This window comes from Poecilia latipinna, unplaced genomic scaffold (genome assembly GCF_001443285.1).
Source record: "Poecilia latipinna isolate Pla-1442-1.1 unplaced genomic scaffold, P_latipinna-1.0 Scaffold551, whole genome shotgun sequence".
Lineage (NCBI taxonomy): Eukaryota > Metazoa > Chordata > Actinopteri > Cyprinodontiformes > Poeciliidae > Poecilia > Poecilia latipinna.
The window spans coordinates 259,127-330,982 of NW_015113167.1; the positions used below are offsets into that span (position 1 = coordinate 259,127).

General features: G+C 38.8%; 2 protein-coding genes and 1 long non-coding RNA gene across 13 annotated transcripts; 2 read left to right on the top strand and 1 right to left on the bottom strand.

Annotated features, from left to right (window-relative positions):
• Positions 1-6,697: 6,697 nt before the first annotated feature.
• rgs19 (regulator of G protein signaling 19) lies at positions 6,698-32,843 on the top strand. 7 transcript variants are annotated; one of them, XM_015041438.1, is made up of 7 exons: positions 6,709-7,083; positions 14,353-14,463; positions 15,823-15,943; positions 24,993-25,168; positions 27,033-27,125; positions 28,286-28,520; positions 30,436-32,843. In XM_015041438.1, the coding sequence occupies exons 4-7, from the start codon at positions 25,038-25,040 to the stop codon at positions 30,622-30,624; spliced, it is 648 nt and encodes a 215-aa protein (XP_014896924.1). In that variant the 5' UTR covers positions 6,709-7,083; positions 14,353-14,463; positions 15,823-15,943; positions 24,993-25,037; the 3' UTR covers positions 30,625-32,843. The 7 variants fall into 7 exon arrangements, with proteins under 7 accessions (XP_014896918.1, XP_014896921.1, XP_014896922.1 ...); XM_015041435.1 differs by lacking the exon at positions 15,823-15,943 and having other exon boundaries at positions 6,706-7,083; XM_015041436.1 differs by lacking the exon at positions 15,823-15,943 and having other exon boundaries at positions 6,706-7,083; positions 14,356-14,463.
• Positions 28,985-43,515, bottom strand: tcea2 (transcription elongation factor A (SII), 2). Of its 5 annotated transcripts, XR_001426084.1 has the most exons (11): positions 43,428-43,515; positions 42,494-42,556; positions 42,027-42,132; positions 41,702-41,795; positions 41,361-41,497; positions 41,112-41,168; positions 40,023-40,177; positions 39,797-39,943; positions 39,649-39,720; positions 33,510-33,643; positions 28,985-29,010 (listed from the first exon to the last, which is right to left on the bottom strand). XR_001426084.1 is itself a non-coding variant. In XM_015041429.1 (10 exons), exons 1-10 carry the CDS (start codon positions 43,494-43,496, stop codon positions 33,566-33,568), a joined length of 975 nt encoding a protein of 324 aa, XP_014896915.1. In that variant the 5' UTR covers positions 43,497-43,515; the 3' UTR covers positions 32,968-33,565. The 5 variants fall into 5 exon arrangements, 4 of the variants coding, with proteins under 4 accessions (XP_014896915.1, XP_014896914.1, XP_014896917.1 ...); XM_015041429.1 differs by lacking the exon at positions 28,985-29,010 and having other exon boundaries at positions 32,968-33,643; positions 41,361-41,494; XM_015041428.1 differs by lacking the exon at positions 28,985-29,010 and having other exon boundaries at positions 32,968-33,643.
• LOC106952967 (uncharacterized) lies at positions 43,075-43,798 on the top strand. The gene is made up of 2 exons (XR_001426085.1): positions 43,075-43,364; positions 43,458-43,798. It is a non-coding gene; the product is annotated as an uncharacterized LOC106952967 (long non-coding RNA).
• Positions 43,799-71,856: the final 28,058 nt, after the last annotated feature.

Sequence of the window (71,856 nt, forward strand, 5' to 3'; positions counted from 1 at the left end):
ACCACTTCTTCTGCTCGTAAGACACTGACTGCTCACAGGTACCTCACACAACCACTGCAGATGCAAAATACACTATTCTGCTCCATACAGAACTGGAAGCATTTCCCGCACAGAAAATGCTGAGTTTTCAAAAATATTTTAGAGAATCAAAGTCAGTGAAATTGACTTTGATTCAAAGTTAATTTAATCTTGTAGCATTGAATCAAATCAAAGTGACAACTAAAGGCAATTTACATAAAAACAAAGCAGGAAAAACAAAAAATGATGTAGTTTCAGTCACAGTCATAGTTACATTCAATACAATAACAGATGGACTCCACTTTAATCCAATTCAACTACGACTGAAACCAGTTTGTTAAATGGTGCTTCTCTGAGGAAACCAGCAAACTGCAACAAATCTTACAATCCTCCATCAGGGGATTTGACACAACAAGGAGTCTCATTAAAAAGATTCTGTGATGCACCTGAAGTCATTCCAGATAACAGGAAAAATCTGTGTTTTTCCAAAGAAGGATAATATTTATTTAGTGCAGTTTAAGTAGTGCAGAACTGTGAAATGGAAGGAAATAATTCAGTGTTTTCTGATTTTTTTTATAATAAAAAGATGTAATCAACCTCTTCCTGTCGATAATTTGCAGAGACATCCTTCACTGCAGCTACAGCTGCAGGGTTTTTCTCCATCAAAATCTCCCAGGCTCATTAAAACCAGACGTTGAGCATCTCTGAACTTCAATGTTTGTGGCTTTAACACAGATTCTCATCTGCATTAGGTTTGCACTGGATGCACTGTGATCCAAACTGTTTATTGTAGATCTGATTGACTTTCTCCCCCAGTCTCCCGCCTCCATTTAGCTCCATCCATTTTCTCATCAACTCTGACCAGCTTCCATGTCCCTGTAGCGGGAAATATAATAGTATTATTATGTTACATATTTTTATTTGTCATTATTTGCAGAAATAAGTTTTCACTTTGACTTTACATGTGGGATTTTGATCTAAAAGGTCTTGTTTTATTGATCATGATTTATTTGACAAAGCAATCAAACGAGTAAAGTTATTTATATGTGTAACTTACATTATGATGCGTTGGTTTTTCCCCATGAAATGACAATAAAAGTCTCTTATTTGGAAGTTTGTGGTTGTAATGTCAGAAAATGTGTAAAAGTTTTCAGAGTCTACATAGTTTTGTTTTAAGAGGGAGATTGAAGACGACACAGAAAAAGTACAGAGAATAGGAAAGTTTAAAAAAAGATGCTCATAAGGACCCAATCTGTATTTTAATGAGGACATTTTTCATTCTAAAGTTCCAGTTAAACACTAAGATATTTGCTGTTTTCCATGTCAGCTGCAGGTGATGCTTTATGCTTTCACTAGCAGAGACTCCTGAACTGGGTTTTTCTCAGTGATGAATCACTCCAGGCTCCCCCTTAAACAATGACTCACAATTTTGACAAATTACAGATCAAAGGTAACATAAACACTTATTTGAAGCTATGATAGTACACACCTCTAGTTGTCCAGATTTATCTTCTTTAGTCACTTTTCTGTTTTCTCACCAGCTGCTGTATTTTTCTTCCAGCCAGATCGTTGTGGATCTGGCTGATAAGCTGCCTTTATCCAACTTATGGAATAAAGGCAGACTGAACATGTGCAGCTGCATGTAGTGGCTTTACTGTGTTAAGACTCTGTTCTCTGTTAACCTACGCACCCAGCAATGTGTTGGGATGTGCATTTATTACCATGAGGCGTAGCTGGCAGCATCGACCTGCTGCTGGGCCTGAATGCGTGGCTGATGAGCGTGCTGAGGCCGACGCTTACACCCAGCGCTGCAGAAACCAAAGTTCAGCCATTACACAGGGCTACACATAAAGAGGCATTCACCTGCTCTCATTGGATGCTGAAGGTTTCAGGAAGGTTTGAAACTGAGATATTTAACATCCAAATGATCTGTAACATCCATCGGTGTGTCCACAACAGCTTCATGTTCTAGTAGCTGCATTTCCAATTGTGCAGTTTGACACTTTGAAAATAAATTTGCAACACTGAAACACATCAATTTCAATGAAAGGCTTTGGCCTTAGAGACGAGGTGGTTGGTTTTATTGCCCGTATCAAAATAGGTTTATTTAGCAAATCTGTAATGGAAACACTTTCTTCACATCACAGTAGTCAAATGACCAACAACCGGATGTTACTACTGGCACAAACCACAAAGAAGAAGACAACACGAAGTAGATGGAGGATGGTGGCGCTGCATGCTGATCAAACTCATTCATGTGTGATTTTAATTCAGTCTCTTAATGGAAACACAGCAATAGCAAAAACTGTGTATTTTTGACATTTGTAATAATGATACAGTTAGTGTCTCTGAAAAGTCCTTTGCCCTCTACAAAGTTTTCACATTATACCCACAGATTGTATTTTAATCAGATGTTTTTGAAAGTGAAAGAAAAACTGAATTTTCTGAGTAAAAATCAGTTTTGGTTTTCTTTTCTGCTGGTGTTTCATGTATTTCCTTGTTTATGTTCATTAAGTCTAGCCATTTTTCAGTTCATTGGCCATGGATTATTGCTAGAATGGTGTTGCCATACATTTCATTCCTTTGTGCTCAGTTTCTCAGGTTATTCTTGTTTTCTCTTCTCTGGTCTGTTTGTCTTTTCTCCTTGATTTGTGGTTCCTTTAGGTCTTAGTTCAACTTCCTCTGTGTTGATTAATTTCTCACTCTGCTTTCTACCTGCCACAGCTGTACCACTTTTCCTCTGATTACTTCATTTCCACTCCCGTCTCTGTATGGCCCAGCAGTTCAGACCTAAATCAAACTGGGAATCAGTTTTCAGACTAGAAAAACTCTGAACCAATCTGACTAAACATTAAGGTGTTTCTACTGAATGGGAATGTATGCCTCAAGTCCTACTGTTAAAATAAAAGATTTCTGAAAACCATTTATCCTTTTCCTTCCATTTCACAGCTTGTCTGTCACACAAAATTCAAATAAAATACCTACATTTATTGATATTTGTAGGAAAGTCAAAAGGAATATGAGGTCAAGCAAATATGAGCAGCAGAGACAGTAATGTGCAAGTTTGTGCTTTTTGGTGTTGATTGCAATCAGTGCATGTGGTGGTATAATTCTTAGTCATGCGTGGGTGTGTGTTTGTGCTTCCTCTTTTGCAAATATGGGCGAAGGTTTCACTTCCTCCTCGACCTGACAACATCCTCACGCCTGTGGTGAAAGACAGGAGAAGAGAAGAGACACCTTAACCAAATGTCAATTTCAACTTCTGAATTTATATATTATTTAGTTTCTGACGTATCGACACATCTTGTGCTCATTAACAAGCGAGGATGACCTCAAAAACATGAGAAACTGAAGCCAGCAGTGTGAAAGTTAGGAACCAGCAGTCACATGACAGGACTTTTCATTTCAACAAATCTTCTCAAACATCTGATGCTGGCAACTATTTTCATCAAAGTTGCATCTTTCTTCTGCATGAAAATTCAATTCGGCCTGCTTGATGCTTTTATTTCTAATCTTGGAAAAAATCTGCAAAAGTTTTCACAAAAACTGTTTTCTTGCTTTTCTTAATGAATCGGTTCATTTGTGCGTAAGAGAGGAATTAAGCACAGCTGTGAAGATCAATAGTCTCATCCAGTTTTGAGTCCTGACTCCCCCACCGCATCTAATCTGCCTATCCAGGCTGCAGTCAGGTGGCAATTCCAACAGAGGGAAACTGAATCACAGTGACCTTTAGACAAACCAGCACGGATCCAATGAGACTTTCTTAATGCAACAGATGGAGCAAATTATAAAAAGCAAACAACACAGGCATAGATGTGTTGCCTTTTGATGAGAAATCAGAACTTGGGTGTAGAGGATGCAAATGAATCCTGATTGCATCTGTTGGTCAATATCTCCTTCAAAAATGGACAATTTGCACATCCTCAGTGTAGTGTGTCAACATGCAGCTTTAGTGCCCCCCAGTGGTGCCTCAGAGGAAAACACATGGCATTCGATAAGCTTCAGTCCAGTAAGGCGTTAACACAGAAAATACAAATTATTTTGGAGAAAAAGGGTGAATTCTTCATAATTTTGGCACAGTTGCCAAATTATCACATTACCTTTGATTATTTTCTGTCCACTAGAGAACCCCATACCTTTTTTTTGTTGTGCGCTTGAAGAGATATTCTGGGTAATCTTTCTAAACTACCCATATCTAAAGTAAAGGCCATTTTTAGGAACAAAAATGCTCTAGATAGCTGATAACACACCTGTGTCAGAGGAGATTTGTGCCACTAGATGTGACTCAGACTTTTACCATGGATCAAAGGTCAATCTGATAAGAGTCTGTGGCTGAAGTGAAAAAGGCCGGCCTGAACAGTCTGAGTCAGGCTGCATTAGAAAAACAGCTGCAAGTTATTACAGCCAAACGCTTCCTATGTGACAAAGTTTCTGTTTCTTTCTGATCAAAATCTCTGCAGGCAGATTCAAGGGCCTCACAGAAACTTCTCAGAAATGTGATTCATTAAAAACATTATGCATGTGCAAGATTTTAGCAAACAAAGTTATCTACACTTTCGCATAAAGAAACTGACTTGAATCTGACATGCTAACATGAAAAGATTTTATAATTTACAAGGTGAGACTTTATGAACATAAACTATAACCTAAACTCACCTATGGTATGTAATATCAGGTATTAAGACAAAAAAAACTGATCAAATTTATCCTTGTTCTGTTTTAAAATATATTTTAATCTGTGTGACTGTTTCCTCTCATCTTCCTCTTTATTTCTCTCCGTGGTATGTGGTGCCCCCTACTGTTTTCATTTATCCCTGCACATAGTTTTTCAGCCTAAAAACTAAAGAAAAATATATATGCAATTCTTAATCTGTAATACTAAAGAGGTGTTTATAAATGTAATTTTATTTCACATTATTATAAAAACTAAGCAAGGATTTGTAAGACATAAACAGCATCTTTCTCTTCCAGAGATTCCAGCCGCATCAAGAGAGAGACGTAACTTTTCTGCTGCAGATTCAGTCAGAAGGAAGCAACACTTCATGCTTCCATTGCTCCTTTTATATAACTAGGAATTACAGCAACATGTCAGGTCATCTTCCTGCAGCCGATGCTCTTTTGGAAATGATCATTGTTGTGCTTGTTGTAGGTGTAAAGATCATTGTAATGTTGCAAATCCAGGAATGAATATGAGGATCAGACTGGCTTCAGATGAAGTCTGAATAATCTCACTGAGAACAGAAGGCGGGAAAGAAAGGACAAAATCAATTCAATGGAGCTGCGGCACAACAGGCGGACGGACGGAAAAGGTGTATGTCATACTGGTTTTAGTTTGTAGCTGATATGACAGGACTGTCTTCCAAAGTAATATGTGAAAGTATATATATTAAATTACAGAGTAGTACGGTCTCATTAGCACAATGTTTTATTAGTGTCAGTACTATTTTAAAAAAATATATTACAAGTATTTGTACATTCATCATGTTTCTCCTTAATATCTTTCAAAGGAATATGTTTATGTGTTTATCACCATATGACAGCGTAGGTATCGTCTTAGGTATCACGTGGTGGAACTTTAAAAGGCTTTTTAAAGTTAAATTAAATCATATTTTAGGCACTTCACACAAAGCCTGTTTTGCATTTCTAGCATCTAGAAACAACAGGACTTGGCAGATTGATAGATTTTATATTACTTTACATTTTTCTATGCTAGTATGCAATTATCTGTCAAAACCAACATATATAAAATATGCACAGTGTGCAGGATATTTGTAAAAATGTCTGTGAAGCGACATTTTGTCACGATTAAAATGACATAGACTGTGTATAAAAGCAATTCAAATGAAGAAAGTGACAAAAAAATCTAGACATCTGAGAGTAGCTTCTCACCCCAAATAAGCCAAATAAATTAAGGCACAACAACACATGCTATTCATGCTTTGATGCTTTCAAAGCTAAATTAATTTATGTCACTGCATGAATGTAAATGCTGATACTTGTAAATGTTGCTGCTATTTTACCATCTACCTCTTGAAAATAATATCAGTGAGGTTTTATCTGTATAAGTACAGATTATTATAGCATTCATTTTCAAATCTGATCTGATGTCAGACTGTTTCAGACTCTGTGGGATTATGAGCTCAACTGTGGAAACTGCTGCAACAAAAAGGAGAGTCTGCAGCCAACTGTAAAACACGGTAGTGGCTCTGTCATGGTAGGGGGTTGCATTCGATCATACCATGACATGGATGGTGCTTCTTGATTGGCTGCTTTTTATACCATGTCAAGCAGCAATGTGCCAAGATATTTCAGCTTCCCAAGCTGCATTATCTTTTGAATATAAGGATATGCTTTAAGAATAATAAAAAAATATGAATAGGCCATTTTTCTACAAATATTTGGTGTTACGTCCCACAGCACAATCCACTGAAAACATAACAACTAAAAAAATAAGTAGAAAGCTAGGACCAAACTTATTACTATCTTATATTTTTGGTATGTATACAAACATTTGTAATAAAAAATAAAACACATTTATGTGTTTTGCAAGTAAATATGCTTTTGTGAAACAAAGATTTAGTTATTGAAACTTTTTAGATACGTTTTGAAAAGATAAATTATGTCTACAGTGTTAATGAGGGAAATACGGATCTAGAAAACATGAATAAAGTCGCTTTACTAAAGAAAACCCCGGGTCCCCTGCTTGGAAGGACGTATGGCTCGGCGCATGCGCTCTGCCGCCCGTGTCCACCAGGGCGGTGATCTCGCTCCCTCTCTCGCAGGCTCACTCTCCGCGGGTGTCTCTCTGTCACACTCTCTCTCTGGGAAAAACCCGAGCAGGAGGAGAGCAGCAGAAGGGGGAGGAGGAGGAGGTCTCCTGCTTCTTCCGATTCAGCGACTGAGTCAGGCTATTTGAAAAAAAAAAAAAATAAATAATTAAATAATATAATAACCGCACCAAACCTGGTGGTGCGGGGCGGCTGAGGAAGAAAAAAAAACCTCACACGGATGTGTCTCCGAAAGCGCAGCGGATACCGCCCTCCGGACCTGATTAATGCCAAGATTGTGAGTATCTGCTCGGCTCGTGGAACGGGCTGTGACACGGAGAGTGGGGTGGAGGAGTGGAAGAGTGGAAGGGGGCGCTGGTTCCAGTCTAACCTGGCCGCTCTGAGGGCTCCGCGGCGGGGCTTCTCCTCGCTCGTCGCTGCGCGGTGGAAAGGTCGGTCTCCTTGATTCCTTCCCTCATTCCCCCAACCCGCTCCGTCCTTCCCTCCCTCTCTCACCTCCTCGCTTTCTGCAGCAGTTAGTCTGTGGGGGTAAAGATGAAGTGAAAGAGGCGACAGAAGTCTCTCTCTTCGGCCTTTTCCGCCTCATTTAAACGCTTTTCTTAATGACACTTGACTCCAGGACTCCAGCGGGGGCGGTTCAGCCTCGCACCTTTTCTTTGACGGCTTTTATTTCTGTGTCAAGTAACACGAGGAGCTCGTTAGAAAAAGCAGCGATGGCACTTTGGTTCTCCATCAGTTTTATGACATCCTGTCACTTGTCATGTCTTGTCGATTAGTTCCTGAGAAACATTAGAAAACTATAGATCAACTTCTCTGCTTTTAAAGTTACTGACATGCACTCCAACTAAATTTGTTCACCAGTTTTCATTCATTTTAATGAACTTTCGAAAGGTTTTGCGTGTAACAATAACACGATAACTATCAAAAAAGAGAAATGTCATCCGGATGAGTTAATTGTTGCACCACTGAGTGAGCGTCTTTTCTTGTCCTCAGGAGACATTAGTATGAATTGTAGGTGACCGGCTCATAAAAGGACAGTGTGTACACGTGTGGCTGCCACCTGCGTGCATTTGTTGCTTTTTGTCTCCATAACATCTTCCTGAAAAAGAATGTGCATCCGTTTTTTTCTGTTTACTTTCTCTGCAATGTTGCAGATCATCAAACAAAATGTGTCATTAGACAAATATAATCTTAGTAAATAGGTTTTCATATGATGATGTAAGAGGAGATCTGGCGCTATGTGAAAACATTTGAGGGTGTTTTCAAATTGCAACATTTGTTACATTTTCAGTTGGTGTGGTTCACTTCACTCTACACTGTGTCAAATGAACCAAACCCTTTAAAAACCAGTTCCCCCCCTCGCCTGTGGTGGCGCTGCACCAAGAACCACTGAAGGAAACAAAAACCTCTGAAGAAGAGCTCAGCACAGCTTCCTCCTTCAGGAAGTGTAAATACAAACAAAGTGGCGTAATATTTTAGCGTTTGACGGATTTCTCTTTTGTCTTTGGCAAAAGACCATGAGCCATTTCTTCTGCCAGGGCGACTTGCACGTTGGTTTTGGTTGCATTTACCCAGAATGCCCTACGCTGTGGTCCGCTTCCTGCTTTTGGTGCTACCTCCACTCTGGTTGGTGTTCACATATGCATTCGCATCAGAATTCACTTACACTGACTTGAAACCTTGTAGGCCGACCAGAGTTTGCTTGTTTGGTCCATATCAGAATTAAATTGTGCATTCACATCTCCCTAAAGGAACCAGACTTTCTGGACAGACAAACTAGGTTGGAATAAAGTGGAATAAACACTAACTTAACCAAATTTATGTCAGGCTTAGTTCAATTTCACCAGCCACACCGACGTTTGGTTACTGGCAGACCTTTAGATTCAAGAAAGCACTAAAATGAATAACTTTCTGACGACGTTAAAGGTCTCATAAAGCAACACATCATGCCTCAATCTAAAAATATTGAGGAGCAGATGAGAAACAAAGTTGATTATCTATTGGTTTTGAAAGGATCATAAAGCTCCAGGTAAATATTAAGTGATCACAACATTTTTTAATAGCGGATATGAGAGTCTAAGATATCCAGTCTAGAGTAAAACATGGCGGTGCCCTTCATGGTGTGGAGCTACGCTTCACCTTGAGGCTTTGGGAATGTAGCAAAAATGTGAGGCGCTATGAAAGCAGAATTACGTACTGTTGGATTTGGACTGACCGTTTAGACTACGTGCGTCCTTCTCCAACCTTTAAGAGCCGTTTCAGATGTCCCTGCTCTACAGTTGGATTAATGGCTAAATTAGCTCTTGAGCTTCTCATCGAGTTCTGCTGCGGCCTGGTAATAAACCCTTCATTTGATTCAGGTTTGCTGAGCCAGGGTAACATCTAAAACATTCTCGACCCTGACTCTTGTTGACTGCAGTTGGCCAGCGTTAATGTAGAAAGAATTTTAATGGCCACTTCTTTTTTTTTAGGGCTGACTATGAACCAAAATTACACTGAAAATGTAGGAGAAGCTCCTCTAACCTTTTTATACATACTTACACCACTGTACATCAGTTTGTTTGTATTTCTTGATTTTTAATTAAAAAATATGATAAAGATGCATAAAAATGTTAATATCTAATTTTACTTATTAGTCTACTCTTGTCTTGTATTTGCATAAAGCGTTGCATTTAACATAGTTTTCATTAATCTGTCTTCTTGAGAAGAATTGAGAACTAATAATATTGAAAGTCAGTTGGACATGCAAACTTTTGTGTCAATTTATGAGCTGCTATCAATCATTGTGACAGCATGTTCACTGATAGATGTTGTGCAGGACTGTGTGTGTGTTGGACTTAGGTTCACACACAGTTTTTCTGACACTATTACTACACTTTATTGCTGCGGCAGCCATATTGAATTTTTAGATGGAGGTTGGTGAGAGCCTCCGTAGGTTACATGCAGTGCAGCACTGCAGATGCTGTGAGGTTTGCATTTTCAAATAGAATTGATAAAAGTTTAACTTTACAAATGCAGTATTACATGTTTATAGTCCCCTCATCTATTTGTAGTTTAATATTAGTGAAAAATTTTATACTTGCAGATTTTTTTCATGCAGCATATCTAAAATATTCAAAAAGAAACTTGGAAAACTCAAATGCCCAGGCGCACTGCTACTTGGCACGTCATTGGCTTCTACTTGGTGAGGATATCTCATTTTCCTTGGTGCTGATTGGCCACAAACAGCAGAGATAAGGAAGACCGTAGAGATTAGCTTCTATAGAAGTGCTAAGACAGTTTCCACTCTGCACATTAATGGATATTTAGGCATGTTTGGTGTTTCACCTGTTAAATTAGGCGGTTCTGAACCTTTTTAATGGAGGTCTTATGTATCTGTTAACCAGGGATCCACTGTAGTTGTATTCTCTGCATTTACAATATTTATCCATAGATAGGCCACATTTATTATCAGCTTCCTGCATCGTCTAAATATGTCCAACGTCTCCTAAAGAAGTTATTGGACATGTTGTTTTTGTACTAGGAGAGGTTTTCAGAACTACAACGTTCCCTGGTTGCAACAGATTACAGGTCAGAAAGTTGACCTGGTCTGTGAGTTTCTTAGAGAAAACTAAACTACCAGGTTCAGTCACACACTCCAGGCTATTTTTGTGTTTGTGGCTAATTATGGGAACCTCAATATCCTTTAAAGCATGTTAATGCCCAAACTGACAAAACACTTGAAATACCTCATCTCTAGGAATTTGTAGGATTCTTGTTTTAAGCCTATTTATAACCATATAAGGTTAAAGCCTTTAATTGGTTCCTTCTCAACAGGAAGAGACAGAAAGCAGAAACGAATGTGCTGCTGTGCTAAAATATGTTTAATCTGAGCAAATAAATCAGATTTTACAGCTGATCTAGTCGAAGACCATTAATAAAGTAATACTAGGCGTGTTTGGGTGAACAAGGATATGAATTTTGCGTAAAAAATCAGAGGAAGTGCTGACAGAGTGAGCTGGACGTACGTCTCTTTCAGATTGGTGGATCTGTGCAGGAGGAACTCCTGGCTATCAGATGTCAGCAGCCATGTCCCCTTATCCTCAGAAATCCGTGTTTCTCCGGCTCCTTCCTGAAGCCGAGTCAGATTACAAACACGGTCCAAAAACTCTGAGGGAATTATTAAAAAGTAAAATGAAATTTGTTTGTAAATGTAAAAGTTAGGGTTGTTAGTCACTTTGACTTTTTCAGAACAAAGTAGTTTGAATTTATTGCCATTATTAAAGTACCTCTTTGTTACTCTGTGGTGCATATCTTTAGTGACTTCAGGAAGACTCAGAAGTATTTTCTTCTTCTTCTTGCCAGTTGGTTCACACTTCCTCTTCCTGACTCTTTCTTCATTTTGTCTGTTACCTACTTCCTCTTTCTCAAGTTGGTCATCTCCTTCCCTCTTCATCTCTTTTTTTGCATTCTTCTCCTGATTTGCAGTTCTCATTGTCTGCTTGTCAGTAGTAATGCACTAAACTGTTCAAAACTCTCAAACCAGCACTGACCTTCAACTTCAGAGGTTTCTTGGTTTCTCTTCTAACCATTCAGAGTCTCAGTCGTAGATCTACAGGCTTCTTTGAGGTACTTTTTTTCCTGCTTTTTTTAGTACTTTCTGAATAGATATTGTTCCATGAAATAATTTACAAAAGTCCTTAATGTGCAGCAAGTGGCCAAAATAAGAAGCACCAGATCTATAGGCAGCAGCTCCTAAGAGTGAAGTCTTTACCATAAAAACTTAAAAACAAATGAGAGATCGGAAACAGCAGGAGAAACCATGTCATGGTTTGCAAGTCACTGTTAAAAAAAGCCTAAAGATGCATTTTGTATCATGCTTCTGGTAAATTTGTGTTATTTGGAGACAGCAGAGATTCATATCTGCAGTCAGTGGTACTGGACTGAAAATGACTGAAAAGTGGTCAAAGTCCAGAGAAAAACTGAGAAGTTTCAAACGACGTCACTTTAAAGGACCTGGAGAAAGTCTGACTCTTTGGAGGCAAAATTGAGAATCCAAACCTGCACTGCGAGTTTAGTCTTACTGAGAAATGTAACAAACATTAACCATAAAGGAAAAAGCTGAAGTACCTTTGAACAACTCTTCTTGCCATGCGATTGGCCAGCGCTTGCTAAGCAGCCAATCCAGGAGTGCCATTCATTTTCCTTCCAGCTGATTGGTTAAACCCACAACAGCACTCCTGTTTGTTTTTAATCCCTAAACTTAGCCATATACAAGATGCATTTGAGGTTCTTTTTTTAAAAAAAGCAAAACTATAAATCCTTCAATTTGTCGGGAATTTAACATTTTTAATTCCAGCATTGGATCTATGACAATTACCCTTTGAAACTAAATGATGCGTAAAATTTACCTGGAAGTGGTAAATCTTTGTGTTTTTTTTTGGATTTGTAATCTTTGTAAGGTGTAAATTTTAACAGCTTAAGATGTTTTTATCATTTGTCTGTTGCTGTTAATGCAACTCGGCGCTCTCATAAAGTGCCGTTTGAACGTTATTTGGTGTTCTCTAAAACTGTGATTGGTAGATTTTTCAGAGAAACATCTTTTCCTGAGAGTCTGAAGCAGAAGCAGAGGACGATCATGAATGCTGTAGGATTTTAGTTCACACAAAGATTTCCTGCTTTTCTCTTTTCCACAGCTTACCTGTGTCAGTCATTGTCTCCTTTAGTTTTAGTTTCTGTTCTGTACATAATTGTTTTTTAGACGTCGCCTCATTTTTAGTTGTGTTTAATCTTCTTTTCTTGCCTAAGCAGCAGTTAAGAAGAAAACATGAGAGCAAACTCCTCCGCCTGTTATTCAGAATCAGGTGAAATGCACTGAGATCACTCAGAGGAAAGGTTTTTAAAAAGTCCTGAATTTACCAGAACAATTAAAAATGTCTTGCAGTAAATCTCAGCTCATGAAATCTGCTTTGACAGCCTTTCTTTTTCTCCCTAAATAACTTCTTAGCATCATTAGCTTTCCGTATTCAAGCTAATTGGCTTGATGAGCAACAGCCTTGCTACTAATCTCTGTCTCATGGTTTCAATGTGGGATTTTAAAGCTGAACTTTCTCTACTAGGAGATTTCTAAAGGGCAGCTGCTTTCAAACTCCAGCTTTTAAACTGCTTTATAGGAAAAAAAACCTTCTCCAATTCATGATGACCAAAATGATTTTGAATCATGCATATTTGATGGAAGGCCCAACAGTACGTTCACTTTGAAATGGTGTCTAAGTTTATCACATTGTGTGTGATCATCATAAACTGATTAATGACCATATATACATGTTTTTTTTTCTTTCTTCCCAGAATTTTGTTGCCAAAATTAGTCATTTCTGAGCCTCAGTTTAGAAAAATAAACTGGAGCTTCATGTTAAAAATTCCTAAAAAGTTGAATATTAACCCTGAACGAACACATAATCCTTTATGGATTATGGTTCGATTCCCGGACCTGGACCACTTACTGCATCCTGTCCATCCTGGTGAAGGCCACTAGTGACAAAATATTCTGCATAAAAATATATGTCTTTTTTTTAACAGAATAATTGAAGATGTGCAGACACACAAGAATTACTGCTACATTTTCACCAAATGGTCTTTGTAAAAATTTGACTTTGTGCCACTAATTACAAACATACAACACAGTCCTCACATTTTATTAGTAAAAAAAGATTGTCTTGTGTTTAGACTTAGCAGAAGCGGAATGCATGCACAATACCTGATGGATCCTTGACTTGGTATCAGGGAGAAAAGAAATGTCAGAAAAACTAAGAGCACAGGTTTGGGATATAAAACTTAAATTATTAATAATTAAATGTTGTTGACTTAGTCTTATCTGGATGCTTGATCCTGAAGTTCAGGGATTCATTTGTTTGACCAATACTGAAAACACAGCGATATTTTGGAGTGTGTATTTTCATCAAAATGCTCACCAGTTTCTATTTTTTAAAGTTTGTTCTCATTTCCATCTTTGATATTAAGGTAACTGATTATGTTTTATTGTAAAAACAAAAGTGAAGTAGGAAGTGGCGCCATTTATGATCTGTGTGAAAACACACACAGAGATTCATGACTTTGTTTTAAACCAAAAGTTTTGCATAACTTACACGAAATCTTATTGTGATTAATTGACCACATCTGAGTTGGGACACATAATCACTGTGGCCTTTTCTTCTCTTCCTTTGTTTGTGTGTGTGTGCGCATGTGTGTGTGTGTGTGTGTGCTGTTGCCGGTGGACACCCATGTTCTTGTCATTGGGGTTCTGGTGCATGTTGTGGCTGCTACATCTGTTGCTGTGTGTGTGCGTGCGTGCGTGTTTGTGTGTGTGTGTGCGCCTTCATGTGTGGAACATTTTTTTTTTGCGGTAATTGTTTTTATTTACGATACATTTGCATCGTGTGCGCTTGTGTTTGGCAATTTTGCGCGAATGCATGTCTGTGGACTCATCTGTGTGTGTGTGTGTGTGTGTGTGCTCACGTTTGTGCGTGCGTATGTGTGTGTGTGTGTCTGGGTGCGTGTGTTTGTAAAGGAGAGGTCCGAGGAAGAAGGGGGGATGACATGCATGTGTCCAGCCTGCTAACATCCCTGACGACTCGCACGCTAACAGACTGCCCACCCTCACGGCATGGCGGATGTACTGGTAAATCTCCTGCACCTCTTCCTTCTCTTGATCCTGTTTTCTTCAAATGATTTGATTTAAAGTGTGGAATCTCAATTCAATTACAACAAAAATGTTTGCATGTGTACTGTCTATACATTCTCTCTCTCTTTTTCCAACTGCTGCTTTTTAGATGACATCCATCACTAAAAGTGTTTCCAGTGCAGTTTTATTTCAATATGGCTGAAAATCAAATCATGCTTGTACAAAAACTAGTTGTTTTTTTAGAAAGTTTCCATTAAGCAAATTTATTTTTATAAAATCAATTTGTGCAATTCTTCAGTTAATGGAAACGCAGCCACTGACACCACATTTGCAGGGATATGTGCTCAGTGAAATTGGCTGTATATGGCAAGCCATAAGTGTATATAATAGTGTCACCATGTGTGAACTGACATATTGTGCTGCTCTACTGGAATATAACAAATGTTAAATAAATTACCCTCAGGCATGAAGTAACTGCTGCTGGTTTCTTGTAAAGCGCCACCTAGTGTCTTCATTGCGACTCCAGTTGGATCGCTGTTTAACATGACATTAAATTTGATGATGTGAATTTTAACTTTGTGCTCATTTAAGTCACAGTGAAGCTGCAGATTCCACAGTTTGTTTGAATATTAGCTTGTAAAACAACTTTTTTGCACAGTTTTAGCATATTTATAAAAATACTTGAGTCAGTTGCAGTTTATCATTTCTGTCAGCTGGTTCAGCTGAAAGGATGTTCCTGTTCTTTACACGCTCCCACAAAAGTGTCAGTCAGTGATTTAGAAGAATATTTAACAGTTTCATTCATCAGCTTTAAATATCCACACCTGCCAGCATCTTAAGCGGTAAAGATGGGGACAATGGGGGTAACCGTTTAAGACAATCGATCATTCCTAGCTTTGGAGGTGTTTACTGCTTCACATGAAACCGAACACCTGCTCATATTTGTTGAAAAGCTTTCCAACATGTTCCATGGATTCCAGAGTTTTCTTTAGCGTGAAGATAAGGCAGGTTATAAATTATTCTGTGGTTGTGAAAGGAACCAACATTAACAAGTCTAGTCTAGAAGTTCAGATGGAGCTGGAATGTAAACGTGGACTTTTTTTTTTTTTTTACTGATTTGCTTGTATTGATGCAAACGAAGCTTAGCTCGGCCCACATGGTGCGGGCTGATGGGGTGGGTGGGTGAGCGTGGGTGTTTCTGTGGACACCCAGTCTGATTCATCAAGTTTTGTGAAGAAACCAAGAAGCCCCGTGTGTCACAACGCCTCTGACTGTTTCCTGCCTCGGTGTCTTCATCCCTCCCCGTCTTTTCCTGTTGCTCCGGGCCGCCTCTCGTCTCTTCCTTCTCTGCTGGAGGGTGAGGCATGTCGTCGCACAGAATCAGCGCCGGGGAAAGAGCAGACATCACAAAAGGAGACCTCTGTTCGCTCTGTCACTCAGTAAACCCTCGCTGGTCCGGGCTTGAATCGTCTCTCTGGTGAGCTTACCGCTGACATTTCTGACCTCGTAGCTCAGCAGATAAAGAGTTGGTGTGTTGATGGAGCGAAACTTGTGCCACCAGGATGTAATTAATTGTAGAAACTCTCATCTGGCTTTTTTATTATTATTGTGGTATAATTTGAAATTACATCATTATTAATATTTAAATTGGACAACTTTCTCTGTTTTTGATTCATTAATTCTTGCAGCTTCGCATTTAAGGCTGATACATTAAACATATTAACACGTTCAGATTCTCTATACTTGGTTCTGAATTCTTCATTTGGGTCACAGCTTTTTCTTCAAACAAAAACAAAATCTTATATGTTGTCCGTGACAGACTTTGTGTGTTTTTAATGTTAACGCTGATGGCTCCATCCAGGAAATGACCACCAGGTTGTGAAACTTTAACTTCCTATGACCAAATGGCATCTGTTGGCTCCGACAGCAGCTTGTTTGAAAAGCTCCTTTTAAAGCTGGGCACTTTTTATTAATTTTTTGCCAGAGGAGCCAAAGAGCTCGTTTTGGTCTGGCTTGTTGGTGGCTGCATGTGCATGTTGCCCCATGTTAATGGATTATAAGTTTCTCCCGTGTGAGAAGTTGTAGATTAATTGTGTGCATTTAGTCCTTAAACAGACTTCTCCTTATAAGGGCTGGGATGAATTTGGAGGGTGATTTGGTTTGTGGTGAAAAACATGAAGTGTGTCACCTCGATGCTGCGCTAAGCTGGATTTATGGAGCCACTTACTGCACGTCTGCTTCACTGTGTGACTGTTGGAAAGTGGGAAAGAAAGGTGGTCCGTGGCACGTTTTCAGTGAAAAATGAAGAGGATAGATCAAGCAGAAAAGCAGCTCAGCACGTGTGTGTGTGTGTGTGTGTGTGTGTGTGTGACATTAGCAGAGCTCTATTAGAGCCCAACATGTCAGGGCAGGAGGTTGGAGAAGTTCGTTCCTTCTTCAACTGTTTGTTCCTCTTCGCTGCACCGCGTTTGGCTCCGACTCCCTGAAATCTGCGCTCTTTGGAAAAACAACAAAAACTGTGAAGTTCTGACTGAACCAGAATAGAAGGATGGTGGGTAGCAGCTGTCGGTTACTTTAAATGGCTTTTATGTCTAGAAAGCAGTCCGTCTCACTGGTTATTAACAATCAGTTCACCCAAATAGCATAGCAATAATGCTAAGTGATCTGCACATCAAACAGTATTCATTACAAAATCTGATTTCTTAACTTTTTTATGATTCAGGTTTTTCGTAGCAATAAACATTGAAAATGTAAATGTTTAATTTATTTTGACTGCAGCCTCAAAACTGGCCAAGTCCTGGTGATGAAAGCTTCAATTTTCATAATAGGCATTTAGTATTGATTAATTACAGATTACTTTGTTTAAAAAGAAAATACAATCTTCATAACCTCTTATTTTATGTCATTTAGGAGAATCCAGACAGCTTTTATAAGTAGAACAATGCAACAGCAGTTTAGAAAACCAGATGGAGATCAGCTTATTGTTATGGGGAAGATGCAAGATTTTGGTTAAAATAAGAACTGTATGTAAATAGTTGCACTATATTTAATACATAAGATGATGCACAGAGCCTAAATTTTCAGACCCCTGATCTAGCAGCAGCTATTCCAAAAAGTGCAACACCTTAACTTAGGATTCATTGTTAAGCTAAAACTGTGAAGGTAAGAAATGAAATACTGCTGATGTAATGAAACTCAGAGTTTTCTTCTAGCTTAGATTCCAGTTAATAGGCAGACTGAATGGTTTGTAGCTGCAGGTTTACTTGGTTTTCTGGGTGTGAAAAGAAACCAAGCCTCTGGAAAAAGTTACAAGATAACAAACTTGTTAACTGATTCAAACCAAAATGAATGACTAAGGTGTGAAAACGGTTATTTTACTGTAGTTTTTATGCATAAAGGGATGGATTTTGATGAGTTTTATCAATTTCAGTTTTTTACTTTATGTCCACTGATAATTGGAAGCAGTGGTCCACAGCCTATTCCAGGATTTGTCTGTGGACAGATTTGTTTTTGTTGTTTTGGGGCATACCAAAAATATGATGATGTCAGAAAGTGCAGCTTGAGAGGCTAAAATACTTGATGGCACTGTGACTTAACACGCTGTTTATTGGCTGATGTTTGCAAAGCAGCTAATCATTTTCCTTTTGCTGATTGAGTTTAACCCTAAGAGTGGAGATAATAATGTTAGCTTCTGCGCTCAGATGGTTTCCATGGTTTGTTTTAATGTATACAGAGGAATATTTGGTGTTTAAACTGTTAAACTAAGCAGTTTGAAGCATTTCTGAGCTCTCAAGTATCAGTGGATGTCAGCTGTTCGTACTTCCATTTTAACAGGACTTTAATAGAAACCTGTGTGCTGTTAGCTTTATCTTTGCTAACTTGACAGAAGCATTTTGGCTTTGATTGAATAAGCACAAACTTTCTTGAGCTCTGTGGATTTTACTGCTAACATAGTCGGTAATAATTGTCGGAAACTTTCATCATGTTTTCCTCTCTTCTGCTTTTTCCAACATTAAAATAAACTGTCAAAGAAATAAAAAAAAGTTATCTTTCAACTCCTCCATTTGTCTTTTGATCTGTGATTGTGAGTCGTCGCTCACAGTGACACTCAGTGGACTGCTGGCGATCAGGTGGAGAGATTATAGATGTGTAATCTGTCAGATTAATCCTGAAAATGAGCGCTTCATTACTTAAAGCCTGCTGCTGGCTGCAGCTGTGTGTGGAGCGTGTGTGAGCTGGAGGACGGGCTGCACCAAAAAAAGGCTCCGGCTGTCCGTCTCGCTCTTCATTTGAATTTCATATTGCTTTATTGGCTTGGTATGCGAGCCCATCTGTGCTGCCAAAGCATGGAGGGACAGGAGGTGGGCCAGTTCTCCAACACGGAGGTGATTACTGTACAGGTTTCACCGTGTACCAGCTTATTTGTTATTGTTTTCTAAACTAATTCAGATATTTTTTGAAAATATACACCAGATATGGCTTTCCCATTAATACAGGACAGTGGACCACGTCTAAATGCTAAATTGTTTCACACCCAATATTTGAATGAGTTCAGGGCCTGAAAATATCTGGAAAAATGTAAGAAAAATATGAAAAAGGTGGAATTTGGACCAAAAGACTATGGAGGAAGCATCAGTTCATGTTCTAGGACAAAGGTTTTCCTGTCGTAGGTTCATTGTTTGCCTTGCAGTCAAAATAGTTCCCATTAGGATTCGACTGTGTCATTCACAAACAAACGCGGAATGCAAACAACAAAAAATGACAGACAAAATGAGGGTGCCCTCAGGTTTTCCCATCAAGTCTATTTGTAGACAGTATAAATGCTGGTGTGCGTCTCCTCCCTACATAACACGTACAGAGCATCCGGAAAGTATTCACAGCGCTTCACTTTTTCCACTTTTGGTGGCTGTACATCGTTATTCCAAGCTGCATCGAATTAATCTCTTTTCTTGAAATTCTACACACAAATACGACATTATGATACTGTGGGAAAAAATTGTGTTTTGCACACTTGAGGCTCATATTTGGGGAAGGATAGTGAAATATGTCTGCTGCTCCGAAGGTCCCAATGAGCTCAGTGGCCTCCATCGTTGGTAAATGGAGGAAGTTTTAACCAGTAGGAGTTTTTCTGGAGCTGGCCAGCCAACCGTCTACACCGAGCGGTCAGCGAGACGAGACCAGCAACCCAACGCAGGACATTCTGGATGAAACCTTTCCAGGACTGCGGCGACGCTGCGGTCAGCAGCGTGTTGGGTTTCATCTGTTGGAGGTCCTAAGTAGATCATTGTCTACAGCAAAGCCTTGATCTAGAATCTGAAATGTTCCTAAGATCAACGGCAAAATTTTACATTTTACTCATCAGTAGGACTGCTTCACTATGGGAAGAATTTTAATAACAAATACTGGATATATGTCATTGCACTTCTAGTGCAATAAAATAATGTGAAGATTCAAATGAAACCAAAACCATCCTGAATAAGAGGACATTGTTCTGCTGAAGGATCATATTTGTTAAGTTTTGGTGAGATACATTCAGTAAATTCCTGTGTTGGTTGGTAATAGATCCCTCAGATTCCATTGTGTTGCTTAGATTTGCTGTATTACAGTGATTCAGTAGCTGATCTTTCACTTAGTTTTGTTGTTTACATTAAACTTTGACTGAACTTGAAATGCTTGTTTGCTAAATGACGCCTCTGCTGGTAATTTTACTCCTTTGCCACTACAACCTAAACAGTTTTGTTGGTTTTATGCCCGACTTGTTCCAGATATAAACCGTTTTTTCACTGTTCACGTCAGTCATGCATCAGTTCATTCCTGCTCAGGACGTTTCACCACTTCATTTCACCACTTTACCTCACACTTCACTTTTTAAAACAAGCCCGCTCACAAGACGCAGCTCTTCTTCTCTTCACTTTTAGGTATTCTGTGCCTTTAATGAAGTCATTATCTGTCTTTTAGTTTCCTCTTGGTGCTCACATGTAAATGGTCTCCATCTAATTTAAATGCCATCTAGTTTAATCATATTAACACAACAACCCAGATCCCTTTAAATACACTCACTCTGAAAAGCTGCATGGAGTAAAAGAGGAAGTGATGCCTCTGATTACGTTGGATTTTGTTTTCTTTCATTTTTCATCTCTTTACGTAGTTTTTGTTTCTCTTCATCATTTTCATCACAGTCGTTTTTCATCCTTATATCATCTTTCTGGCTTTTAAAACCTTATAATCAGTGTTTCTCCAGTCAGTCACTTTCCAACAGATAAATTCACCTACTTTTTCTTCAGTCCTGCCCTCATTCCGCTTCAGACACTCGCTGACAAAAACACTCACACACACAGAGGCTGCAACATGATATCTCTGTGTTATATAAGATGGGGTGGGTGATAACTGAAGGTAAGGGAGTGCCCTATCTTTTCTCTGACATATCAGGTAAACTGTGTGCGTGTGTGTGTGTGCGTGGGTGTGTGTGTGTGTGTGTGTACCTAAACATGACTGATTATGTTTGACTTTTGTGCCTGTGTGTGTGTTTCTGCAGTGAGTAAACTCACACAGCCTCTGCGTCTGTCAGCAGCTCCACCATTGGCCGTCTTCTTTTAAACAGAAACTAAAAAAGAAAGCTCTCACCTATTTATTTTGTGATCGTCGTACGGACCTTGCTTCCCCATCTTTATTTGTCTTCACAATGACTGCAGCACAAACCTCTCCTTATCTACCTGTGGAAGGTGTACACATGGATCCAAATGTCCAGATGGGCTGAAGTCAATGTTACTCCTTCACATTTTGTAGACTTTATGCTCTGATGTTGCTTTTGTCCAGATCACATAAAATATTTGCCTACATGCTGCAGTTGGAAGTCTTCAAATGAACAAACCTGCCATCATTAAACAACATATACCTAACGTCCTTCAGGCGATAGAAGACTGATTTTGTAATTATCTTTTTGTGTCTCTGGAGGTTCAGGTCTGATCAGTAGTTTCTAGCTGTTATAGCTGAAACTGTGTGATGACTCTTGATCGCTCCTGGTCTGGTTGGTTTTTACTGGTTCTAGCAGGAGTATGTAGATACTCAATCCGAGGGGCCCCAGGATCGAACCTTGTGGTTCCCCACATGTGATTTCTCTTGGCTCCATTGAAAGTTGCATATTGGCTTGAAGAAACATCATGGTCAACAGCTTTAAATGCTGCACAGTACCAAAAGTACCAACACTGTGATTGTTCCGCATACAAACTGACCTAAAATAAAATCATTTTACTTTGATTTGATGTTCAGACAGTGGAAAAAATGCTACAGGTCTTTTCATGCACTGTGTGAACATCTGGTTTCAACTGTACACGTCGATGTGAAATAACTTGTATCTGGGTTTCAGGAAACCCTGCTAGTCTAAACCAGCCAACACTTCCTGCCTGCCCACGCATCTTCTGTCTGCTAAATGCTGCACTTCTAACCTTATTTTAATGTAATTATTTCTAACTTAAACTCACAAGACAAAACGAGCCACAATATTGAGTTCAGGAGAACAAGATAAGACAGGGTTTTCATTTTACTCTAATAAAAACTGTTCCGATCAAATTCGTACTCCATAAAGGACTTTATTCTGCATTTTTTATAGATTTTGCCACAAACTCAACAAACTGATCAACAAACCTTTTTATCTCTTCGGATGTTTGGCGGTACTTAAACTATGCGCAGTCTGCGGTACAACATTTACCTGTTGCTACTGACAGAGGGCACTGTTTGCTCAGCGTAACCATAGACATTCATCCATTGGTTGTTTTCTACCTGCACATTGTTTGTGTGTTGAAATCCAAAATTCTGCCAAACAAATGATTTGAGTACAGTTGGAGCATCTTCGATTACAACTTCATCAGGAAAAGCCACAAAAGATCCCAAGATAGCAGTCGCCTCAAAGGTTTGTGAAGATTTAACAGTTTGAGATCTTGTTACCACTAATTTCATGTGAAGGAGTTTCATTTTGCTGCCAGAGGCTTAAAAACCTGAAAGGTGACAACTTCCCGACCAGACCGACGGTTCCTGCTGATTTCTTTAACCTGGAGTTTCTGGGAACTTTCAGGTTTCGTTCTTTCAAAAAGGAAAGACTTCCTCTGATATGTTATTTCACTGTTTTTCTTTATTTAAGCTATGATATCTGAAACTTTTTGGAAGCATCATGCACATTTTCACAGTAACTCACAGCAGCTGCCGCTCTGATTGGTTCTGATTTACCTTCTGCAAAGAGAACAGAGTCTGTTGATGGGAACAAGAAAGACATAGAAGTAAAAATCAGACAGTTGCTTTGTCCTTATCTAATGTGTAGTAAGTGGCAAAGGATGAACATCTATGTCCTTAAACGTCCTGCAGTCTAACTTGAGATAAACTTTATCCTGATTTGAACAAATATTTCAGATCTGAACAAACCCAAGTGAGTCCATATTCCAAAGTCCTTCCATATGCATTAGGATCTGTGTGTGTTTGTATGTGTGATCACAGCTCAATCACATGATGCATCACATTGCCTAGTCTGTTTCCATACCCACTCTCTTTCACTTCCTCTGTGTTACATCATGTTGCTCTTTCTCCCATTTGTTTCTCCAGTCCTCTGTTTGTAAAATCTCCTGTTTTCTTCTTCCTCTTTTAGACTCCGGTCCCGTTGCCAACATCTTCTCTTTATCTGTCTGTGTTGCCCTCACTCTTCACTCACCAGCCCTCACTCATCTTTCCCCTTCCAGTCTCTGGTGCTTCAGTTGAAAATGAGGGAAACATTTTCAGCTCAAGGAATGTTGTTGAAAATGTTGCTTGAGTTGAAAAGCAACATTTTCAACTCAAGTAACTCAGGGTGCTGATGTTGTATTCATAATGATATTATTTTAGTGCTGTTTTGGTCTAAACCCAGAGTCATTGTAGATTAGCAGCTTTGCATTGTTTCAGACCTTTTAATGCCCTGAAGTCATTCAGTTATACTTCTGATCTTTCATCTTCTTTAGACGTCCTCAGTTCATCTTCTAATTATTATATTTAGGCTTGTTTATGTCTTGTTTTGAACCTTTTTTTGGGCATTGTGTTACACATTCTTTGTTTTTTAATTTTGACTTAGCTCCTGTGTTTTGTCTCCAAAGTAAGGCTTTCTGTGCTCAAGCAGCATTAGCTTCTGGGCAGGGATTCGTTTTGCAGACCCACAGATAATACTACAAACTGTAAAGACACATCAACTTTTAGATTCATAATTAAAATGCATTACATTTAGCATACTTCTGATTTTAGTTGGGCATGAGTTGGGTTTGCTTTGCAGCAGTGTCCTCTACCGATGGCTGGACGGTTCTTTTGGTCTTTACTGTCTGTTTCCATTGTAAAGGCGGCTCATAGAACCGCCCCGTACAGCACCGATCCTGGGCTTCCTTCAGTTGTCGGCCAATGGGACATCAGTACGGTACGGTTAAGGCGGAGCTACTGGCATCATACAACACAGTCCATTGAGATGGGGACAGGAAAATGTAACTGTTTGCGACAATCACAAGACTTGCAAGTCACTTTTGTCATCTCACTGGTATGACGCAACATGAGCGTTTAGGTTTAACCCCAGTAGATGTGGAAACGCTCAGTGGAATTCAGTTAAATTAAATAGAACCTGTCTGACAGATCTCCCCAATCTGAAGAAATTCAAGAACAGAAAAGAAACAGTTCTAGTTATTTCAAAAAAAAATTGTAAGGAGCTAATACTGTTTGCAAGCATATGAGCACGACCTGCAAGAGAAGCCATGCTTCGCTCCATCATTCACCAGGTCGTCGTGGGGTTCTCCAGGTTTTCCCAGGTCAGAAACACTCCCAGGAGGAGTCTGATGAATCTGTGGCCTCTGACTCTCATCCTGACTTATTTACACTTTACAGAGAACTGCTTTAACGACCGCTGAAGATCAGGGCTTGAACAGAATCATGTCATCTGCAAACAAATGAACCAAAGAAAATAAAGTGGAGGTTTCCTAGTGAGACACTCTGCTGTTCACACCTGCCCCCAAGAGATCCTGGCCATGAAACCACAAGTTGTCACTGATGTGCCATTTCTGTTTGCAAAAGCAGCTCAATGGGGTCATGGCAGGATGATTAACTGACAGCAGAGGACAGGAAAGACAGATTTATGTAGCACTTTGTAACTTTATACACCTTTTCTTCACAAATTCAGGAAAGGTGCCGATGTTGTAGCTGTACGTCTAAATTACAACTAATGGCCTCCCGATAAGTGTCACTCACTATCCAGATTTTGACTTTTAAGGCTGTAGTCTGAGCTTTAGCTTCTTTTGATTTGTCTTCTTCTTTATGCACACTGAACCTCTACATCTGATCAGGAGTATGTGCCATCAGTGATCATCTCCAGCTGTCTGATTTTGAAAACTTGAAGTGAAATTTGCTGACAATTTGTTTTAAAAATACAACTGAACAACTTTTAGTTGAGTTCATGATTTAGTCAGCTCAACGCTGAAGTGTTGCTACTGTAACAGAAGTGAGGATTACAGCGGGTCTCCGTCTCTGTGCAGTACACAGGTCCGATTCCAGCCGATCGGGGGGGTGGTGAGCTGGCCATGGGGGGAGGTCGCAGCGAGACCTCGGCTCTCAGCGGCGCAGGAGAGGCCCGGGGTTTGACCACTACCCAGAATTCCCAGCGGCCCAATGCCTGCTGCTTCTGCTGGTGCTGCTGCTGCAGCTGTTCATGGTAAGAAACGAGCACACACACACAAACACACACGGAGAGAAAGTAACATCTGTCATAAAACACTGAGGGTAGGAGAGAGAAGCATGAATCCTGTTATCACAGATCTACAAGTCAGGAATAAAAGCTGATTAATCCCTGGTGAAATGAGCTCATTATCAGAGTGTTGGTAACTTTAGCAGGATTTGTCAGCAGTCAAGAATCTGCACCTACAAGTGATGTTTAAAAAGTTAACAAGAAACTTAGCTGTCAGACTTCAGAGAAACTGATTCAGAGGTTCATATTCAGATGATCAGATTTTCATAATGCATTTGATGCAAATGCAAAACAAAGACTTTGTGAACATGCACATTTATTTTAAGAGGTGCACTGGCTGCAGCTTTCTAGTCCAGTTCCCATTTTGAACTTTCTAAGAACTGGAATTACCAGCATGCAGATTTATAGTAGTATGATAATGTAGCAATAAAAAAGAAGAAAAAAATTCTACGATTATTCTTGGTTTGTCTGAAAGCAGGCTGGTTGTTTAAAGGAAAACTGTTTCTGTTACAAAGCTGTAAAATGAGGAGCAAACAGACCCTCAAAAATCCACCCACCCATCAGACAAATGTCTGTTTAACAACACTTTAACTTCAGCAAGCATCGCACTGTTTGAAAAACCTCATCACTCTGTAACTGGCCTACAAAATAAAACACAAACTTGCAAATGACTTTATGATAAAGGGCTTTTTTTTCCCAGTTTGTGTATTTATTTAACTGCGACATCTATTCCCTACAGAGTTCTGTATTTCCACTGACTTTAGAGGCAACCACTATAAGTTGGTTTTGCTGGATTGCAACATGGTTGCAGTAGCTGTCTAGAAAAAAGCAATGGTTTCCTGAGTCCTTCTTGAGATGATTTCATCTGGTCTTCATCTGCTTTAATCTCTACTGGCATCAGAAACTTACGGAAAGGAAGTGAAGTTGACTGAAATGGTTATTCAGTGACATTAGCTGTAATGGAGATGTTATCTGTAGGAGGCTCTGGTTGTTGGTTTGCTCTTTTATTTTATTTGCCTCTCTTCCTTTGGATTGTAAATGAACCCTAGTAGAAAAACAACTCATGCAAATTCTAACCTATTTGTTTGAGGTTGGGAAGTTTTATGTTTATACAGATTCATAAATGTAGCTTTAAGCTACCATGCAAACATATCTGACCCTTTGTCTCATATAGTTGCGCAGCATACTGAGCTCACTGTAACAGCGTACTGAGCCGTATAGATCACAACATGAGCAGTGCTAACATTAGCATACAAAGCAAACTCTTGTCATGTTGGGAGGTCTGTGACAGAAACGTTTGGTAAAAGTGTATTTGCTTCAGTTCTGGTACAATATAAACCCTGATGACAATTAGCTTTCAGTAGCAAAGCAGAAATATGTAGTTTTCATTTCCAGTGTGATCATCGCTGACCAGAGAGGACAACCAGGTTGCTTTACGTTGGCTTCTCTTCTATAATAAGTTCTCTCTATGATGTACAAACTCTACATTTTGAAATCACATCTATTTAATTATAAAGACAAATAGTTGATGAAAATTTGATCCAGCAGTCAGACGGTAGCCATGCAGTGAATATGGCTCATTAGTTCCCAAAGGTATGAATTATTTATAGCTCACTCTCAGTTACACACAGTGAGAGTAAAGACACTTGTAACTACTGCTGTTAGCATAACTGTGGCTGATGCTGCCATTAAAAGGGATAATAACAACACTGTGTGTGACTGTACATGTGTTTATAGTTCTACAAGCAATTACATCTGTGTAAGCTGTGCGTGCGTGCGTGCGTGTGTGTGTGTGTGTGTTTCCTGCCTGAAAGCCGTTTTACCATGTCAGTCTCACCTTCAGGAATGAAGAGGAGAGACGGAAGAGGAGAAGGAGGAAGAGAATATCACAGGACACCAAGATGGAAACCAAACTTGAAACTTGGTGAGAGTTCATCACATATAAAAACTGTTTTTGTTTTTTTTTTCTTTTTGTATGACATCATGGAAAAGCATCAGTGGGAGTTTTTGTAGTTTTGAAGAACAAAAAAATACAGAACTTCTCAATTTTAGAAGAAGTTGAAAAATCCCTGAGTTTCTGCTGCCTTGCAACTGTTGCCAACACATGACTTCCTGTATTACAGCTCTGATTCTGAATGAGCAGTTTAGGCCTTGATGCTCACTAATGTAACAGTAAATGTTAGTAAAGACGTTCGCTGCGCTAGAAAGACTGCTAAAAAACTGAGATTCTCAAATCCTTTTTACTTCTGATGCCAAAACAGAACAAGTTCAAGGATATAAATCCTGCAACAACATTTATAGAAAAGCAAGAAAACAGACAAAACAATTATCAGTTTCTATGACTAGTTTTTTTCATGTCAAATAATGAAAAATAGAGTTCAGGAAATCATTTGTAAAGCAGGATAAAAGGAGGTGATGAATCTACACATGAGAACATCAGTAATTAACATTTTAATGAGGACATCTCTTCTTCTCTCACCTGATGTAGTTTCTGTTGAGTTATAATATAAATAATCCCATAATTATGAAAATCTTCATTAGATTTTCACTAAGTCTCCTTTGGAGTCAGAATGCACCATAACTTCAGTCTTATGCATAAAACTCTTGTTTTGTTGCATAATCACTGAGGACTAAAATATAACAAACAAACCATTAAAGCCCAAATTTGACAGATTTGTGGCGTTGCCTGTACATTTCTGATAAATTGCCGTTTTGATTATTAAAGTTATTTCATTAGATGATAATCTCCATCAAACTGCAGCGCAGCTACTATCTGCAGTTTCCTTTTATTTTCCTTAACATGCATAAATCTAATCTGAGTATCTGAATTTTCTTCCTGTGGATGTGTAAGTCAAGCTGTTTGTCTTGACAAAGTGTGAGTGTGTTGAAAGTGCAGCTGCTAATGACACAAGATGAGTTTTAACTGTTTTAGTTTCTGCTTTTTCTTGTTCTTTTAACCCATAATTCCATGATCTCATTGTATTTCGCAACGTCTCCCTGCGGTACCAAAAACATTACTTTTCTTTAAAAAAAGAATCTATTTTAACCAAAACAAACAGATATTTTCCACTCTTCGTCTCACAGTCCCAAGCCCTCGGTGGAGGAGATCCGGATGTGGTCTCAGTCGTTCGACAAGCTGATGAGGAACCCCGCAGGTCGCAACGTTTTCCGGGAGTTCCTGCGGACCGAGTACAGCGAGGAGAACATGTTGTTCTGGCTGGCCTGCGAAGACCTCAAACAAGAAATCAACAAGAGTGCCATAGAAGAAAAAGCTCGCTCCATCTACGAAGACTATATTTCTATATTATCGCCAAAAGAGGTAAAGTTTGCTTCTGACAACCTGAAAATCTCCAAAAGGTTCAAAGAGTTTAAGAGTTGCTGTGTCACCAAACTGAACGGCGGCAACAGGAACTCCTGAACACGTGGAGGCTTTGATGTGCCAGATGTTCTGCACATGCTCAGTGCGCTCTGAGCTGATTGACCCAGTGATTATTGGTTGTTAGATGAAGAGACGTCCCTTCTGCTCAGGGAGGCGTGGGAGGAGAGTGGCTTTCTTCACTCCAACACATTTGTTCTGTGTGTGTGTGTGTGTGTGTGTGTGTGTGTGTGTGTGTGTGTGTGAGCCCGCGGGTTCTCTTGTCAGGTTCCGTCTCCGGCTCGTCACAATGTGTTGACATGTCCGTGTGTACATGTATGCCACCGCGTGTGTTTGTACAGTGTGTTTACAGGAAGCTATAAATTGCTGCTCTCATCACCTTCAGGCACTAAAACCTTTTTATAGAGACACACACACACACACACACACATACCAACAGACACTAAAATAGAGAGACATCCAGCCAGGCGAGTTTGGCACAGAAGATGCATGCCAGGCTGTCTGTCTGTCTGCACATCTGACCTTGGTACGATGCCTATCACTCCGCTATTTGTGGGTTGTGTGTGTGTGTGTGTGTGTGTGTGTGTGTGTGTGTGTGTGTGTGTGTGTGTGTGTGTGTGTGTGTGTGTGTGTGTTTCAGGGTTTCTCACTGTACTTCTGCCTCTATGAGAGCTGATTAATGATAAAACATCTGAGTGAGTACAAAATGTCAGCCTATAGGGTCAGCTGTTGCTGGATAAAAACTCCCTTCCAGATTTCTTCTGCTTTGGTTGAGCTTCCAAACATAAATACTTCAGAAAATGAAAAGTTAATATCAGACAGGAATAACCAGTGTAATGCTGGATGCAGATTTTATATAATTTATTCTAAACCAACCTGAGTTTTTTAAATTCATCACATTGGATGGTTTACATGCATGAACACATCTTTGCTTTTAGAGAGGTTTTAGCCTACTTCATGTTGTCAGACAGGTGCAATTTAAGTGACTTTTTGATTCTGCTATGAGGCAGAAAAAAAAACAGGAATTCTGGAAGCAGGAAAATACTTTTTTTTTACAACCTTATCATTTTTTATAACTTTTTTTTGCACATTTAAGAAAGGAGGATAGAAAAAAGCTATGCATTTTTGAATCACTGTTTTTTTTTATTGTGTTTCTGTATAATTTAATAAAATAACAGGAATAAAAGTCTAAAATCTGATTATCAGTTAATAAGAACAACACAGCTGTCTTTAGTTTTCTTTAACTGTTTCTAGACTCTTCCAGTCTCTTGTTACAGTGGATCCCCACATAATCACAGTTCAGTATCTAAAATATTAGTGCTAATATCTAAATTATTAGTGAAAAAAATCTAAAATATTTTTTAAACAGCAGCTTTAAAAGCTGAAGCCCAGTGCAATGCTGCTTGTCTTTCTATTGGCCGGTTCTGGCTAAGCAGCGAATCCAGGAGCACCATTAATTTTCCTGGCCCTTGATTGGCTGTAGCCCAAAAGCTGAGATGAAGACAGTAGATATTAGCTTCAGTGGTAACACTAAGACGGTTTCCACTGAACATGTGAAGGTATATTTGGTGTTTGATATATTAAAACGATTTAAAGTCAGTCTCAGGTAATCGGGGGTTTTATCTAACAGTAAAACGTGCCAGGCTGAGAGAACGGCTTCTGTACACACAGAACATGTCAGCATGTGGGCAAAACACATTTAGTGGATACAGTCAGTGAAATATTAAACAGTCGTATGTTTTTCTCATCTTCTCATTACTGTAAATAATTGTTTGGAACAGATGTTTTTTATATATATGTATATGATCTTAACTGTCATCTTTTGTCGTCTTTTTCTCCTGTTTGCTCTGAACTGAAGGTTAGCCTGGATGCCCGGGTTCGAGAGGTGATCAACAGGAAGATGCAGGACCCCACGCCTCACACGTTTGAAGACGCCCAGCTGCAGATCTACACGCTGATGCACAGGGACTCCTACCCACGATTCCTCTCCTCCAATATCTACAAGACCCTGGTTCTGGGCGGGTCCCGCACCTCCTCAGAGTCCTAGTCCTCTCCCTGAAGCCCCTCCTCCACCTCCATGCTGCCTCAGGAGCGTTTCACCTCCTCTGTCACACACTCCTCTGTTCAAATCACGTATTCTTTGAATCACTGCCAAGACTCCCTTCAGCTTCAGGTCATTTTAAAGCTTTGAAAATTTAAATTAATTGGAGTAAAACAAATGTTCTGCACATCCAAGTGAAGGAAAGTAGAATCGGTTAACATTTATTGTCAGAAATATTCAAGTTCAATGATCCTCGCTCGCTCGTGTTTACAGGTCAAGCCCATCCATGAAGGCAGATTTAGTTTCTTCCTCTTTCTGTTTTCTTTTTTTTCTGCTCTCCACCTCAGCCGTAAACAACCGGAGAAGGACGCGTTCCTGGATATTTAAGTATTTATGAGTTAGGATCTTCTGTTATGTGGAGACGTACTTGACTACTTTGTGAGAGTCTGATGCATTTCAAGAGGAAAACCGTTCGTCTGTGCCATGGACCTTTGGTGGATTCGTCGCCCGGCCTTCCCCACACACTCCAGCCACCGTAACGAGCCAATCAGAGGAGGCCGTCCCAGACTTTCAACCTGCAGTCGCCTCCTCCCGATGAAGGAAAGCTGAAAGGAAAAGACGGATGCTGAATCATTCCCCCGTTCTTTTTCGTTTTTCCTCCGTTCAACTGGAAAAACAGGGTGCTCCCTCCATCTCCCACCAAAACAAAAAACCCACAAAGTTTTCTGGATCAATCGTTTCCCGCCTGTCACAAACAAACGGATGAAGGAAGGACGACATTCCTTCCAACTACTGATTTACAAAAAGACGACGAGTCTATTTTTTAAGAGAAAACTATATGAAACAATTTTATTATATTTTTTTTAGTTTTTTTTTTTTATTATTTTATTCCTCCTATTGAGTCCCTCACCTGAATGATATTATTTTTTGCAAGCGGAGGAGAGTTCCTCTGAGACTGTACTGATCTCCACCCAACACACACACACACACACACACACACACACACACCACCGCAATAAAACACTGGAGTCCAGACAACAGGCACACACTGATCATATTTGAGTCACTCTGCGTACAGGGATTGTTCAGAAATCATAAGTTAATTCACAAAATAATTCCCAGTGATGAAGAAAACCCCGAAGAGTTAAAAAGGAGAAGAAAGATGTCTGCTCTGAGCGTTTCCTGTTTCCCTCTCAGGGACAGTCAGTCTCTTAACTCAGGTTTTCCTGCTGCAGCTGCAGCGAAGGCAGCAGATGACCGTTTGACTCACATTCCTCACAAGATCCAAACCAACTTCCTGAACGGTTTTCAGGAACAGCAGAGTTTAGTTTGAAGCTATCTGGCTTTTAAAGAAAGCCTCCATTTTTAAGCTTTATTGATTAATTCAGCCCATATATGATCAAACGTTTGATCATATATGTCTATGATTAGTGTTGAAATAACCTTTTTTTGTGTTTTACTTTTATGAATCTTAACTTTGCACATTAACTGATATGAGCTTTTCAGTCCATTTAGTAAACATGAAAAAACAGACGCGGAGCAGAGGTGTCCAACGTGCGGCCCGAGGCCACATTTGGCCCCTGGGCTGATTTGGTGTGGCCCCCAAAAATAATTTAAAAATTACGTAAGTTTGGTTGCTAACTTGTGCAGGCGGTTGATGCCAATTGAGATTTTTTTGTTTTGAATTAGAGCAAAATTATTAGAAACGAGTTAAAATCTTCTAATCATGGAAAGTATATGATGAAATAGAAAGTATAGTATTCATCTGTTTACAACCATGCTTTTTGCGTTCTCTTTGACTTTATAGGAAAAAGTATTTCATTTATGTAGTAATATTTACTGAAAAACAGACTTTGGTCCCCAAAATCTGCTTTTAGCTAATTTATTAAATTTGGCTTAATATGGCAGAATTTGATCCAAGACCAAAATAGTTTTTTTGAAGCTCAAAAGAAAAGTTTTTTCCTTTTTATTTATTGCATGTTTAGGTTATTGTTGAGCAGGAAAATAATTTATGATTTTAAATTGTTTTAGAAATTCTATATTTTTTGGCCCACAAGTGATTCTGACTTGACGATTTTGGTCAATGTGATAAAACATTTGGACGCCCCTGACATAAACAAAGTAAAGGCCATTTTATTTATATATAGCGTATTTTCAGCAACAAGGCAATACAAAGTGCTTACAGGCTAAATCTGTCTGCAGCCTGATATTATGGCAGGTAAACAGTATAAAAATGATTTGCTTATTTATGTTGCCGTGACAACTCAAACACTGAGAACAAAGAATTTTATGAAAACTTAAAAAGTTTAATTTCTGTCCAAACCTGGTCTCAAAATTCAACATGGTGGCCTCAAGGATTAACATCTTCCTGCCTGAATTTAGTTGCATTTATATTAAAGAAAAATGTGTGTTTTATTCTGTCAAGCAGATGCTAGGTTAAGTAGATTGTATGAGTGCATTTTGTCAAAAATTAGACATAGCTGAGAATAACTCCCAACTGTTAGATGGCAGAAAAGTTCTTCCAGTACAATCCTGAGTGTGTGTGGAAGAAGCATTAACAGACGTTACTGGGACACACACCAGTTGGTTCAGACTGGGAAGGTTTCAGACTCATTTTCTAACAGTTACACACAGAAATAGCTGCAGAAATCCACATCTTTTCAGTGTGTTTTATATAACAGTGGCCAGTTTATTGTGCAACCTTTGGTGGAGAACATTAGTGCAGCCTAAAAAACTCACAGATGTGATCAATAACCCTCTGCAGATCTCATTAGCCAATAAAAAAACAAGGATGATTCAACGTTTTGCTCTTTAAAAATCCCCCAAAAATCAAAACATACATTTCAGAGCAGTCCCAGTCAGCATAGTAATTCAAATATTTACACACACACACACACACACCAGGGTGGCCTACCTGGGCACTGCTGCTGCTGACCTCTGTAACCTCTCACCTTCGACCACGCCACTGTCTGATGCCCACTTGCACGCCTGCTCCTGATTGGCTGCAGGAGGCCGCAGGGCTGATCTGTGGTTGGTCAGTTCAGGAAGAGGGGTGGGAGAAAAAATCCCAGGTGCAAAAAAAAAAAACCTTCATGAAAAGAGCTGATAAAAAATATACAGAGATGAAAACAAGGTAACTATTGTATGAGATGGTAAGAATAACCCCAGTGCTTCTTGGGAAATGTAGTGTGAGGAGAACAAACACATGTAGGTGCCTGTAGTGGCAGACAGACCATTTAAATATTAAAAAAACAGCTATCTGAGTCTTTTACCAGGATGGTCACTCAGAATGCATTTACCTTAGTATTGTTAATGTTATTTATTTTATATTTTGTTAAAACTGTGATTTTAATTGTACATATATAAATGGAACCCCTTGAGCATCCAGTGAGTAGCGGTGTCATTTGTTCAGCATTGGTGTTTTTATAAACCAGAAACATTTCAATCTGATTATGTGGAACAAACATAAAATACTCTGGACGTTTGGTTTTTACTGGTCATGCTGAAACGGAGGAGTCAGATTCTTCTCAGTTTTTACTAAGGCTTTTTCAAGGAAAGATGTTTTTTAAAAGTGATGCAGCAGTTAAAGCTCAACATCACTGAACAAGGCAACATCAGGGCATTATTTTAACAAATCAAACATGCAAAACCAGTTTAAATGTAAAAAACAATAATTGTCAACTTTATTTGCTTGACTTTAGTTTTGTCTTATTGGCCCCAGAGTATTTCTGACTCAACAATTTTGTCCCACATGACAAAATGTTTGGAAGCCATGTTGACTTAATGTGGATATAATTTTTCAGGTATTGGTGGTGATTTTGCTGTTGCCATGGTAGCGCTGTTGGTAAAAATGTTGCTTTGCAGCAAGAAGGTCCTGAGTTTGCAGGATCTCCCTGTGCATGTCAGCGTTCTCTCCTGGTACTCCTGTTTCCTCCAATGAGCAAAAACCTTTTTGGGAAAGACTAACGAACACTAAAATTCCCAGTGTCCCCAAACGCAACCCTATTAAACCTGTGTTGGCTGCATAAAAGATGGCTGCTTTCCAGAAAGCAACCAGCTTAAATTCACTTTACCAGTTCTGACAAGATGAATTAGGCCAGAAGCAAATCTAAAACTGGTCTCTGAGATTTCCAGCAGAGAAGAAACGCTGCAGTCCATTTCCTGAGGTGACACTTTAGTGAGTCGTGTTTGAAGTGAAAGTGAACATGAACTGAGCAGTTAGCAGTGTTTATACTGCTAACACCGCGCTCCTGAAGGAAACCAGCACATACTTTCACACAACCCATCAAACTGTCATTTTGCGGCTTGTGTGCCTGTTTTCTTTCCCACAGTTCACTGTAACCTGAGCTGCTATTGTTTGGGATTTCTCAAGTGTGTGTCACACATACACAAACATCATGCATGCATGTATGAAGTAGCAGCAAGATGGCTGGATAAGACATCAAAATGCTTGAGGCAGATTTTGTTTTTCTTCAACAAGCAGTCAAAACTTTGCAGCTGTTAACTCAGGAATAAAACCCAAAGCTTTAATTTCTGCTCCTGCAGACTGAACAGATCATCTGAGCTCATTAGCAGAGGTCCTGGAGGAGCGCAGCTATGGAAGGAGGATGAGTTTAAAGGGTTATGAGTTATTTAAAACCAACTTTGTTTTACACCATGTTATACTATGATTCCCTCATGCTTTTATGCATGTTTGATAAATTCTTTAATCTCCCATGGCAACCAATTGGGGTGCCTAGGCACAAGCAGTAATGAATAGCTGTAAAAAGCTGTGACGACGTGCAGGAAAGAGCAGGAGCTTCTTAAAGAGACAGATACCCAATTTTAAGGTGTCAAATTTCTTTTAAGTCATATTTGATATGTAGAGCCTTTTATTAATAACTGAAGGTAACATACCGTACTTGACTGTGCTGCAAAAAGGCAATATGTTCCTGGAAGATACAAAATACAACCTCTTGGCTGATACTGATATCAAAACAATCTTCTCTGCCTCTACAAAGGTCTGAAAACCTGCCACCATCTCCGTTTGGTCCACCATGAAACAGACGGGCACTAGTCAACTCACTTTTGACAATTTACCGACTATGTTACTATAATAGGGACACAAAAAATCAGTATGGGACAGAATCAGCATCAGCAGGTCAGGCGTGAAGCTGCAGGGTGGAGAGGATGGAGGAAAAAAGTGACAGCTGGTGATCTGTGACAGAAAGATGGATGAAAAGGAAAAGGGGAAAATTTACACGACGGTGGGATTCTGATTGGACAGGAGGAGAAATGATGTCATCAGGAGGACAGTTGACTTGGAGCTTAAAGCTGAATACAAACGGTCACAGATGAGGTTCGTCGAGTTATGGAGGATGAAATCCAGAGCAGTTGGTGTCAAAACCACACGTGGATGCAATATTGGCCCTCTAGTGGTTTTTAATGCAAATGGCTGATCAGTCGTTTCATTACGAGTGGCTGCAAGGCTTTATGTTTTCAAATCTGTGAAGCTTTTTCTCGACTGCTCCACTTTTTAGAAAAAAATAATCACAGTTACCTTCACTGAGATATTCATCTGCCACTTTACAGTAAGATTAACTATATAAACAGGTAATAACCTGTTATTACAGCCTCTAAGGCAGGACCTTTTATGTGGACCAAAGCTTCAGCTCAAACGTACACACCGTGTAAAAAAATATTAAAAAACTACTTACTCAATAATAAATGAAGCATGAACTGTTTCAAGTAAACGACTAAAGTGGTTGGATTGATTTGTAGGAGCAGGATCATAGATTCAAAACTTCAGATGGTTTTTCTGTGTTTTCCTTGCTAAATGAAAGGAATCCAGTTTGCTTTTTAGTTTGGGAGAGAACTGACAAAATGTTTGATTTGATTGAGTCAATACCTGATAAAATTGTCCACCCCAGAACTCATTACCAACTTTAGTCAGTAATAATGAGGCAGCATTTATGCTAAATAAATGTAATAAGCTAAGAAGAAGCCGCGGCTGTTTGGGGAGATGGCATGGAAAAGTTTGAGCATTTGTTTTCTGTGCCTGCTGAATCCTGTGGAGGGTCAGCAGAGGCGGATGGGGAAACGTATTAGCAGTTATTACCAGAAACAAGGATTAGCATCATTCAGCTGCCACTCGACTTCTGACATGGTTGGAGAAGTCACCTTCACTTGTGAGTTCCTTCATTTGGAGCCGTTCTTCAACAGCCTAACAGTTTCTGTGGGTTGGTTTGCGTCGTCCACTGCGTGCCTTCGGCCGCGTTTCCATCCAGGCAGAAGACGGCGAGCAGAGCGTGGAACATCAGAGCCCTGAGCCTGGAAGCGCCACATCGCCTCCCTCCCATGCTCATGTATGGGAAGAGCTCAGCACTGTTTCCACAACAAACACTGCAGGAGCTTTCTGTGCTCGGCTTTCTCACCACTTCTCTTCTCCTCCGTCAACACGCTCGCCACCATCACCGAGAGGAACGGCCAGCGTCGCTGGGCTTTCTCCTGGAAACGTCATTTATTCCAACTGTCGCATGAATACTTTTTTTACAGTTAGTCAGTATCCTCTGAAGGACCGATAATATTCTGACACCTGCATGGAGCCTTGCAGCCTTTTTTTTTTTTATTCAGTTTATTAGAACTTTGATCCTTACTTGGTCTTTAACTTGTATTATTATCCACTACATCTTCCTCACTTATCAGCTCCCTGTTTAACATGTCTGAAAAGTTTCCGTGTCGGAATAGAAGTAGAAATGCAACGATGCAAACATCTGGGCCGATATCGATATCCGATATTAGTATTGCTCTGAATGTTAACGTTGCATATATTTTCCTACTCTTGACTAGAGCTGCAACTAACAATTATTTTAGTAATTGATTATTCTGACATTTAATTGGACAAAAAAACCCAGGATGTTCTGAAGATTTATTATTTAACGAGTTAAGCTTATTTCACACTAGAAATGCATGAAAATAGATTTTTTTAAAGTCAGAAAACATTTTATGTCCTAAAATGAAATAGCAGCTTTACTTTAGTCCATGCCTGATCATTTGTAGCAAAGGAAGCCTCTGTAGCTAAAAAAAAAGAACCTATGAAGAATTTGGATTAACCAAAATTAAGGCAAAAGTTTTTTATTTTTATAATTTGGACCAGGTGAAGCTAAAACTACCACTTTAGTTCTGAACATATTTACAAACAAGGTATTTTTTATCTTGAGTGCAAAATTTATATACATTGTACAGTTTTGGTTTAATCATTGCTCTGCATTATGTTCTTTTATCACATGGTCTTATTGGAGTCTGACTCCAGTTAATTATTTGATCAATAAATTAGTTGACAATTATTTCAATAATTGATTCATCTGATTAAATGGGAAGGAACAGGAACAGGATTCCACCGGTTAAATGGACCAACAGTTCACCGAATTTTACTCTTTCAATAAAAACAAACAAAGAAAATAGATGTTAATCCAAGAGCATCTTTAATATAAGTGTGAGAAGAAAAATACGTGGCAGGAAAACAAGGCAAAGAAAGGCATCATCATCATCATCATCATCACCACTTTCACCAGGCCTAACTGTAAATGTGCTTAAAGCTCCATACAAAACTAAACAGAAACTTCTCAATATTTTCATCTCAGTATATTACAACTGTTAGTCTTGTATTTATAAAAAGAAACTACAAAATAAAAAATATTTTGCAAATTCAAATTTAATTATTTACTGACTTTGTTTCATTACTCAATAATATACACAACCACACACACAACCACACACACACACACGCGCACACACACACGTCTTCAACAGAACTGTGAAGAGAAAGAGAAAACGGGATGATTAGAGTTTGCCTGTCAGGGTTACAGGTAGATAATGTTCAGCTTGCAGCGCCACCTACAGGTTGGTGCAGTTAAAGTTTCTTCAAAATGCAATAAAACCAGAGACATTGGGCCCAACACAACCAGCTCCCATTTCAGGCACTTTGGAAATTTCTGAGTCTCAAAATTTTAAACTTTTGGAACTTCAATTAAAGAAGTTTTTCAAGAAAATGTAAAGTTTTCTTGAAACTGCTAAGACGGTTATACACACATATATATATATATTATATTAACTATATTTGGTGCTTGAACAGTTCAAACAGGCAGTTATAAGAGTTTTGACAGGACGTCTCGGGTATTTGCAGATTTTACTGGAGGTTCACTGTGTGCTGATGTTTGCTGTAAATGTCAGGCGCTGAACAGAAATCTTTCTAATGCACATCAACTTAGTGTGGTTATTACATTTTCTTAATGTGTTTGCCTTTATTTCTAATAGACCACATGGAGAGTCTTCTGCAAGAAAATCAACATTTGTCAACATTTTCTAAGAACATTCAGGTATAACTAGAATAACGCTGGTAACCTGCAGGTTAGGAGTGATCATCTCAGATTCAATACGCTGAACTAATTAAAACATTTTCACTCAGATGAACCAGTTCTGTGAGGTTCTGAGACTCAGAGGTGAAACTCAACCTCTTAAGAGATGCAGAAAAAAACTGTGACAAACTGTCCAACTATAACGTTAACATCCAGCTGGTAGGAGGTTTACTTCAATTTGTCACAATTCCTATAAATCTGCTTTTTGATCATTTCTACCGGAGGATCAGTGAGTGAAATCAGTCGGCTCACCTCGACCCAGAGCCAGCAGCTAAATAAGGGAGGGATGAAGGACTGGGAAAGAAAGGAAGGACTAATATGGAGGGGAAAGGTGGAGAGACTGAGGGGGAGGGTGAAAGTGAAGAGGTCGGAGACGTAAGCAGGAGGGAGAAGAGCGAGTCGATGAAACTGAAGGAGGAGGAGGAAAGAGGGGTGGAGGGGGGAACAATGGAAAAAGTCTGGAAAAAAAACAAGAACAGAGGACATGAAGAGAAAGATGAAAGAGAGAAACATGAAGGTGAGTGAAGAGGAAGAACCGTGAGCTCAGTCTCTGCTGCCACCTTGTGGTAAAACATCAAACTGAGGATGTTGGAGCGAACCGCAACGTGAAAGAGAAAACCCAACGTCTCCTCACCTTCCATCGGTTGCCGCAGCCGTTACACAGAACGAAGGTGGTCATGGGTTCGTCGGCGCTGCGGGTCTGGACCTGGAAGCAAACCGGACCAACGGATGAAAGCAGAGCGCAGCCTGGGGTTCCTCCAGGGCGGACTCTGGTTCCGTACCTGCGTGTACGTGCAGTTCTTGCCGTGACACTTGCTGCAGATGAACATGTCCGTCTCGGTTCCGCCGACCTTGGACAGCTGGTGTTCTCTGATGGACTCTTTGGTCAGAGCCTCTCTGATCTGCTTCAGCTCTGCGCTCGCCATCTCCTGGAATCACACCCACAACAACAGCCGTCTCCCACGGTTACCAGCTGACGGTGAACTCATCAGCGTCTGCCGGACTCACCTCCGCCGTCATGGAGGCGATGCGTTCAGGTGCGATGCTCCCACACAGGACGTTGCGTCTCAGCTCTGGGTTCTTCTGGTCCTTCAGGTTGGAGATGCGGCTCCGCAGGCGCGTCTTGTACTTCATGTCCGTGGATTTGAACTCCTGAAATATCCGTGAGGACGATTAACTGTCAAGGACTAAAACACTTCTACAGTGAGAAGGAATGGTTTAAACGTCTGCAGCGTTTAATCTCTTTGTGTCCAGAATGTGTGGGGTCTGCTGAGATGTTAGCTTTTCCTGACCCATGTCTGTACGAGTCCTGAATGGAGGGAAGCTTCAGCCCTGCTGATCCTCTCCAGATATAATCGATGACTGGTATAAAACCAGGAACAGAGAACCAACTACTGGGAGAACCAATAAGATTAATCAGATCTAAAATAGAAATGCTTCAGGGTTAGAGTTTAAATAACAGTCAGCAGCCAGACTCTGAGAGTCAGACTCACTGATTAACTGACCAGCAGAAAGTGAAACACTTCTATAAAGGCAAAGGATTTTTTTTTTAGTTTCTATCTGGACTGTTTAAACGTGTTAATAGAATATCAATAAGGAAAGAAACTGAAACCTTCTCAGCATCAAGTCTCATCCCAACAGGCCTCAGGTAGTGAGTTAAATACCATTATTCCACAATCAGAAAGTCACAACATGTAGGATTTTATTTAAAAGATTTTCCAGAAAACCAGGAATCATGAGCGCTCCTCTTGTGCCCCCTGGTGGTCGTTCCAGACATATCAGCTCCTTGCAAACTGAATAATTCACCCAAAACAGGAAGGACCACACTTGGTTTAGCACTGGATCCATCTTAACTAAAAAATGTAAATGTAAAAAACTAAAGATTCAAAATGTTACTGTGGCCTAATCAAAGTCCAGATGGATAAAAACTACCTTTTATTATATTTTGGGTCAGATTTATAAAGTTCAGCTCAGTCAGAACTGTACCATCCTGCATGGCACTCGTATAAATGCTCATGTTTAATTAGAAAATAATTGAGTAAAATGGAAAAATGTCAACGTTTTGGTTCTATAATGTGAATTAAATGTAAAGGATATGTTCCTCAATTTGTGCTGCCAGATGTTCACAGTCAACTCCAATGGCCTTGAAGTCATCTGAAACACACAACATGGTTTCTTTTATATTATTATTATTTAATCAGGGACTGACAAAAACATTTTTAGAGAGGGGTCAAGTAAAACCGATTAACCGATTTAGGAAGAAAGCAGGTAACAAGTAAATAAGCAACGTAGCAAGTAACCAAAGGATTAAAGTCGAGGTTTAACACAGATTAAAGACGTTCTCACCTCCAGTCTGCAGAGCCGCCACCAGCAGCTCTCGACTCTTGGTCCGCACGTTGTCTGTAGTAACGGGGACCGGGGGGAAAGAGGTGAACCGGTGCGGGACGGTGGGCGTGGTTGGAGTCTCCACAGACTTCTCACTGCTATGAAATGAGACGATGAGATGAAACATGGCTGCTATGAAACGGAGACAACTTTCAGGACTCTACCAAGAAATTAAAGATTATATCTGTGAGATATAATCTTTAATTATATATCTATGAGATATAATCTTTAATTTAGTTTCATCACCACAGACAGAAACTCTGAATAACTGTAACCAAAGGCAGCATCATGCTGGTCAGAACCTGTTCTCAGTAGAGCCAGAGTCCCTGAAGGTAGACGATGACCTCACAAGAGAGCCTTCCTTCTTCTTCTCATCAGGCTTCCCTTCTGCACCATCTGCAGACAGAAAAAACACACACACACACACACACACACACACACACACACAAACAACTTTTCTTCAAGTGAAGTTTGGAGATTGAAATCTAAAACTTTTCGCTATACTATTTGAATCAGGAAAACAAAACAATTGAGTCTGAGAAATGATACACTGAACACCAACGGTGGATCACCGTTCATGTGTGTACTAGTTAGTTACTGACTAGTCCACAGAGAGGCGGCGCTCACCCAGAAGTTTCTTCCAGGATTTGATGAGAGTTTTGGCCAGAGTCTGAACTTCCTCATCTGAACTCTGTTTCCTCACCGCGTTCACCGACATCCCGACTCTGGTTGACTGAATTCAGACGTTCAAGAAAATCAAAAAATGAGCAAAAAACCCCAACAAAAGAATTCTTTCCTCTTGTGGTAGAAGACATCAGAGAATATAGGCTACTTCACGAGAATTTCAGGTAAGTTCAGGTAAGTCATTGGTCATATTAATATATGCTGCAAAAAAACCGTCTGTAAGTAGATAACATGCTACAAAAAACTACTAACTTGCCCTGGTTAACCTGTTGACCATGAGAGCAGACAGGAAGATGGTCAAAGAAGCTCTAAACAACCTGAAATACCATCCTGGCACCTGCAGCCAGCGCCTGCTAATGATGCATCAGAAAGACGGAGAATGAGGAGGAAAACACGAAGGTCAGACTGACCTGCAGAGTTTCCAGAGACATCTTCATGTTTTTCAGTTCCCTCAGCAAATCAAGAGCGCCGTCCTTCAAAGAAAGAAAGCTTTAGGTTCAGATCTTACCCTCTAAATATAACGCCAACTTATCAAGCTGATTAATAACCAGCTTCTATCCAAACACAGAACATATTTATACCAATGAATTTTAAATTATTTCTACTTCTACTGTTGGATTTATTTATCCACATGAGCTCTTCTTTCTAGTGAATAAAACAATCAAATATTAAGGTACAGTTTTTAAAAAGGCCCCATATGAGAGCACATTATGTAAAACATTAGCACTCCTTTAGCTGCGGATTCTGTTTTCTTCTGTGTCTGAGCCAAATGAATGGAGACACTGAATGCAGCTGCAACCTAAAGTTAGATCTGTAATTTAACAGGTAGCATTAGCTTTAAGCAACTTTATGGGACCAAACATGTTTTAACACATGGAATGAACATTAATTTAACGATTAATAAACAATTTGATCATTTTTAATTAAGTACTTTGTGGGGTTTTTTTATTATCATTATTATTAATTTTTTTTAAGCAATATTATCAACGCAGTGATACAATAACCACACACAAGTGGATTCATTAATTCAGGGTAATTAAAATAAAACCGTAAACCAACTGAAGTGATGACGTAACTAATTCCAGGTGCGTGTGTTTATTTAAATGACAACTTTCTGACCAATGGCTGCCGAGATTCAGAACCAACAAACCACTTTAAAAAAGGCAGAAAACTCGGCTTGTTTTAACAGAAACTTTAACATTTTCTCTGCCAGACCAGGAATAAACGGCGTTAAAAGCCGCTCCCCCGTTTCCAGAATCTTCCGTCCCTCTCCGGTTAAAGGTAGACTCATCACTTGATGGCTGCTCTCATTCCGCGGATGCAGCAACTGCTTTGTGCTCTTACCGTGTTTTTCTTGTGCACCATTTTATCCAGCTTTTTGGCGATGCGCTCAACCTCCTGCGTTTTGGCCATTTCTGCGGACTCTTCCTCGTCAGTTCAGCTGCTCTGCTGCGGTGAAAAGCTCCATGTAAGAAGGGAAAAATCCCTCCCTCTCTCTTTTTCTGTCCTTCTTTCCACGCAGCCTGTCGGGTTTCTGTCCCAGCTGCTGCCTCCCTCTCTCTCTCTCTCTCTCTCTCTCTCTCGTTTGTTGTGATGTGACACCGAGGGACGATGGGAAATGGAGTTTGTACAGGTAGACCAAAACGTAGCTTCTCCAGTTTTCTAAAGATAACTACCAGCACAATAAAATAAATAAAATGGTATTTCCACAAAAAGCATTATGTGACTGGAAAGTTTCTTTGTGGGAAATAAGCAAACCAATTTCAACATATGTGGCTTTTTCGTAAAACTCATCTGGCAACTAAAGTCTTAACATTTGTTCAAGTTCTATGCAGACAAAAATAAATGCATTCATAAAAAATATGTGTTAAATCTTGGCTTTACCTTTGTGAAATGTGATGTTATTTCTGTAATAAATATGTGCACAATTATTGTAAATCATTTTAGGCTTATTTTATTAGATGTTTACAGAATATTCAGCGTGTAAACGGTTTCTCTGTCATAGCTGTAACTTTTCCTCCACCACTAGCATGCATTGAGCTCAGAGACTCTCTGCTGAACATTGTTGCCTCCTTGCCCTGTAATAAGTGTCAACAAAGAGGTTCTCCATCTTTTAGAACATTTCTTCTGCCCTCACCATAAAACCTCTGTACCGGATGAGGAGTATCTGCCAGTTCTCACAGCCACAAATCAAAGGAACAGACTCTGCTTGGTTCGCATTGTCACCTACTGAACAGAACTGATTATCTCTCCAAGTCCTGGGATCATCTGAGGAATTTAACCGACGCTGCAGACTGAGCCATGTTTGAAAAAGAAAATGAGCTTCATAAAAGACAAAAAACTTCATTGGAGCTTTTCAGTACACAGATTATCCTAAAAAACTCAGTAAATTTACTGCTCATATAAAATAAAGTGAAATTTTGGTTCAATCAAGCAGAAATACTTTGATAAATGACTTTATATCTACAGATTTTTAAATCTGCAGATGCTCTTATGTGTTTATTTTCTAAATTTTATCTCAACATTAAATAAATATGACTGCATTCATTTTAGTAAAAAAAATAAAATAACACGTTTATTGTGCAATTGTGTGAAGTCTAAAACGGAAAAAAATTATGAAAAGCATTTCTGCTTAAAAAAAATCAGTAGATTCCATTAAATCTGGAGCATGCTGCTGTTTCTAAGCCCGTTTTTGGACTTGCGTGTTCCTCCTGTCTTCCACTAGATGTCAGTATTGAGTTATTTTATTTTCTAATACATTTTCCTCTTATGTCCTTCATTCTGCAAAATGTCAGATTGAACAGTTTCAAAAGAAATTAAATTGTAACTGACAAAATGAGCTTCAAGAAAATGTGTCTAACTAAATGGACAATAAAGCATCACAGCAGATTTTTGTTCAATTGAAGTTTTTCAAAAACATATTTTTACAGAAGTCAGAGACCATAGAAAGGTTGGACCTCATTTTTACTTCACTACTTTTTAAAATCCATATTAATTTGTTTATATAACTAATCAGAATCTCGACACATTTAATGGATTAAAAGTAAACCTCATAATGGGACACAAGCTAAAAAAAAAAGTAAAATAGCAGAGATGCTGATTTCAGGGAGAAGCAGAAATGGATGGAAATCTTTCATATTTCTGTATGCTCCATGTAATCTAAACCATGCACAGCGCCGCCTGCTTGTAACTTTCCCTCTGTGCTCATCCAGATGTCAGCCTCTGCCCTGGAGCTGAGATGAGTGAATAAAGTTTCTTATTGCAGCTGAACTCTCCTCAGGCTGAAGATCTCCAGTAACGTTAGCGAGTCTGTCAGACTCGACCCAAATGTTTGTTTGCTCCAGAAAACTTCTTTCACTTTTCCTCAACTTCTGTCCTCTCTGCTGTCCATAATTTCACTTACAAAGAAGTGAAATTGTCATATCTTTCATACCCAGTTTCATTGTTTTATTACTCAGTTTTCCTGAAATCTTTTCTGTCAGCTCTACCTCATTTTATTAATTTTTTTTTATTCTTGTCTTTGCAGTACAGAATCTTTGTACCTTCTTGTCTCATCCTTTCTTTCTTCAGTTTTCCTTTTTCTTCATTGCATTTATACTCTTTTTTTACACATTTTTATGTACCTGTTTTCCTATTAAAACAGTCGTGTTTCAGTGGGAACAGCAGTGTTTGCTGCTGTATTTAGCAACTTTTCTGACTTCATCATGAATTGTCGGATCAAACTTTTTAAAAATCGGTGATCGGACAGAAAACTGCAATCGGTGCATTGATATAAAAAAGTGCCAGTCCTCCCATCTGCAGTAGATTTGCTATAATGAGCAAATCTGCAGGTAAAAATAAATATAATCTTTTTAAGTACATTTTCTTGAGCAGTTATGTTTTCATTTTTCATTTATTTAACCGTTATGTAACCAGGTGAATTGACTGGGAACAAATTCTCACCTACAATGACATTAAAATATTATTCAATAAAATATGATTCAGCAAAAATAATAAAATTGAATTCATACTGACCAAATGTACAACAAACATGTGAAAAGTTAAGAGTTTTAAAAGCAGGTACATTAATCATGTACTGTGGTTTTTATTAAAGTTAGCGTACTGAGCTTCAGGGCTTTTTTGCAAATTGTTCCAAAGAATAAACCAATGGTGAATGGACTCTTAGGACTGTCATAGTGATTAATTTATTAGAATGTGAAGTGTGAGTTTTATTGGAAATATTGAGGAGAGAGTGAAAGTATGGAGGTGTTTTCAGAATAATTTTATGCCATTAATGTCTGAATGGTATACAGTATGCAGTGTCATTTTATTGCATTTGCTGTGTTTATTTATTTCCCAATTTGAAAACAAATTGGGAAATAAAAGATGTCTTGATAATTTTCCATTATTTCTAAGCAGACATATTTTAAGAAGAAAAATATGAATGCCAATGAGACACAAATATAGTCTTCATTTCTACTCAGTGGAGCTCCATCTTTACTCACTGCTGTGTACAAAGTGGTCGATTCTCTTCTGAAAGTTGTAGGAAATCCACCTGAAGCCTCTGCAGACCATCTGGCCTCAGCCGCAGTGACTTCACCGCAGAACGACTCGGCTGATGTTGATTTCAGCGAGTGATGCAGCGGCTGCCGGACTCATTTACCAACAATGAGGAAGAATTACCGCCTCAACACAATAGTTGGCCGGATTTTTGAAGGAAATAAGAATGGCTCCATCCATCCAACAGAGAGGGCTCTTCCTGTCTCCCATCATAACTTGCAGTTGCTCTATAGATCTGGTTTGGGCAGAAAGGACACTTCCTGGTGGCGTGTGAAGGTCAAAATGAAAAGCTGGAGATGAAGGAAAGTGGGCACTTCCTGCTCTAGATGAGGCCCTGTGGATCAGTTGAAGCAGAGAAGGACTTCCTGGCGTCAGAGGTTACCTGAATGAGTCCATGCATCAAGAGAAGAGAGGCTGCATTGATCTCATTCACAGAATAAATGCTTCTCCGGAAGTTACCCACAATGCATAGAGCAAACGCCACTGCAACCAGGATCTGGGGTACCAGGAATATTCCACACGGAGACCAGGAGACCAAAGCGACTAATGTAGGTAGATACATCGGTCCTATCTGCAAAGATCAGTTTGTATTTCGCAGAAAATGCTTCAATAACAACATAATAATGTTTTTAATAATGCCTAGAACTTTCTTCCAACTTCAAAATCTTCTCTGATGAGCGATGGCCTACGCAAAGTTCTGTAGACATGATGGATGGAGATGGAGGCATTTTCCCAGACAGACACTCTTCTGTATGCTCCTCATGTTTTTATTAATAACCTCCATCTGTCTTCCACATGCAGGATTCTTCAGGCCGATCTTTAACGTGTTCACTCCTGCTGATGCTGCATTATAGATGTACAGCTTCAGATAAGTTATTTTTCCTGCCTTTTCAGATGTTTCACTAACCTGTGAGACTGCATGTTATTAGAGCCGCATGTTTTTTTTTTATTTTGAGTCTATAGATATGAGCTTCTATGCTCAGTCACAGTTGCAGTCGCTTGAAAATCTGGAAAGTGAAAACTGTGGATGATTTGTGTTTCTGTGGGGATTTCATGCTTGGTTTTCAGCTGCTGGTGACGTAATGTTTTTATTCTGATCATCTTTTCCAGTGTATGTTTTAAATGTTACATTTTTACCCGTTTTAACAATTTTAAAGAGTTTTTTTTAAATCTTTTTTAGATGAGTGTAGCTTTTTTACATTCTGGTGTTGGACGGATCTGGAACAATTAGTCAAAGTTTCATTTGTTTTTCAGATGGAAATTCAATATTTACAATTCATCAGCTGTTTGATAATCTCAGCAATAAATATGAAAGCATTAATGGTTTTAAGTTGACATTCATTTATTGTGTTCTGCCTTAATATTAAATCCATAAAATAATACAAATGAATGCATCCATTTTATCTATAGTAGTTGCCAGGATCATATAAAACAAGCGTTTTTGTTTTTCTCTTAAAACAATCAAAAGTAATGGGGAAAAAGCATCTTGATAGATTGTTGGCATACAAAAAATTAACCTAGGGCTTTTTTTTAAACTTCATAATATGATCTGAACAAACCAGTTCCATCTCTGCTTTGGTAGGAAAACGTGTTTCCAACTGTTAAGCCCCAGTGAATAAAGCAATATTTCAAAACTGTTTGTGCGGCTTTGGACAATAGCATCATTGTGCTACAGTTTAGCTTTATTAGCTGCGTATTTTTACAGATGAAAGAAGAGGAAGAGGAAACACAAATCTGAAGAATGAAAGCTTTCTGACACCGGACTTATATGCATGACATATTGCCACATTATTAAATATTTTAGTTTGAGTTCAATATGTGAAAATAAAACAGAGGTGCCAGTAACCCTATCTAACTGATCAAAGGGATTTCTGTCCTGTTAGCGTTAGCATGCAGCAGTATCCGTTAGCATTTAAAAACGGAGTTTGTAATGGATGTATGAATGTTTTTTTCTGTATTTCTACATTAAAACGAGCAGCTTAACTTCCCAGCTGCACAATCATCTCATCATTACAGGAGAAGCTGAGAAACTGTCCGTCTGAAATGACTCTATCCATCTAATTAGCAGCCTGCTAATAAAACATCACCAGATGTTGCTACAAATAACCGTCTGGCTGCGCTAGCATTGCTAGCTCCAGAGAAAAGCGTGCCGCCGTCATCGCGTCGCATCAAAATGACATCCACACTGTAAAACACATTGTTAAAATTAGACCCAGCTGCTAGATGATTTAAATCTGTGGGAATTTAGTGAAGTTTCTCAATTGATTCCGTTCATGTTGGAAGAAGTGATCCAGGGATTACCACAAAAAGAGCACGGTTTGTTTGTCAAGTATGTCTGCTTTGATGCTTTGCTGCCTCTGTGATCCTTTTTTTTTTGTTTTGTTGTTTTTTTTTTTTTTTGGGGGGGGGGTTCTGGCATTTTTTTTAGGATCTGTTATGAGTAATGATACTCGCTGTAGATTTGTTTGCATGTGGGAGCAGTTGTTTAAGATTTTCAAAGGCTTGGCGTGATGGACTCAAATTGCACAGCATGGGTTGCAGACATGAGACGGAGATAAAGCAGGGGCAAAACTGTGGGTAATTAATTGTATCATAATTATTTGCTTGATAATGTGGAAATATTGATAACTTCTCTAAAACACCTTATATTATTTGACTTTCTAAGCACTTCCAAATCAGCATCTTATCCGTATAATGAAAGATTTCCGTCAGAAAAGGCCAAACTTGGTGCGCTGGCAGCAGAAATGAAAGGATGTTTGTGGATTTTTGGAATAATTTGAGATTGTCTAAATCCAGGATCTTATCTTAGACTCCTGAGCCTCAGCAGGTGAACGCTGCTGCTCTAAAACACCTGCACAACAGATGCTTAGTTAGTTGATACTGGATTTATTTTGGTCCAGTGTAACTACATGCACTACATTTTTGAAAGAATTTCTAGTTAAAATATAAATATTTTAAATATAAAGAACTTCAGATTATTGCTTACATGAAATCAATCTGTTGCATAAATGTGTTTTTTTTTTTTTTGCTATTTTTTCTACTATTGTTTTTGTTTCCTTGTGACATCGAACATCCAGTTTTCCTCATTTCTCAAATTATTTCTCGGAATGAATAAAAGCACCGTTTTCCTGAGTGTGTGTGTGTGTGTAAGATTTCCTCTTGGCCTGGTCACAGCAGGCCTGAGTCCGCTGGTCTACTGCTGCAGTGGGTGTGTGTTAGTTCCGACTGAGTGCTTCTGGGTTTTATGAGGGTTTTAGGATGTGTGTGTGTGTGTGCGTGTGTGTGTGTGGGAAGGCACTGGCAGCCCTACTCCCACACACACTTCCCTTCCACACGCCCCTGCCTCTCACTCAGACTCTGTCCACACATGTTCTCATAAATACACAGATTTTCCTTTTCTCTGGCATTAATTTTATGTTTATTGTTGTTTTGAGTAATCTTGTAAATTTGGTTCATCTTCCTGGACAAATAAAATGTTCTCACAAAACCAAAAATGTAACTTTGGGCCAGAAAAAGTAGCTTACGTTACAGAAATAATACTTTCTGTAGGATGGACCAGACTTTGGAACAGCCTTACAGGTTTTATATTATTTTTATTTTTGTAGAATGTATTTAAAACGAGCAGCTTGAAAGTAACATTGAGTTTTGTGTTATCACCAAGGTGTGTGTTTGTGTGTGTGTGATTGAGCGATTTTGCTCCTCAGGGATTAAAAACAGAAGAATAGCAGCAGCTCTTTCAGTGGTGTGAAAACGGGAACGTTTTCATTCCCTGCTTTGTCTTCCTGTCCTTGTGTCCCCCACATGTCCCCCAGTTTCCTCTCATTGAGTCTGGTGGGGGTTTAGAAGCATCTGTGCATCATCTCATTACTTTCTTTGGTTTGTTTTGTTTTTCCTGAAGCATGTCACACAAACCTGAGTTAATGAGCATTCAAAGACAAATTGTTGAAATGGGAAACTTGGATTAAAACTTTGTTGATGTCTTGATTTTCTTTGAGTCACAAAAAATAAAAGCAAGTGTCACTAATGTTGACAGTTATTGATTTTTAGCTGTTTAGGCCTTTTAGCTGTTAGCTACAGTTGTTCCAGCTAAAATGAAAAACTCACCTTGCAGAGTCATGTTGGCAGGTTGAGGGCCTGAGGACTGAACTGCTGGTCAGGCAGTCGTCCATCTTTAATACTTTCTACCTTTTAACATTTAATACTAAGGATATGTGAACAAGAAGCGAACCGGAGAGCGCTCCTAAAACAGGAAGCATGCTACAGCACAAGGCATTGTGGGTAAATACAGCCAAAACAAAGTGCTAGCCTAGTGCTAGCTGGAGAAATGGCTCATGGTTTTTAAGAAAGACAAAAGAGAAATCCTACAACTGCTAGAATCTGATGCCACTACATGTTTGTTTACATTTTGTGAAGAAGGAAGTTCCGCTCAGTGTCTCCCTCAGAGGTTTGTGTGTCATTTCCTCCATTAGTTCTTGGTGCAGCGCCCCCACAGGCGCGGAGGGGAACAGGTTGTTTGGAGGATTCATTGGTTTGACAGTGCAGTGAGAAAGAGAACTGCAGCAACTGAAAATATATCAAATGTTGCTATTTTGCTCCCCAATCCAACCTAACTGAGTGGTCCACATGTTAATGGTTTACATTTATGATAAGAGAAAACAATTGTTAATCTTGAAAGCGACGCTGCGTTTTTCCTGGCCAGTCGTTTGATTTTGGGGTTTGTGTTTACCACAGGACACCATATCCCAATTATGCATCAGTTGCTAGGAGAACATTTCGTACCCATTTAGGCAGCCAATGATATAAACTAATGCTCTTTGATGAATTTATTGTCCACTGCCAGTGGTTGCAATGAAGCTGTAGCGTTTTCTGGTAACCAACCGGATAGGACACCCTGCTTCCAGGCTCCTTCATGCTAAAACCACCATAATGAACCCCACTGATCTCAACGCTGAAGTTTTGATTCTACATGAAGTTGTTGCAGGAGCCGTCCCATTCCATCACGTGCAGCGCAGAGTGCACTGAGTTCATGATGCATCCCAACAGACCCCTCTGACACCCTGCAGAGACCATCCAGGGTCTGCTCAGATGCCGTCTTGGTCTTGTGTAAATGGACCTAACAGAGGAAAGCATCCAAAATGCAGATTCAGAATCAACTAAATAAGTGCTTCCATGTTTATGATTGATAGAATGTTGGCCCGGATTTTTAGTCACATTTGTAAGTGTGGTGCTGGGATTTCCAAACCAAATGCATTTATTACTCTGCAGACTTTGTCACTGGTTATTATAACCATCTTCTGCATTTTTCCCTATTCCAACAAGATGTTTGACACAGTTTCACAAAGAACACCTAATAAAAAGTAATGTCTTCTTTCACATTTGCAGATCAGAGGTCTGGAGAGCAAATGAGGTATTTACTGTTGCAATGTCTGTTTGTTTCCAGATAGAAAGAGACAGACAGGTGGAAATATACCTGCAGAACTTATTTTAATGGTGAACTTTACCCTATGCAGATGCATACAGAAACTCTCTGATAAATGTGATCATGCATCACAACAATCTGCAGGTCAAAGAAAGTTTAGTGAAGTAAATGAGATTCTGCCATTTTCTATCAGAGTCTTAACACAGTGACACGCTTTGTCCGTCTGTCAGCATGCCTGCTCTCATTACTGTGACTGTGTTAACATAAAGTTGGATATAGGTCAGGTTGGGTGTATACATGGCTGCGTGTGTAGGTGTGTGTGTGTGTGTGTGTGTGTGTGCTTCTGAGTGCTCAAAAGGAGCGCTAATCTTTAACAAGAGAAAACAATGAGCACACAAACAAGCACACACACTCCACCCTCCTGCTGCTCTCAGCATCTCCCCACTGTGGCAGCAGCACAATTCCCAGAAACTGCCCTCTATTTCACACACACACACTCGCACACACACACTATATAGATTCCTATCAGCTGATGTGTTTAAGTGTGCAGAGCACGTTTAACACGTGTGTCAACATGTGTTTACATTTTGGATCAGTTAAGTGCAGCAGGACAATGGTGGGATGCAGTGAATGTGGCATGGCTCGGTGTGTGTGTGTGTGTGTGTGTGTGTGTGGGCATTGTTATTGACCACACACATCCACAGGCTCCTCCACACTGCACATCCACAAATAGTCTGCTTTTTAGTGATTGTGTGATTTTCTTCTCTCTCTGCAGACAGACGCATCATCGGCTCTTTTTTGGACTGTGAGACGATGAGAAAGGTGAGAAATGTTGTTAGAGCAAAGCTGTGACCACGGTTCAGTCATCAGGATCAGCTGGTTCTACCTCTGCTCTCGTCTGGTTCAGTGCACAAACACTCAGCATATATAAGCGATAGAATAGTTTGCAGTTTGTTAAAAGTCTTTCTATTGCTGAAAAATCTAAGTTGCTCCCGTTTCCAGCAAAAGTCCAAACCCTGGTGACCATGGCCTCTGCAGGAATCCCGATCGAGGCGTTTGATCAGACACAGTTCAGGTCCGTTCGGACCAGGAGGACGTTGAGTGTTCAGGCCACAGCAGGTGAATCATTCATTGTTTTTATGGAGAAATAAAATGATTTGAATCAAACGCTTCACGGCAGGGACACGTTTAGAACATGCCGCCTCTGAGGACTCAAAATGAACAAGTTTTTATAATATTCAGAAAATTTGAAAGGATTTGTAATCATTTTTTTTTTCTTGAAATCTTCCTGAACCCAATCGGTCGAATGTCAAAGTGTCAGGTGTAAAAATAAATCGGCATCAATAGCCAGCAGCATCAGACAGGGACGACCAAAGAATCAATTCAGGATCTAATCAGGACCTGAGAGATGCATCAACTTTCGTTTATTTCTGGTCACATTTTGGCCTTTTTAAAAATCTCTGTGTTGGTAACAAAATCCAGCTGTTTATATTTCAAGCTCTATTGTTTTGGGGGGATTTTTTGTTCTATATAAGAAAATGGAAGAATTTGTGACTTGATGTCACAAATCTAAAAGGTGTCTCATCTGTAAATTGTGTAATTTTTGAAGCCTTTAACAGGTTTAGGTGCCATTGTTATGCTTCTTGTCAGTATTAACAGAAATGAAGCCCATTCCTTTCATTCAGATTTACAATCACCACACACCAAACATGCATGTTTCTGGCTGTGAAGCAGAAACTGCAGTATCTGTAGAAAACCTCTGTATGCACAGGAGGAAACATGCTAACGTCAAGAAAAGCTCCAGCTAAGAATCAAACCCAAATAAAGAATGTTTTACAGCCCATGTATGTTCACACATCCTCCCACAGAAATGGAAATATGAAATAAAGCCGCCCCAAAGGCCACATCACCCGTAATGATGTCCTGCACAGATTTTCCTGCTCTAATGAATGTTGTCGTCTTAACAGAACAGTGCCGCAGCTACACATGTAATATTTTATCTAACGGAAATAATTGGCTGCAAGTAAAAGACATGGATAGATACTTCTTTCTCTGCATCTCATCCTTCCTCACACACACACACACACACACACACACACTGGGAGAGCAGTCAGTGATCCCCTCCCTCCATCTAACATTTTCTGAATAGTTGCAGTGACCACAGAATACTTTCCCAACTTCTGTGGCCGACTCAACTCGAGTCGCTGAGTTTGAATTTGTTCCCCATAGTGCTCTCTCTCTCTCTCTCTCTCTCTCTCTCTATTTCTCTCTCTTTTTTTCCTCCTGTCTTCTCTATCTCTCCATCTATCACCTCCACGCTGTATGTAAACCTTTTTCTCCATCTGATCTCAGTTAAGATCTCTTGCTCTGTTTTCCTTTTTTGTCTGTTTTGAATCAGTTTCTCGGTTACTTTCGTCTCAGCTTAAACTAACAGCTGATGTATATTCCCATGTCGTTTTTAATTAGCTTAGCTTATAGGAGATTCAAACATTGATTACTGTCAGATCTTTCATTCCTCTGAAGCAAAATACACATAAACTTTTCTTCTTGTATTGCAAGAATCAACGCAGTGATAACTTCTTTATTAAGAATTTATTAAACATTTTATTCATTATCTCCTTTTTTGATGGATAAATTGTTAAGTTTGACCACTTATATCTGAATTTTAAACAGACCCTTCTGCATGGGAGACGGAGGATTTTAAATATTCAGTTTCAGACCAATTAGAAAAGAAATGAGGTGAATGCTAATATGAGCAGCTTGTTTTTATTTCTGCGTTCTATTAAAACAAAATAATATTTTGTGACTCACTGGTTGTTATGGTGCAAACAGCATCTTCACTCCTCAGTCATTCTTAAATTTCATGTTTTTGTTGCTCTGGGTGTCTGTGCATTTTTCTGAAATGTAACCACAACAAAGAAGCTGTGGTCAAACTACAAAGAGAGAGAGCAGCCAGTTAAAAGAGAGAGTTTTTATAGCAGCTGCAACGAGTTTCATTCCTCCATCAGACAACAAGAACCTTGGATAGCACTGAAACGACTAATTATAATCCGCAAATCTTTTAAATATGTCGTGTTTATTTATTTAGTTGTTTATTTTTTTTTTACCTTACTTTAAATCAACTTGAGAAACATTTTACATCTTTTCTTTATAACACACAGACAGAAGTGACCCCACCCAGTCCTAAAAGTAAGATTTTCTCATTTACATGACTTATTTTTTCTGAAGTTGGGTATTTGAGGAAAAAAATCAAAATGTATGTAGTGCAAAAGATGTATAAAGTCATTCATGTCTCATGAAATAAATGAAACCAAATCAAACTTTGTTCCTGTAGAAAAGGGAAACAGAAAACGCTTCAGGACAGGCTTTCAACCAGCAGGAATAAAATAATTACACACTCCTTGAGCTCTTACATGTCATCAGCTTACTGCCACCAACTTATTTAAGTTGCATTCAGGCCAATACAAACTAGGGCATAATTATCAATTTGAAGGAAAATTATACACTATTGACATCTGGGAAGAGGAAAGGTCTGGATGGCACCAACATTATTCATTCATTTATTAAATTAGTGTGGAGCTAAATAATTACTCACTAAAAACGTTTGGAAGGAAAAATATGTAATTTGCAAACTAAATATTTAGCTTTCTAACTAGCTGTTTAGGTTGTGGCTAAATATTTAGCCCTGAGCTAAGTATTTAGTTTGTCAGCTAAATATTTAGCTAGCGCAGAGCTAAATAATTTGTTTGGAGCTATAAATTTTGCTTACCGATGAAATATTTATTGTGACATTTTCAAATAAATTAGTAACATGGTGAAAATATGACTTTGAAAAAACGATCCCCCTTTTTCTGTCAAATTATTACTGCTAATTTTTTAAATGTATGTATAATTTTATGTACTTTACAAACAGTACCCCATATTTGTAGCACTATTAATATGTAATTTTAATACAAAATGTGGACTTAATGAAAATTTTTATTACATTCTTAAAGGTAAACTTTGAAAAACAACAACAAAAAAAAACAGCATAATTGAGCACAAGAGAAACAGATTCTTCAAACACAACAGGAAACCAAAATCTAAACCAGAGAATAAAATGATTAGAATCATTAGCTAATAAGGTAAATCGTAAATCCCATAAAGTCTGACAATGACCCAAAGCACATTAGGTACTTTAGGTTGCAGTATCGTTTGTGACTTACTGCATCAAGCTGAACTCAGTTAATTAGACTGAAAACTTGGCCTTTCTGCCTGGGTGCATTCCTCGTGTCTTGCTGCTGCATCCCAGCAGGGACTGGGGACCACTTAATAAGTGGGTTTGAAACCACACCGCTAAGGATTCAATCGTACAGAAGCAGCTCGGCATCGGCCTTCAGAAATACCACCACAGCACCCTGGTTCACATCTAAACCATATCAAACTGGAAGCTGCATTCCTGACAGTCTGGGACCCAGAAGTCTGAACTGGGACGATCCAGAACAGAGAAACAGAAAGACGGAACAACACCTGAACGTTTTCCATTTGTTTTAATTACTAGTTGGACGCAAGCTGTCATGGTTAGGTTTTAGTTGGACCCAAATGCAGGCGGGTCAGAGGCTGAGATGTAGACCACATTTAAAAAATAAAAATACTGGAGCAAAATAAGCAGAATGTGAAAACAAAGAATACAGTAAGTAACAAACACAGAAACCAGGAGCTCAAATACAGAGGCAGGCAAAGTAACTAGATGAAGTAACCAGAGGAGATGTGGAACAGCTGCAGCAGGAGGCAAACAGGGAAACAAGTTAGACTCAGAACCAAGTCAGAAGACAAACACTGATCTAAGAGAAATAAATCCAAATGCACAGATAAGAGAAACAATAAACCAAGAAAATAAACACAAAGGAATGGGCTAATATGAAAACATGTTTCTACCAAAAAAAATGAAAATGGTTTTAAAAAAAGAAGGAAAAACTTTGCAAAACCTTCAGGCAGTTCGGAGAGATTGCTGATCAACTCCACTTTAGAAGATCAGAAGAAACTGTGGCTCAGTGGAAGTTTTTGAAAAAAGGTGATGATTTCAGACTTTAACACAGCTGTACGGCTGTCAGTAATGTTTATAGTGAGACACAGGTTGAAAGGAACGATTTCCTCACTCTTTTCAACGCCACCTCAGAGATTTGCCTTAGATCCAGTCCACTTAAGTTATTCAGCTGAACTTGTTCTTCTCTTTCTGCAGAGGAACTGCTGAGCCAGAGTCTCAGAACAAAACCAAAACAGTCTTTTATTCCAGGCCGTGTGATTAGGTGAAGCTATAAATAGGCCAAGGACATTCAAGGGAAAGACTTGGCAGGAAGACGTGTTTGTAAAGTTGATTTGTGCAACTTAGCTTAAAGCACAGAGCGCAGAGGTTTTCTCAGCATTCACTGTAGTTCTTCTTTTTAATGGCAGTATGTGCTGTTTACTCAATTCAGCTTCATTAATAACCTGAAAAACACCATGGAGGATAATCTCAAACAAAGACAGGCTGAGTAAATACATAAAGTATTTTTTTATTCATCCAAACCAACTTGGTCCTGTGATAAAAATCATTTGCTCCATCTGAGCAGATTTATGCTGCACTTAAATTATCTGAGTTTTTAAAAGAACAAAAACAAATCTGCTCTGGGTCACACATTTGTCTGATTTTTGTTGGTAAGTTGCATAAAAAAACTGTTTGAAACTAATCTGAAGCTAAAAAGCAATTGACAAAACTCCCATTCGCATCAATTCAAGCCAGCTGTGCCGTTACATCGGCCGAACTCAGATGGATGTTGATCAAAGGAATGGCAGAGAGCACCAGCGCTTTTCTCCAGACTCTTCTTCTGCTTCTCACACTTTTTCTCCGTGTAATGAAACTTCTCCTCGAGTCTAATGGCCTTTATTAAGCTCATAAAATGTAACACTAAGCTTCACTGGACCAACTCGATCTTTGATTAGGTTTTTTGGTTCCTGGACATCCATAGAAATGTATCTGCTTTGGCTGAGTACCCATAATGCCTCACTCTGCGGAGGGCCGGATCAGTTCAGGCGATTACCTTCATGTTGCTCTGAAAGAATCAGTCTGGAAGTTATCAGTTATTTTTAAAGAAACAGCTGCAAACTGTCATTGAAAGGATTAACCTTTTTGACATTTTGTCGCTTTACTACCAAGGACTTTGATATATTTTATTTCATAAGAAAGGAAAACGTTTATTTTTTCCTGCTAAATGCTGAAAAGAAATTAAAATTTTGAAGTAATAAGTATCTCACTGTAGGAATGCTTTTCTTCAGCAGCAGCAGGATAAGGAAAGGAGCTAAATACCTGGAAAAAAAAACCAGATACAGACGGAAAAAAGACTGAGACCAGCAGCAGAATCACTTTCCAACAGAACGACGACCCTAAACAGAGTTTAGATCAAAACTCGTCACTGTTAAAATCTAAAAATTGATCAAAGATGTCCCAGTGATTAATTTTTAATTACATTTTCACTGCAACTGTAGTGAAAATGTGCTGGTCTATAAAATCTTAGTAAAATACATTGAGGTTTGTGTATATGTGACAAAATCTGAACAACTTTCATCAGAAGACATAAACGTGCTTTTTAAAACCTTAAGTTATTTTTTGTCGTGTTGTTCTTGCTTAGTCTATAACTATATAAAATAAAGATGGAACATTGAACATCACTCAGTCCAGCAAGCGGTGAACCGATCGCAGCTGATCGCTGATTACCGATCTTTTAAAACAGATCGATAACCTGACCAATACCAACCTTTTTGTCTTTAAATATAGTAAGAAAGTCGCTGAGTTGGCAACAGTGAATTTGCCTATTGTTAACCTCAAACCTGCAGACGTGACCTGAGAGGACAGTGACTGAGTTTTAGACTTTTACTGAGGAAGATAAGCTCAGGGGACGATCACCGATCTCCCCCCCACCACTAGTGCCCAATAATTATCATGAAGTGTCAGCAGATTTCCATGTTACTCAGAGATACTGAGAAGGTTTTTCCTTCCTTCCTGTTTTCCACTGCTGGTTAGCCTTAGGGAATATTTTGGAGAAATGTTTCTACCTCCAACATATGACTTTCTTCTTTTGTGTTATTAAAACACAGCTTCCTCTCAGACTGGTTGATGTTGTTGCCTGCATGCAAAGGCAGGATTTACAGGAGAAGAAATGTCTGTAGAAATGAAGCTTGGGTTAAAGTTTCTGTCACATGTTCTCAGTCAGCAGCAGAAAACCAGATACCAGTGTCAAAATCCTGCCAGCAATAGCACCTATAATTACATTTGCCCCAAGCCTGCTGGCCTCATTTGCCACACTTTAATCACAGATTGTCTGGCCTGATTTAAATTAGGATGTTTTTTGCGTTAGAAATTACTAGAATGAACATCATCATTATCCCATTTCACCTCTAAATCACTTTCTCTCCCCCGAACCGCACTCAAAACAGCTGCAGCCACTGGAAAGTGGTAAAACAGCACTTAGGTTTTAAATTAGCGGCTTTACTGGGTGAATGGGTTTGTGTTGTTTTAACAAATGGCCTCGCCAACTGCTTTGTGGGACGGATGGTTGACGACATACAGATCTGCTTTTATGGAAAGTATACAGAATTTAAAGTTGACAGTTTTCTGCTAACATTGTCTAAGATGGTTGACTGATAGGATCCAACAAGCTTCAACCATTTCCAACTTCAAAACTGAAAACAGAGACAGAGACATTAGAAGCATTTGTGTTTTTTGTGATATTTTTTAGGGATTGTTAGTCGTCCTCCATGAAACTCTTTTCCTTGGTGGCAGTACGACCTGCTGTGTCACAATTTAAAATCCTCTGAAGCCTTTTAAGACTTTTTGGGCTGCAACTAGCTAACGATTAATCTATTGTTTTCTTTTTCTGACAATCAGAGAAAAGTAAATTCACATTCTGCAGATTTTTCAACTAGGCCTTTTTATACAGTTTTATAAATACATAAAAATGCCAATACACAAATAATTTAATCCTTTTTTTAAAATAGAAAATATATTTTTTTTTTATTTCCTAAAATTTAACAACAGCGTTCCTTTAATGTAAGTTTGATCAAAGGATGAATCTTCAGCTAAAAAAATCTTCTAACATCAACCTGGAAAAAGCTCAGATCTTGATTTCACATCAGTGCAGATCTGTTGATTATTGTTTGGATTAACTGGTTTATAATTGTATGGCTAAGATTTACAAGAGGTATAATGAAATATATTTTTTTTAAGAATTTGAACAAATTGAAGCTAAAACAGCCACATGAGCAGAACAAACTTGCAAAGTTTTTTTTTTTTTTTTTTTAATCTTATTTATATATACGTTATAAACTTTTGGCTTACTTACTCACCTGGGAATGTTCTTCTTTCAGCAGTCGACCTTTTGAAGAGTCAGCTTACTAATGATTAATGATTATTTTGTCGTGATCCATGTTTCTGTGTATTTATTTTTAGGGTTTTCTGTCCTGTTGATTGCTTCCCAGGTGTGTCTCATTCCTTGATTACCCTCCCTGTGTTTTTAAGTCCACCTGTTGTCTCTGTCTCTTGTGGATCGTTGTCGTACGTCTAGCTCTCCATTCCCACTGTTTAAGTCCTGGTTAGCCTTAGCTCCTGTATTCAGTCCCCTTGTTGGTTTCTACCGGTTATTAGCTGTGTGCTATTGTTGCTGCCTGACTGGACTGTTTCTGGGCTACACGCATCATTAAATTCATCATCATCTTCATCTGGGTCTCCTGGGTTCATCCTCACCACACATGACATATCATTAATAGATTCATCATGATCAATTCGATTGATCGTTTCAGCCCTTCAAAGTCTAAAGTATTTATATAGACTTTAATGTGAATTTCTGAAAATATAATATACTAAATTGGATTTAAGCCTGCACTTTGACTAGACCAGTTTAGCACAATCATAATCTTTGTCCTAAACGTTTCTGTTGTGTCTCTGGCTGAATGTTGAAGTTTGTTGTCCAGCTGAAGGTTGAATCTCTGTCACAGTTTTAGGTTCATTTTATAGGACTGTCCAGTTTTTAGCTTCATCAGTGGTGACATGTTCACATCCAACACACCTGAATCATATGAGTAGTTAATGACAAGGCCTGTGTAAAAGGTGCTGACCTACCATGGAAGTATTTCAGCCTTTTAAATGTGAGAGCAGCAATGCATCCAAAGCATGTAGAGGTGGCAGTCCTTCCCCTCTGCATTGAAACCTTTTATCTTAGACTTCGTGCACAAGTAATCGAGTCTTTATAAAAACAAATATTTCTGCCACAGCATTTAAAAAACATCATACACACGGGATCGGTTTAAGAAAAGTGTTCATCTGCAGGAATCCTTTGAAATTCACCACAGAGCGTTGCTTTAAACATGCCAAACCCATAGGGGGCAGTGTAGGGCTATGTCAGCCAATCACAGTCCTTCAAAACGAGGAACGAAACATGGCGCCAGAAGGGTCATTTGTGTGGACAGACATGGAGGTTGAGCTACTTTTAACTATCATGTTATGTAAGCTATTAAAACAAAACGATGTCGACTTTAAGATTCTTTTGTTAACTTTTAAAGTTTTAAATGGGTTAGCCCCCCTTATCTTCGGGACCTTTTAAATTTCCAGTCTGTGTCCAGAACTTTACGATCAAATAATCAGTTATTACTGACAGTTCCTCGAACTCGACTGAAGAGGAAAGGAGATCGAGCTTTTTCTGTTGCTGCTCCTGTTTTATGGAATAACTTACCTTTCCAGGATCATTTTAAATCGCTTCTTAAAACTCATTTTTACTCTTTGGCATTTAATTGACGTATTGTTTTGTGTTCTGTTTTGTCATTTGTGTTGTTTTTGTGCAGCACTTTGGTGCAGTTTTATACCTGTTGTAAAGTGCTATATAAATAAATTTGACATTGACTGGGAATCGTGTCGAAGCAACATGAACGGCGCTGTGCCCCCAGACTGAACTTGAGTAAAACAGCTGACATCCAAGCGCTGCTGCTCTGTTGCAACTTAACATATTGGAGCAGTTTGTAAAAATAAAGAAACAAAAAGTTTCAGACAATATGTGACATCAGCAACGCATTATCTGTCGCAGACTGTGATGCACTTACCTCTAAATCTCTGGTTTCTTATCAATAATCATTTTTAGTAATATTAAACAATTTTTACATGTGGATGAAAGGCCAAGTCGCATAAAAATCTATTCGGCTTCCCAAATATCTGGCTTCATGTTATCTAGACCTCGTTGTATAATGATAAAATAATTTTTTCTTTGGTTGTTTGGTTTATGATGGTGTGTGTTCCTCCTGGGAAGAAAAGTGACTCCAAAACACTTTGCTGCGAGTTCACAAAAATACATCAGACTAACTGTGAGTGACTCCCAGCGCTTGGTGTTGCTTTAAAGGAACGGCCATGATGGTTCTGTGTAACCAGACAATAGCCGACAAACATCACAACTTCAAACATCAGCTGGATTTTAAATTACAAGCAATGGAGGTGTTTTATTCCCTGGCAGACAAAGGCGTCCCATGGAGCGCTGCTACTCATTTCATCATCACAGAAACTCAGTCGTGCTTTAATTAATGACGCTGGTCAACCTCAAGTGACTAGAATGAACATTATAATTGTCACTTTACAACTAAATCATTTTCTGTGCTCTTTCTGCTCCACTCAAAACGTCAACAGCCAAGAGATTTAACTGTGGATGGAGTGGATGGAGGAAGAGTGGATGGTAATTAAGTTCTAAATTAGCGGCTTTGCTGTGCGACTGGGTTCTGTTCATGTTTCAGGTCTGAGCTTCAGATTCTGTAAAAACTGGAACTACATTGAAAGAGTATCTGAAACAAAAAAGCCAAAATAAAATACACAACTTGTGCGTGTGAGGACTGAGGCAAATGATGCAAGTTTTCGTGTGTGTGGTCGGTTGGTCCCCATTTCTAACCACAAGGGTTAAAGGAATCATGTTATATTAATCAAGAGCAATTTAACTGGAACTGGAACATCTCTAATGCAGTTTCTTCAAGAAATTCCACTAACAAGATCATAGGGAAAACAAAAAGCAGCAGTTTGTTTTGTTGTTCTGTTTAAAGAGGGAAACCTTCAAATGAATGACAGAAAATGAAATACGAGGTAACAAAAAAACACAATGGTCTGATATTTGCAGCAAAAAAGCTACTCTTTGTCTCTAAGCATTTAACTTCTGCGTAATAATTATGGCCGCTGTGTTCCTGATGACTTAAAGGAATGGAGGAAAAACCTTTCTGACATGCCAAGTCACTTGGAACAAGCCGGGTTTGTATGCTGGTTGTGTTTTGAGTTATTGACAATAAAGTCCAGATTGCTGAAGACTGTGATGACTCCTTTTAACGTTTGAATTTTAGAGTTACAAAATGAGTTTTATCAATCAGAATTAAAACAAATTCTGTTATAGTTCAGGAAATCTTAACTTGTGTAGCGGATATGTTTCACTTATTTTAATTTTGATGATATTCCATTTTTATTGCTTTAATGTTAGAAATATTTCACTCTTTGTCAGACTGTTCACCATAAAACACCTTTTGATGTGTTTAAAGGTAACAAATGGTCTGATTTTATTTGACGAGCATCACATTTCATCATTTTTCCATAATTTAAGAGTTGTCTGTGATTAAAATTTAACATAATCTGTTAAATTACAGAAAAAATTTCAGCTGGAAATTATGTAAAAACAGAAAATGTACTGGCAGAAAATTACCAGGACATTTTCCTGTTTTTTATGGAATTTTTTTTACTGTGTGGTGTTGTAACAATTACTTTTTTTTTTTTAGTTTGAACAACTAATAATCGTAACAACTGAACCCAAACTTTCTTAGATTTTCTTTTAGGCAGGTTGGTTTCCTAACTGCATTTTCCTCTTGCAGGAATCTGCTTCTTTGTGTCGTGTTGTGCTGGTTTGGGTTGCTTAATTTTATTTGGTACATACATTTTTAGGGCTTATGATGAAAATTACTAAAATATTTGCATCATTTTGCTTACAGCTGCTTAAACTAGAACAAAACTCTTGTTCCTCCTGTGATTTTTGTTTGTTTTAGTTTTTGCTATATTGAAGGAGCAGATTTATTAGCAGGTTTCCATGGAAACAAAATGTTTAGGTACGTTGTGAAAAATATAAATTAAAATCACACTAAGCTTTTTATGTTTTTGGTCAGTTAAGATGACCAAAATTATTATTATTCACAAAGAAAAAATATTTCAACTGCAACAAAAACTTAATCTTTTTAATGATTGAAGTGATTAAAGGGGAAAACATGGAGGAACTATGACTCACTTTGATCCTTGATTTGATCCTTTTTTTACATCAGATAAAATTCAATGCGCTGATGCCAAAATGATTTGGGTCTTCAGTTTTGTATGTCACTATTGTTAAATAATGCAATGCTGATAGAAAGTGATTATTTTAATTCATAATTTAAATTATTACATCATATTAATGTCCCATGAATGTCACCATTAACTTTTCATATTAATGAAAATGTTTGCTTGAAAAATATTCACAGAACTCAGATAAATCAAAATACTGATTTAGTTTAGAACCAGAACTGATTTCAGGAAAGTTACAGCTAATTTTAAACATTTTATTTTCCCAGATTTTGATTCTGGCTGCTAAACTTTTGCCTTTCTGCTGATCTCAGTGATTATTTGATGGCTATTGGTCCAGACAACCATAAACAGTAAGAACACAAGCTTCACCATACTGTCGAAATCTGAAAACTATGAGTCTGAAAAGCCTCAAAGGCGAGAAAAGTAAAAAGAGAAGATTTAGTGACAACCACATGCAGATGTCTTCAATAGAGACACATACTGCGGGCGGAGCATTTAACTTTCTCACAATCACCAAAAGTTTACTCGGTGTTCTTTATATAATAGCCTCAACATCCTCAGATCTCAAGAAACATTTGATTTTTTTTTTTTTACATCACAAACAATAATTAACCCATCATTCATTTATGAGCTTAACATGCTGCCAAAAGCAGCGGGGAAAAAACTGTTTGTGGACTCAAAATCAAATCACAGTGTTCTTTCACAAACTTAATCGGGTGATGACAGGAAACAAAACCTCAGAAATAATTTGAAACATGTCTCTTCTGGTCTTTATATGCATCAATGTGACAGAGAGTTGAATATAAAGAGAGACTAGTTGCACAGACCTAACCTCCTAATGAAAGGTTTGAACTAAGGTCAGATTTTGCTCTTATCGTGTTGAAACTGGACGTTTGTCTGATTGCGTCGCCTTTGTATCGACTCGCTTTGGTATCAAGATCAAATTCCAAGCTGCTTACCCATCCCAGTCCTTATCGTCCCCCCCGCCCCGCCGAACCCCCTCCAGTGTTTAAGTGTGTCGGAGGCTGATAGCATTGACTTCAGGAATCACTCCATCTCATTCAGCGGTTCCCACACACTCACCACAAAAGAATAAAAAAACACACTCTTTACACGAACCACAAAGGAAAAAAATAGATTTCACTCACACCACACAAAGAAAAAAAAATGTCACCTCCCACCCAACTCCTCTGGTTGTGCCAAACAATCCAGAGCTCTGCTGCGGGCCCCCTCTCCCTGGCACTCTGCTTTCTCGTCTGCACTGCAGTCTTGCTCTCAAACTTTCTTTTGTTCCCAAACACATCTTAGAAGAAGATATCCGATCGCCAGCGGAAATACACGCGAGTTCAAAAATGCGGGGAGTTTACGCAGTTTTTGTGAGTGGGAATAAAAAAGGAGAAAAGTGGGAAAGTGCGATAAGTGGAAATGTTCAAATGTTCAGACTAAACAGGCCCCCAGTTCATTTCTGGAACAAAGAGCGAATACGTGAAATATTGCATGAACTCGCTGGTTGTGTTTGCATGGGCATGTGTGACAGCAGTGACCTACAGCTGTGCACACATCGCTCCGGCTCCATGAAGCTGGAACCGCTGAAGACTTCAGAACAGTTTCTCACATCATTTTGTAATTTTTCAAAAGTTTAACTAGTGAAGACTTTATACTAGCATACTTTTTCACATTTTGCTTTGGATAACCAAATTTATTTTGATGTTTTGTTCTGGAGGAAAACCATTTAAAAGTTGCAAAAGGCTAAAAACTGTGGTGGAGGTTCACCTTCCATAGGGAAAAAGGCCATGCAGTCAAACTCAATACATTCCTAATAAGTCTCTTTTATGCTCCAATCAAAGCATATTCATGTGTTAGAATGGCCTAATAAAAGTACAGATTTAAATACAAATGAACATGTTACGTTTGGAATATGGTTTAGTAAATATTTTATCTTCAGCTCTATTTCTGTGAGTGAGTTTTGAGGCTGAGACTCACATTTCAAAGATGTTTTACAAACGTGAACACATTTCATATGGTGATTTTCTTTTCTTTTTGAGCCTGATTTGCATTGTTTTTCCTGGTCTGCTCTGATCTGGCAGCTTTCCCCAGGCGCTCTAAAGCTGAAACTTTTCACACTCAGAAAACAGGGAAATATTTCAGGCTCTTGCAGTTTTTCCTGAAATGAATATTACAGTCAGTAGAAACATTTGCTTCATTTCTTTTGCATTTTTTTTTTCATAATTTTGCCATTTACAACAATGCAATGCTGCCTCCTATGAAAATGAAGTAAAGGCACACATTCTGAAAATTAAAAGTGGGTAAAACTGCCACATGCCAGACAGAAGGAATGCGTTCAGACACTGGAGCGACGCATCATGTTGGAATCACGAATCCCTGCTGTCAAGTTTGTTTCATCTCCTTCAGTCGCTGGAAATCATTTTTATTTCTCCGTGTCAAAGATAACCCGGCTCTTAATGAAGAGCAATGCAGGAATGCTCATAATGTGATGTGAGTCTGTAATTTGCATGTATGGTATGTAGGTATTTGGGGCCGAGAACACCAGAATTATGGTCATAATTTCAGAGCGCTGTCACAGGAGATATTTTAGTTTTTGTGCTGAGAATCTGATGCCTTCGTGAACAGTTGGGAAATTCAAACACTCACTCCTGTTCATGCAGCGACTCTTCTGCATTCACTGTGTTTTACGTATTCCACTGATTTTTTTTCTGTTTTAATTTAAGCCGTGTGCTAATAAGTGTTGCAAATTAGCATGATATTTGCATTGCCATGTTTAGTTATGAATATGCAACACTGATCTTCCCTTTGCCAAATAAGTCGATTTTCTTTCTGCTGCTTGAAATGCTGCATGTTGCCAGATCTTGTGACAGGAACAAGAAAGAAAATTGATGATAATGAGCCCAAAAGAAGTGAGTGAGTTTGTAAAACAAAACTAAAAAAGTGCATAATAGGAAAATGAAATCGAAAATTATTTTTCAAATGAAACTGGAAAGTTTTATTTTCGCGTATAGGCGTCTTTATGTATCTCAATAAACCAGCTTTGCAAACTAGAGACTGACATTTTTGTAAGTAATTCAAACTCAGTCAGATTGGATGGTGAAAATCTCAAGTAAATTTAAATTTCTGCCACATATTTCTATGAAATTTCGGTTTTTACTTTTCTAGTTTTTGTCCTGCTGAAAATTATTTGCGCTCCTCTGACAGCTTTTCTTCCAGGATTGACAGATATTTGAACCTCTGTTCACAGAACAGCTGCATTCCTGGCACCTGGCGCTTTCCAGATTACTATTTGTAAAAGAGAATAAACAGAGAAAATGAAGATGAATCGCTTTCCTTAGTGTGTGTTGGTCTATCACTTCAAATCACAACATCTTTGAGCTTTGTGGTTGTAATGAAGCACAGTGTGGAAATGTTCAAACCCGATGATTAGATTTGTAATTTACTGCATGTCTGTTAAGATTTCAAACAAAAACCTGAGTGGACAGTCGCTTTATGTGCTCAACGAAACGCTCCATCAGCTCTACACACAGCGATGTGGAAGGCCAATCAACCCAGACAACCACCAGTTATCACAACAACTGCAGTCATTTTCTTAATTTGTATTTATGTTGTACTCATCCTGTTATGCAGGTTTTTACCCTAAACATTCTCCAGGACTCTTGTGGCATTTATTTAGCAGGTATTTGTAAAACGGAGGAATGAGGCTGACATGCAGCAGGTGGATCAGGCCAGGAGTCAAACTCAGGATCGCTGCGCTGAGTGAGCCGCAGTGAGAGGCGCTCTGCTCCACGCTGTCATGACTTACACCACACCCTGAGAAATGCATTGGTGAAGACATTTAATATTATATCTGCTGTGGTGGACTAACAGGAAGTCACAGAAAGAGAGAGAGAGATAAGGAAAAGTTGCAGACCAGATGAAAACAGTGAATGTTGCAGTTTTTCTGGTATGCACCTATCCTTCCTGCATCCGCTGGGGGAATTTTTCTCCTGTGTTCTTATCTCTACTTCGGCTTCCTGCCTCTCCACATTGTCCTGGGATTAAATGAAGGAAAATGATCATGCAAATTCTCGAAAGCACCCAACTTGGAACTAAATATAAGGTCAAACTGATATGTTTCTAACTGGAACTACAATTCCTACCAGGAATTGTTAAAACTGTGACGTTTCTTCAGAAACCAGCGGATTACTCATCAGGATCCGATGTAAATTATTCCCCAAAGATGTTCCTGCTTGCACAGAAAATGATTGGCTGCTTGGCTAAAAATAATCTAAAATGCTTCAACATGGAAACCAGAAAATTAAAACAGTAAATTATCGTTCAGTTTGATCAAAGACTAACCAAAACAACAACGATTGAGCCAATGGTTACTGCAATGCTGCAACTCCATGTGAAGACAAACTATCAGTGAGAAGTCCCAGTAAAGTCCCACTGTTAAGAAATATGACCTGCGCTTTATATAAGAAGAGAAAAAAGTTTTATTGTCTGCTAGTGGGAAAACTCAGAAGTTTGTTTTAAGAAAAGCTCCAATGTGGCAAATATTTGTTCCATTGACAGATTATTCCACTTATAATGTGGGAAAAATGCTTTAAGCAAATTAATCTGCCAGTTTTTTGCTGAAGCTCCTAAATCTTGCTGCAAACTTACTTCTAAGTTAGTTTTGTCTCATTTCAAACTAAGATATTTGCTCTAAAAAGAAGACTAGAAATACTTGGTAAAACATCTTAAAACCAAACCTGAAATAGCTGCAATTTTTTTATCGTCGTGTGTGTGTGTGTGTGTGTGTGTGTGTGTGTGTGTGTGGAGTCTCAATTCTGAACATTGGTCGATAATTTAACAATCTTGCCATCTAATCAGGCATAACTAACCTAAAATATCCAATTTGATTTTTAACATTTATGTAACACCTGAAAAAATAGTTCAAAAGAAATTAATTTTTGATTTGTTTCCCATCCAAAGGTAACTAATGTGATTTTTTTTATCATGACTTTCCATAACGCGTCATTACTTTATCCCCAAACCTTCCTGTATTTCTGTTCCTTTTTTACTTTCTGTTCCTGAGAACTGAATATAAAGCTAATAGCAAAGCCAGCAAAGATTTACTCTGAGAACAAACAGGCCCATGACATAACGATGAAAGAGTCACATAGTTCTTCATCAGTGTTGTGAGAATGCTAGCGTGAGACTGAGAGAGTTAAAGAAAGGCTGAAAATGACAGGGGCCATGATGAGAAAGACAAGACAACAGGACAGAAGAGACACGAAAACAAGTGCTGGGCTCAGGAGCAGAGGCGTTGTGTTTGGTGGGAAAGGTCGTATATTGTTCTGTGGTGCTGCGTTGCATTAATTACAGGATGAGAAATGATAAGCTCTGCCGACGCGCTATGTATAGTCAGACAGACAGACAGACAGACAGCTGTGAGAGCAACCGGATGCAAACTCAGAGTTTTCACCATAAAAGCTTCTATCTGGGAGATTTTATGTCTTTGTTTTAAACGTTCGAAGCTGAGGCGTTGATTAGAGACTGTAAGCAACAACAAAATTCTTGACTTTCCTCTCTTTAGGGTGTTTTAAATCGCCGTCTCAGACATGAAGTCAGCCTGTGGATGGGGAGGCCTTCATAAATTACACAGATATGGAGCCAGAAGCAGACGTCGCCATAAGATGTTATTTATTTCCCAAAATACCAGACATAAATATGTCAGATTTGAGCTGTTTTGTGATTTTGTTGTGACAATCCAAAACGTTGCTATGCTTGTTGGGAAGAACAGGGAGAAGAAACACATCAGAAAACACCAAATCAGTAAAACATTAACTCAATATGAAAACTGCATTTCATGCTTCTGAAAGATAATTGGCCAAACATGATAAATTGCAGGGCTTCAAACCAGTAGTGTCTTTTTCAGTATTTTAATAAGGAAAATATGAACATTTGCAAAAATATTTATCAGGACAGCTCATAAAAAATCTCAGTTTAAAGTAGATCTAGTTAAGTGTTAGCTAGCATGATCATTCAGTGCAAACTGAGTCTACAGGGAAAAGGACATCAGTTAGTTAGCGTTTAGTCAACACTGTGATCAGCGCAGCTTCGACTTGATGGTAAACTTCATGATCCTGAACGATCCTTTTATCTCCATGGGAACCATTCATCAATGTGAAACTCCTGGATTGACCTACTTCTTCCTCTAAGCTGCAGTTTCTGATCTGCTGGCTCCTTCAGACTAGCCAGCAGCAATTAGCAAACACCTGGTGTAACTGCACATTATAGAAGCTACTTCTCAGGGTTCGGGTAGCATTTTTATCACAACTAAAGGGAAGATAGTTACTTCACTGTGCTACAACATGACACTATGTGGCTGGAAAATACATAATACTGCCCCTTTAACAATGAAAAAGTAAAACAATGTGAGGTGTAGAGATCAGTGTTGTTATAGCATGTTCTGTATGGGTGGTTGCACGTACACTATACCCAAGATGATGTAGAGCTTCACTATTCATGGACTCCAAATTACTTACAAAAATTTGCATATTTGCAGATTTTTTTTATAGAAGATAACTGCAATATTTCAATGAAAATGCAGCTTGGGAAACTGAAATGCCCCAGAATGCTTCTTCACAAACCAGAAAGCAAATGGCAAAGGAGCCAATCCAGGAGCAACATTCATTTTCCATGCCAGTGATTGGCTGTAACCCCAAAAGCAACGATGATGTAGACGAAACAATCAGCAGCACACAGCCTTGTCTGGAAGATGCAAACGTATTTACACTCTTCTAAAAACATGTCAGAACATGAAAAAGAGTATTTGACACACATGAACACACTAAATAAACAGCTCACCTATATGTTCAATTTTCATGTTGTGCTTGTTTTATTTACATTTAATGGCTTTTAAAACAGAAAAACCTTCACTGGTAACTGAATGCAAATATCTCTTCAAACCCCAAGTTCAAAGGAGAACATTCTTTATTTTTTCTATCACACCCAAGCAGTTGCTGACCATAAAACCTCACAAAAACACATAAAGAAATATTTAGTGATATTATGGAACAGATTAGAGGAAAGTAGCCTAATTTCTTTCTTTGGCATGTCTTTTTCTGGGTTGCATAGCCTTTGAAAACGGGAATGCAACATTTGACTTCAGTCCACTAATTATATCAAAGGGAGTAGAAAAACTTTTATTGAAAAAGAAATGGAAAATAACAAGGGCTGTTCATGCAAAGTCAGCAAAATGCAGCTTTAAATGGTGAAAAACTTACCACTTTCAGAATAAATTAATTCTATGTGGCTTGTTGCCCCAAATTGTTGTAAAAAAAAAAAAGGCCAAAATGACTGAGACAAGTTCTTTCTAATTCACACTTCATTGTATTTTGTGTTATTTTAGAATGTCTCTTAGAACAAACTGAACCCCTGCAATTTTAGGTTAAGGCTCTGATTTTACTTTACACACGTTTCCA

What these genes read in the sequence shown, in the direction of transcription:
- rgs19 (XM_015041432.1), top strand. Translation starts at nt 7,027, where the DNA reads ATGTGTCTCCGAAAGCGCAGCGGATACCGCCCTCCGGACCTGATTAAT. An exon ending in TGCTGCTGCAGCTGTTCATG is followed by an intron (nt 25,169 to 27,032) that starts GTAAGAAACGAG and finishes TTACCATGTCAG; the next exon opens with TCTCACCTTCAGGAATGAAG. An exon ending in GAAACCAAACTTGAAACTTG is followed by an intron (nt 27,126 to 28,285) that starts GTGAGAGTTCAT and finishes TTCGTCTCACAG; the next exon opens with TCCCAAGCCCTCGGTGGAGG.
- tcea2 (XM_015041428.1), bottom strand. Translation starts at nt 43,496, where the DNA reads ATGGCCAAAACGCAGGAGGTTGAGCGCATCGCCAAAAAGCTGGATAAA. An exon ending in TCTGGCTCTACTGAGAACAG is followed by an intron (nt 41,498 to 41,701) that starts GTTCTGACCAGC and finishes CTCATTTCATAG; the next exon opens with CAGTGAGAAGTCTGTGGAGA. An exon ending in GGCAGCACAAATTGAGGAAC is followed by an intron (nt 40,178 to 41,111) that starts ATATCCTTTACA and finishes AATCGTCCTCAC; the next exon opens with GGATATTTCAGGAGTTCAAA.